Below are 72,089 nucleotides of genomic sequence, written 5' to 3'. Positions count from 1 at the left end.
GCTTATTGGAACATTGCTGTCATCAGTCCCGTATGTGCTGATCAACAGTTTCTAGATAAGAAGGTTTGTTTTAATGTTTTGTTTCACTTATATCTTAAAATGCACTTTGCTTTTCAGTTGCTAAATGTCTTTTTCTCTTAACCCCTTGGCATTCAGGCCTATCCGACCTTAACAAGAGTGTTTGGACCTTTCACTAAACTAGGGGCTTTCTTTGTGGAAATCTGTAAGCAGTTTGGCTGGCAGCGCATCAGTATTGTCTATGACATTAAACAGTTCTGGGCTATTCCCGCCGAGGGGATCAGGTATGTAATATACCTCGAAACTGAGAGGTGGAAAATCTATGTTAATCGACATTTATTATAAATGGCATGTACGTAAATAAATAAATAGTAATTTTAATGTTAAAAGTGATTTTTAAGTATGTAAGTATATATTAGTATATAGTATAAAAGTATATATAATTATATATTTAGTACAAAAAAAAATATTGCACCAAGTAGAAAGGAAACTGTACTGGTTTATTTACAGTTTGCATATAAATGTACAGTTTTTTAGATGTGAAATATAGTTGCTATTATGAAGTCAAGAAGTTCATCTTAGAACTTTTTTCGAAAGGTATCAAGCGGAGCACAATAACATCACAGTGGCCAAGTATCAAGAAATTCATGGCTCTCTTTCTCAAGGGTCCTTGTCGACCTGGTCCTGGGTCTTAACTGAGGTGGCACAAGTCTCTCGCAGTAAGAAAAAAATCCCGTCTGATGCAAATTTGTTCTCACAAAATTTGTGAGGAACTAAACAATGAAGCTATTGTCTGTGTCCTTTTGCCTATACAGTTATTGTGATATCAGCACATGGCAAGGTGGTCCGCAGTTTGCTAATTGAAGCTCACAAGAAAGGCCTCACCAACGGAGATTTCGTTTTCTTTTGTTTCGAGCCATACAAGCAAAAGGTGCTATTTGGCAGTTTTGACTGGAAACAAGGTGTGTATTACATAACCACAAAATCAATGACTCTGCTCATAAAATGAGACATGATGTAATTTTCTATTTATAATACAAATTTTCTTCTTTCTCAGGTGATGGATATGACTCAGTAGTCAAGCAAGCTTATCAGGCTCTGTTTTTCCTGTCCCTGTATAAACCCAGTGATAAACGGTATCAGGCCTTCTCAGAGAATGTCATCAGAAGGTCCAAAATAGACTTTGGCTATACATATGCTCCTAATGAAAAGGTTTGCTTTTATTATGCACATCTACAATTATAGTTTATTGTCAATGATACCACATCTGAATTTTGGTGTGAGGGCATGTGGTTGAATGGATGGAAAGCCATGTGATGGCACAACTTTTAGGTTATTTCTTTTGAGTTCAACTGTTTTATTTCCACAGGTGTCATTCCTAGCAGCCATAGCCCATGATAGTGTCTGGCTGTATGCCCAGACATTAAACAAAACTTTGGCAGAAAAAGAAAACCCATATGACGGCTTAGCCATCACTCGACGAATGTGGAACAGAACCATTACAGGTTGGAAGAGCTTAAAATATATCCAGTGATTAGCAAATGGATTTAAGATTACATGTGCCCATGCAATGCTGTATTATTTAATATAATATGAGTTAAAAGGAGCATATTTCTGCTTTTGGTTTGTTTTCTTGTTAAATGATTTTAGACTTTTTGTTAAATAGGTATTCAAGGAGATGTAACTATTGATGCGAGTGGAGACCGTGAGTTAAATTACATGATGAAACAATTTCAAGGTGGTAATAACCAGTGTCAGGTGAGCAACTAACACATGCTTATTATTTAGACCGAACCAGTGCAAGCCATCTGAAAACTGCTCTGCTATTCTGAATTAGATTTGTCAAATGAGTCATACTCTAGGGTTCTCCACACAGGTCATTGCACACTATTTTGGGACTTATAAGGCAGTACAAGGGGTTCAAATCAAGTGGCCTGGAGGACGGACAACTCCTCCCAAAGACTCTCCAGACTGTGGCTTTCAAGGAGAACTCTGCATCAATCTAGGTATTGGGCAACCCGGGCTCATCAGAAAAACATGACTGTGGCAACAATTCTGCAAAATTATATTACATAACACCTTGCACATTTCGTGACACTTGTGAAATGTCAAGTCCGTGGCAGAGGCACAGTTTTCAATGATGGGTTGGTATTTGGACTTTCATTGCCTCTAGGTTGAATGCATTTTACTGCCCATCATTCATTAATTTTAAAGGTGTGCTAATAACACACAGGAGCATGATATGAGGATTGGAAGCATGTTCATGCACTTCTGCTTATCAGCTCTTTCAAGGGGCCAGTTAAAGGCCATAGTACAGTAACTTTGTTTCCAGTAGGGGGCACCAGATACTCAACTTTGCTCCATACATTAGTTCATCCACACAGAACAACTCAGCCCTTGGTTTCTCACCCCTTCATTTTCATCTTTTTTTGGCATTGCCCCATACCCTATCTTTGAATTAAAAAATAGGGGAAAAGAAAAATCTTGAATAATGTACTAGTGCCTGCAAGAACCAAATGTCCAACTCAGTGGCAATATAGATTTCTCAGCTATTCACTGACTGAATATCCCTCAAGCTAACAGGTCGAAGTAATAAAAGTCTGGACAGACTTATGCAACCCGATATAATACTTTTATTAAAGGTGACTGGATGTGACTGTTTCATATTGCATTCCTACAGAATTACCCTTGGTGGCTTCCAGTTTCGCTGTATCATAATTCTATAAATGGACATAGTTGCATTTTGACACCAAGTGAGTGCTAATCACCCAGCAGATCGCAAATGTGTGTGTTTTATTTACAGAGAGAAAATTCTTGATTGCTTTGGGGATTATTGTTGGCTTGGTGGCCGCAGGGACCCTTGTAGTCTGTGTTTTATACAGGTAATATTTCAAGTGTGTATTTTTAACAGCTCTTAAACATTAACAATGAAAATGTGGTCTTTTGCATAAGTGCAATGCCTATACTTTTTTTTTACCTCCCAAGAGTTTTGTTTGAGCTAGTTACACCATTTTCATTTATTTTGGATGTAAGATTTGCACGTTATACTGCAATTATGTTGAAACATTCTGTTGATTTTATAGTTCATGAATGCCAGACTAAATTCAGCTGAAATGTTAGAGCTGATGCCCAAAAATGCAAGCCTTATTCAATCAGCTCCACTGCTGTTCTTCAGTTTTCTCAGTATTTCATTGGCTTTGTAGAAATACGGTCTTAGATGTTCTACAGTCTTCAGATTAAACTGATATTTATTACCAGGAAGTTCAAACTCCAGGAAGACGCTTCCAAGATGCTGTGGACAGTCAATGCTGATGATGTCATAATGATGCCGCATCACTCCTCAACCTTGCCAGCAAAGGTTTTAAGAGGATTTAATGCATTTTAAAATGATTAAGTAATTATTCTGGCCCACAATTTACTTTATTTTGTAATGCAAGAACATAATAGCAACTGTGAGGCAGAAATTATATAATTAACAATGTAATAGACACTGTCATCTAAAGAGATAACCAATTCTACCTCCTTATCATTACTGTTTTAATTGTGGTTTGTTTGGATGGATTTGCTACATGCACTATGAATGAATCTATTATATCTAGATTCTCCTCTTTGTTGTTCAGTCCCACAGATCCAAACCTATTCAGGCTTCTTTGGAGTCTATAATTTGCAGCATGCAAGACAAGCCATCAGCACACAGAACTGCAGTCTACAAAGTGAAATATTTGTGATCTTAGTGTTTACACATTTACGTCACTGCATTCCAACATAATGTAGAAGACAATTTATGCTACAAAAACTGGGCATGATTTAGTTGCCCAATAAAACGATTCATAGTTAATTAAATTCTTTTTCTCTCTCTCTCCTTCAGGGGACAATTTGTTCTGTTTGCTTTCTGAATTTAAGAAGCACTCATCTAAGCAGTGAGCTGTTGGCGGAACTCAAACATGTAAATGTGCTTGTGTACATTGACAAATGCATTACATTTTTATACAATATGTTAGTGATATTATGTACCTCAATCAGTACCTATGTGTCTTCAGTGCAGAGATTCGACCCACTATAACCTTTGTAAATTTATTGGAGCGGCCCTGGAGACCCCTCAGCCCTTCATTCTTACAGAGTACTGCCCTAAAGGAAGCCTGGAGGTGCTGTTACACAGATAATTGTTTCTTTTCCATCTGCATTTTCAAACTATGTTTTTCTTCAAAATTTTCTTATGGCTTTTTTAATAATGACTTTTTACTAAAGGATTTAGGAACAAATAGATGTAACTATTAGGACAATGAATGTAATCCTTATACAGGAAATTTATTGCAACATTTTGCATTTATTGCTAAATTTATTCTGTTATTATAGACTCTTTTAATGGAAAGAGCTGTGTATATTATTGAACTAAAATTGTAGATTTAGAGTTTTGCAACAATGTGAAATAATGACTGAATATTTATGTGAACTAGAAAAGTGCTTATAATCTTATAAGAAAATCTTATTATTATTTTAAGAATGGTCATCGTAACTAAAGTTTTTTGTCCCCCAAATTCTCAGGAAATTTTGAAGAATGAGTCTATCAAGCTGGACTGGACTTTCAAGTATTCCCTCATGCTAGACATTGTAAAGGTCAAAATGTCTGTGTTTTATAGTCTAAACTGTTTTCGCTGACAGAAGAATATAAAACAGTGATGGATTAATTTTGACTTTGATGTAGGGAATGGACTATTTGCACCACAGTCCCTTGCACTGTCACGGTCGCCTCTCGTCATCAAGCTGTGTCGTGGACAGCCGCTTTGTCCTGAAGGTCACTGATTTTGGACTTAATGCAGTCAGGCGTTCAGACTCAGAGCAGAGCCCTGGATTTGACCCCTGGACCGGTAAGCTGGAAATGTAGAACTTTGAAGAAGAAATTAATTTTTGTTTGGATGAAAAATATATAATTAATTTAGAGCTCAATATATAAACACACACATATGTTTCACACATAAATGTAAATGTAGATCATTTTGTGTAGATTTTAAAATATGTTTTCATTTTAAGCTCTGTTATGGAGGGCACCAGAGCTGCTGAGAGAGTCCATTTCAGCTAATGGTACTCAAAAAGGGGACATCTACAGTTTTGCCATTATTGCTCAAGAGGTAGTATATCGTAGAGGGCCTTTCTACATTCCCAACTGTCACTTCAGTGCTAGAGGTATGATAATACTCTCCTCTCCCTCTCCCTATAAAGCTTCTTTTTATAACTTAAGGTAAACCATTTCTGATGGATAACTTTACAGGACTGTTGTTGACTCTCTCCCTTTCTGTTTTTCAGAGATTGTGGAGAGGGTCAGGGCGAGAGGCTGTAGCCCATTGAGGCCTCACATAGACCCATCGGAGGGTGTAGAGGAACTGGAGGGAATCATAGTCAGCTGCTGGAGAGAGAAACCTGCAGAGAGACCAGACTTCTCTTCTCTCAGGACTGCCATCAAGAAACTCTGTCCTAATGGGTCAGTAATGAAGCAAGACAGTGCAATAATATGTCTACATCTTTACATTTTTTTTTTACTTCATTTTAGACTGAATAGGTCACCTCATCAGGGCTTATTTTTAGTTGGTTTAGGTGGTTTTAGTTAGTTTAAGCTTGGGTCAACCTGCTACATTTAGTTTACACTAAGAAACAATAAACTTTTAACAGTGTGCAGTTGACTGATTCACAAATACTTTGAAAATTGGTCTGATTGAATCAAGCCTTATTAGATATCTGAACTTATGTTGGTATTCGTGTGTATTTATCTATGGATGTCAGTTTGTTATTAGTGCTGAGCAATGATTAATCGTGATTAATCGCATCCAAAATAGATTTTTTTGTACATAATATATTTGTGTGTACTGTGTATATTTATATATAAATAAACACACATGCATCTATATATTTGATAAAAATATACAATATGTGTATATATTAAATATATGTATATAATATGAATTATATGAATATAAATATATACATGTAAATACATGTAAATATTTTCTAACTATATACTGTGTGTGTGTGTGTGTGTGTGTCTTTATATATACATAATAAATATACACAGTACACACACATATAGCCTGTTATGTACACACAAACCTTTATTTTGGATGCAATTAATTGTGATTAATCGTTGCCTGGCAGTTTTTATTTATTTTTTATTTTTTCAATTAAACCTATTAAAAATAATTTCCAATAAATCAAACTAAGCTAAATTTAATTAAGATATAAAAACTTAAATCTTATAATATGTAACTAACTGAAATAGAATGCCTTAAAGTTAAAGTACTCACTAAAACCAAAATATATATTTTACCAATGTTTTTTGTTAAACATTATGTAGGAAAAGTAATAGATTAATTTATGACAAGAGTGCACCCTCAAAAATCTAAAACATTAATAAACTATAGTAGCATATAAAAATAATACTACAATTATATTATAAAGGTTTTAATATTGTTTATTTCATAAAACAAACATCTTCACTCATTTATTTATCTCAGTCAGCTAATAAACCTTATAATCTGCATTTTAATTTTACATCATATACAGTACACTATAAAACAATGACATGTTGGCAGTTGGCAGTTGAATACCTCAGACCAAAACAAACAGAACCACAAACACTCTACCTTTTATTGTCCTCTCCAAACTGCACTTTTATTAGACTTTCTGCTGATACGATCTTCCCCACTTGCAGAGTAAGATTCCCAAGTGCAGTCAGTGTTAACATTGAGATAAGTTTGATTAAAGGCACTTTAGACAAGCATTGCTGAGGCATCAGCAGTGTACAGCTATCTCTCCTTCCCAATCTAATGCGGTCTTGACACTGCTACAGTTGCACGTTCTTCCTCTTTGTGCTTGTTTCAGCTGTAAATGAGGGTAGTTGTGACTAATGAGTGCTTTTGAGGTAATAAAGAAGAACAGGGCAGGGACACAGAGGATCATTAATTACACTTACAAATGACAGTGCTTAATCAGGTAGACAAACAAACAGGATATGGCCACTCTGGGGACCAGTGACACACAACCCAGCGATCATAGAGTCCCATGAGAACAACCCTGTCACAACGTATCAGGCTAAACATTTATACTGGCTTTGGAGGATGAAGGGGGAGATAAAAAAAAAAAATGGTATTGTGTGTACTGTGTGCTGATGAATGTTTCTTTTGCAGCAAATGGCCCTTGAAGGGACAATAAAGAATTACTGCTTCTTAAATGTGATAGTGCTAAATCTAGTTAGTAGTAATAATAATGAATGATATTTGCTGAGCATTTGTGTGTATGCACAGAGGCTCTGAGAACATTCTGGATAACCTGCTGTCCCGTATGGAGCAGTATGCGTGTAATCTGGAGGAGATAGTCAGTGAACGTACCGCTGAACTCCAGGAAGAGAAGAAGCGAGCAGAGGGACTACTCACACAGATGTTGCCACGGTAACATTTCAGATTATAACAAAACAAAAAAAAACAACAAAAAAAAGCTGATCCAAAGCTACCTAGAACTAATTTCTTCCTTTTAAACTATTCTTCCTTTTTCCATTCTTTGATTTTCAAAGTAAATATGCATATAGACACATCAAGCTGAAGGTTTGCCATCGACCAGTGTCAGGCTGTCTTTGAGCATCTATTGGTGTAGTTTTTGCAGTATGTTCCACTTGTTCCACTTGGGGAAGTCGTGGCCTAATGGTTAGAGAATTTGACTCCTAACCCTAGGGTTGTGGGTTTGAATCTCAGGCTGGCAATATCACGAACCCCCAACTGCTTCCTGGGCGCCGCAGCATAAATGGCTGCCCACTGCTCTGGGTGTGTGTTCACAGTGTGTGTGTATTCACTGCTGTGTGTGTGCACTTTGGATGGGTTAAATGCAGAGCATGAATTCTGAGTGTGGGTCACCATACTTGGCTGAATGTCACGTCACTTTTTTTTTTTTTTGTTGAACCATCTCTTGGTAAGAGAGCCTACACTGATTGGGTGTTCAACTGAACAAAACCGTGCACGCAAAGTCCATAGGACACATGCAGAATGCTCTTTTGGCTCTTCCAGTTTGTGTTTCTCTTTGATGAATACAGACTACTGCCTCCCATGGTTATGTAGTTATTTCCTCTCACACAGGTGCAAGATGTTCCAGTTGGCTTTGGTCTTTAGTGAAGCTCATTTTGACCATTGTCAGCTTTGTTTCCGCTATGTTGGTTTGTTGTGTCTTGGCCTTAAAGGGATACTTCACCCTCAAAAAATGTTATTCTGTCATTAATTACTCACTCTCATGTCATTCCAAATCCGTGGAATGACCTCCATTCATTTTAAGAATAATTAAGATATTTTTGATGAAACCTGAGAGGTGTCTGACCCTCCCATAGACAGCAATGGAACTACCACGTTCAAGGCCCAGGAATGTAGTAAGTTAAAATAGGTAATATTGTTAAAATAGTCCATGTGACATCACTGGTTCAACTGTAATGTCATGAAGCTACGAGAATACTTTTGTGTGCAAAGAAAACAAAAATATTGGCTTTATTCAACAGTTTCTTCTCTGCACTATTTTAATGATGTCCTTACTACCTTTCTGGGCCTCCAATGTAGTAGTTGCTTTGCTGTCTATGCAGGGTCAGATAGTGCTTGGATTTCATTAAAATAGCTTGATATCTAGATGAACAAAGGTCTTATGGGTTTGGAACAACATGAAAGTGAGTAATTAATGGCAGAGTTTTTATTTTTGGGTGAACTATCTTTTAATGGTTAACATGTTCAAAGGTTTTATATTAAAATGTACAAATCTGCGAGATATAAACTTGGGTTAAAATGCACTTGACTGTCATTTGATGAATCTTGTTTAATAAAATTGTTTACCATCTTATTATATTAACACAAAACCTATATTAACACCTGCTTTATATATAACAGAGGTATGTTTGCACTAAAAAGAATGAGAATTACTTAATTTAAATATGATGCTGTAGTGTCTCAGCACATTGAAAATGGTTAGCTGACCCAAAAATGAAAATCTGTTACTCACCCTTATGTTGCTCTAAATTTAAAATCTAAATTCTAAATCTAAATCTAAATCTACTGTACATGACTTTTGTTCATCTTAAAAAACAGATTTGATTTTCTTCCCTCCACTTATCCACATCGAACTTTGAATACTTCATAAAGAGATGTAATCAATATAAATCAAGCTGTTTAATCCAAGTTTTTTGAAGATATACAATAACTTTTTTATGATATACAGATAGAAGCTTTTATTAACATTAAAAAATCGGCATAGAGCACATACATAGAGCAAATCAATACAGTAAACTGTATTTTAACAGATCTTCATCTGTGTTTTGAAGATGAATGAAAGATTTCATCTTTCATTCATTCATTGGAGGTGTAGTGAATATGATGTAGGTTTTCTTGTTGATATAGTGCAGGCAAAAGTGGCACGACTGTTCAGTGAATTTGAGCACAACACTTCAGTTACTAAAAACTTGCTTGCACCTGGCTTAACAAGCCTACGTGACGAGACCACTGATCATCACCAAGCCCTCCACTTGAAACCTGCCTTTGAAAAGTGCCTGTCTTTTTTCTTGTATTTTTAGATGTGTAGCCGCTCAGCTCATAGCGGGAAAGACAGTGAGAGCAGAAACCTATGACTGCGTAACCATCTATTTCAGTGACATTGAAGGCTTCACAGTCATGTCAGCATCCCTCACGCCAATGCAGGTGATGAAAGACGCAGAGACTCAAACAGCATCTCAGAGAGTTTCTGCCCGGCACTTTCCGAGTAGGCCTTGCAGGCATTTAAAAAAAAAAACAATTCGCTGTGTTTTTTTTTAAAGAATGTAGGTCCTATGTGGGGTAATGTGTTCAGATTTTGATCGTATTTTAAAAAATACATATGTCCAGAGCTATTTGGGGAGGTTTGAGGAGCTGCCATCCTCCATCGTCTAAGACTTTGAAATACCTACACTTGTTAAATTATGTATGTGCCGGTGTGTGTTTGTTTGTGTATGGTCTGTTGTAAGATCAAATATCCACATTGTACGCTCTGGAATGGGTTTCATATGTCACATAAGAGCTCCTGACATTATTAGGTGACATGGCACAAGTGCCAAAAACTCTACTCTGTCACGGATATCAGGCTACTGTTAGCATAGCTGCTGGCTCACTAGCCCGTCTGAGCCTTAAAGTGGAAATAATACATTCGCATGATGTTATTTATGGACCACACTGAAGCCCACAGCTGAACCACAGTGGAAAACTATTGTCACTTTACAGAAACTTTGATCTCTGTATCTGTATCCTTAAGCTGACTGCTATAAACTGCACTTGTTTCCTTTTTGCTGTTCTGTAGGTAGTGAACGTGCTGAATGACCTGTACACATACTTCGACAATATCATTGACAACCACAATGTTTATAAGGTACATAATTTGAATGCCTCATCATCATGCGAGATGATTTTATCCATTGTAGGAAATATGTTGCTTCATGTGTCCTTTGCTGTATCCAGGTAGAAACCATTGGCGATTCCTACATGGTAGTGTCGGGCCTGCCTACCAGAAATGGAGACGACCATGTAAAAGAAATAGCAAGTATGTCATTAGCTGTAGTGCAGGGCATGAGGAGCTTCTACAGTCCACACATACCAGAGCAGCAGCTGAGGGTCCGCATTGGAGTTCATTCAGGTAATAACTGGATGGTGACAGCTCTTTGGCTGTGCTATTCTTGAATATTCACTGGCTTGCACTGACCCTGATCAATCACAAAAACAAATGTTGTAATTAAATTTTTTTTAATGCTCTTATACTAAAGTATGAACAAGTATACAAGGGGTGTCCAACCTTACCAGTAGTTCAAGAGCTAGGTTGGCAAATTTATTTTATTTAAAAAATGTTCTCATTCTCCACCAAAGCTTTGTGCATGGTAAAACATTCAAGTTACCTCTAAACTTTGAGTGTCTGGTACACCTCTCATGTTTCCACTTGATTTTCCAGCCTGAATATTCACAAAAATGACACTAACAATAGTAATGAAATGTTTATTTCAATTAAATGCTGTTCTTTTGGTCATTCAGTTCTTCAAAGAAAATGAATCATGGATTCCACAAAAAACACACACAAAAAAAGTTTCTTTTGCACCAAATTAGCATATTAGAATGATTTCTGAAGGGACACTGAATACTGGAATGATGCTGAAAGTCCACCTTTGCCACCACAAAAATATTCTGCATTTTAAAAAAAATTCAAAACAGAAAGCAAAATTAAAATAAAATACAATTAATCATCCTCTCTGTCAAAAATTCTAAATAAAAGTATAGCAAAATAAATATTTTTTTCAGTATGCATAAAAATATGTACAACCTACTGTAAGAAACAGATTGTGCATTATAAAGTTTTGGGGGACTACTTCTAATAAATACAATTGATTATGACTGGTTGTTTATACAGAAGGTTTATACAGTACATTTCATTACTTTTCTCTCTTGCCTTTTTCAGATGTGTTTTCAATAGAAAACCAATGATGCATTAGTATATTTTTTCTGATTTGGTCCATTTCTGCATCAGAAGAGTGTTTATGCTGCTCAGGCATTCTTGGAGTGATTTCAACTTGCCATCTTGGCTTATGACACATATGAGAAAAATTCAAATAAAATACATCATTATACATTTTATCACAAAACATAGGCTGAGTAGTGGAGAAGGAAAAACTCTATTTAAAATGTGTTTGTTAAAACTGCTAAAGGTTGTGGAAAAATACAGAATCATAAAAAAACAAATCATTTTGCTTGTTACAGGGCCTTGTGTCGCGGGGGTTGTGGGTCTGAAAATGCCACGCTACTGTTTATTTGGAGACACTGTGAACACTGCCTCCAGGATGGAGACATATGGATTACGTAAGATCACTCATAAAGGATGTGCTGACAGCAGATTAGGAAGATATGTCCGAGAAGCATTTTAAATAAAACTCACGTGATTGATCTGACATCATATCGTTTTATTTTCCCCTCTTAGCACTGAGGATCCATGTGAGCAGTTCCACCAAGTCTCTCCTTGACACTTTCAGGACTTTCCGCTGTGAACTGCGAGGTGACATCCACATAAAGGTACAGAGTTTCTGCCACTGTGACATTCACCTCAGAAAGCATCATATTGCTTTCATCTCACCTGTCTTTCCACATCACAACAGTCCGATTCGCTCAGCTGATTCTTCTCACACATATTTATTTTAGGATTGGTGCTTCAAAATGACTAGCACTAACAAGTCACATCCATTGTGTTACAAAACCATACAGTGTAATAAAATGACATCATAACTACAATCACGGCTGTAAACATTCATGTCCAAAAAGTTGTGTATACATGGCAACATAATTTCAGAAAGAGTGGAAATATTTATTCGGAAATGAGTCACAGCTGGTAAGGACCTATAAATAGAGCTCAACAGCGTCCTCTTAACAAAACATTTTCAAAGCTTCGGAAGTGCTCTCACCTCACTGTTCTCTTCCATTTCAGGGAAAGGGCTGGGTGAGGACATACTGGCTTTTGGGAGAGGACTACTAAACCAGATCCCTTTTTTCAATACTTTTTAACAATTTTTTCAAAGAGTATATTACACTATATTTCTACTTTGTTTTGCATGTTTGCAAAATTTTAGTTCAAGAAGCAAATGTTTGGGGTTGATAAGATTTTTTAAATTTATTTATGAAATGTGTATTTCATATTATATATTTATTAAAACAACAACAAAAATATTATTACAAATATTATTACACACACACACACACACACACACACACACATACACATATATGTACATACATGCATACATACTGTACATGTACACATATATTACATATAACTGTTTTCCTTTTTAATATATTTACTCCAGTCTTCAGTATAATCATTTAGAAATAATGTTTCTTGAACACCAAATCATTATTATTATCAAATTTGTGCTGCTTGATATTTGTGTGAAAAGCAAGATTTTTTTTTTCAGGGTTTTTTGGTGAATAGAAAATTCAAAACATGATTTTACTGTCTCTTTTTATAAAAATGTATGTATCCTTGCAGAATAAAAGTATTTTTTTAAATATATATTTAAATAAATATATAACACTTAAAAGTAGTGTAAACAGTAGTGCATATCAAAACCAAAGAGTCTTCATGTATCTTTTAACACCATATACACCAATTTGTAATTTACAATATCCTCAGCACAGCCTCTTTGTTGTTCCCCAAACACGGTTGTGATCCGGGAGTGACAGGGCCTTTACAAGGTATGCTCCAAATCAGTGTCAATTGACAATGGGATGATAATTCTTTAACTGTTTTTAAAAACTTTTCTCAAAAACATTATTTTTCAGGAATGCTTGTATTTATTTATTTTTATTGTATTGTTTTGTGATTAATTGTTTGTTGAATTTATAGTATGTTTTCTTATATTGTTGTGTTTTCCTTTAATGTAAGCTTTCATGTAAAGAACCTTGAGAAATAAACTTTTAAAGGCGCTATATAAATAAATTTATTATTATTATTATTATTATTATTATTATTACCAGTATATTAATTTTTATTTTAATCACAAATTGATTGGGCACCATAATGAAATGGAAAATAATAGCCAAAAAGATCTGATATTTCCCTTTTCAATTATTCAGATATTTGTTTGCAGCGCCTAGTCAGGTCGGGAAATCTCACTTGTACCTTTTTGGGTAAAACAGCTTGACATTATAGCAGCACACTGTACATATTAGTACCTTAAGAGTAGTAATTCATACCCTTGAGGTGCTAATTTGTAGGCCGACCTATTAGGGGTAAAAAATTAACAAATATGTCATTTTAAGGGTCCTGTTCCAGTGACAAGCTGTTGTACCTCAAAAGGTGCAATTTTGGCCCATTATGTCCTGTAGCCTATACTGTATATCCACAACAATTTCTGAAACCAGACAACCCTATTATTTGTATGGCCATCACATAAAAAAGGTCTAAATACTTTGTCTGGGGCCGTGGAAGATAATTAAAGGTTCTCTCTTGCACTGCACCTTCTCTTCACTTCACTTCACTTTACTTCACTTTCCATTTCCTTTATTTTCCCCAATATCTCTTTGAATAAACCTATATTTCATAAAATATACACTACCAGTCAAATGTATTTTGAACAGTAAGATTTTTTATGTTTTTTTTAAGTCTCTTCTGCTCACCAAGCCTGCATTTTTTTTGTACAAAGTACATCAAGAAAAGTAATATTGTGATATATTTGTACTATTTTAAAATACTATTTACTAAATAACTGCTTTTGTTTGGAATATAGATTTAAAATTTAATTTATTGCTGTGATCAAAAAGCTGAATTTTCAGCATCATTTCTGCAGTCTTCAGTGTCACATGATCCTTCAGAAATCATTCTGATATGCTGATTTGTTGTTCAAGAATAGAACATTTGTTGCTGTTATTATTATTATTATTATTATTATCATCAACATTTAAAACAGTACATCAGTATTCTTTCATGAATATTAAGATCCAAAAAAATGAGCATTTATCTAAAATGAAACGTTTTTGCAACATTACCCATGGACTGTACCAAAAGCTTGGAGTCAGTATTATTATTATTATTATTATTATTATTATTATTATTTAGTGAATGAAGGCTTGGTGAGCAGAAAAGACTTCAAAAAACATTATAAAATCTTTCTGATCAAAACCTTTTGACTGGTAGTAAATTAAAACACAATTTCTAAAGTGCCCAAATGTCAAAATTACTACAATATATTAGTTGAAAAAGTCTAATACACAATTGAATTATTAGGTTGTGAACCTGTCACTCATATTATTTTTTGTGTTGCTGTCTGCTCTAGCTCCCTCCCTCCCTCTAGCCTACAATAAATCCATGTGAATGTCTGTCTCTGCAAATTTTTTTAATGTAACTTTACAATCGATATTGATGTCCTTTAGAACAGTATATTTTGAATGATGATAATATGGGGTGCTAGTGATAGCCTAACAGATACTAGCAGTTTAATACTCAACTACATTAATAAAGACAAAATCATCTAGCGTATTTACAGATGAAACTGACCTGCACTTGAAGCCCTGAACAGGTCAGTGATGTAGCTACATTTCACCTTCTTCTTCTGGCCGCTTTCTCTCTTTCATAGAGTCCCACGTATCGGTTCTGTTCGGAACCGTTTGACGGAAATGCAGAACAGACATGATCTGATTTGTGTAGCGCACAGCAGCACTGCCAGTCAAGACTAACCAATTTATAACATTATCGAATGAAAAAAATCAGAAATGATATCTTTGGTACATTGAGAAGGCATAAATATAATAATAATAATAATAATAATAATAATAATAATAATAATAATAATAATAATAAATAAAAAAAGGGCAAATCAGCCACCGGGAATTTTCCCAGTGCTCCCGATGGCCAGTCCTGGACTGTTTATTAGTGTTTATTTGCATTTCTACACTCATTCCACTAATTCAATTCTACCACAGGGCATTTTTGTTGGACTGTATTTTGTAATCTGTCACCTATGGACACTGCTGAGAGCAGGCCATTACATTAATAGCACTCCCATTCCACAGTTGACCCTATGTGATTCATTCCCCTTCTGGCTTTTAACCAGCCATCTCTATCTTGCATTGACACTGGAGCTTTCACTAAAAGCATTTAACTGTTGTACCATATTGACAGCAAACCTCTAAAAACTCCAGATTCAGTCTTAACGGTCTACAAATTACTGTCGCTGAAAGGGACTGTCCACATCGGCATTACTCCTTCCTTGCTTTCTGGTAACCTTTGCCCCCTTATCACAGGGGTTATAAACACAATTTTCAGACAAGACATTGCTGTATAGAATTGCTCTGCGTTTTGTTAGGGGAAATAAAAAGGGTATGTTTCAAGCCCCATCAGTCTGATATCTGCGTCTTTTTGGAGTTAATGGGAAACATATCTGACTTTGCTAGAATTTATTCCTGCAGATAATCTTGAATTCCAACACAAACATCTCAGGAGATGAAGGATTACATTTTTAAGCTATATTCAGCAATGTCTGTTCAAAGTTTAGGGATTTAAAGATACGTGTTGTTGAAAAGGTAAATTCAGCATCGAAACTGATTAGAGTAAAATATGTACTGAAAAACAAAGGATTTGTATATTTCAGACTATGATACAAAACTGACATGTTTGAAAAATTGTGGTTAGATTTGATTGTGAAGATTTTGTGACTTTGCTGACTACTTTTTATTTTAAACACTCTCATGGCAGTTTGCAACGATTGTACATTTTAGTGAATTATTGGCTAATTTATATAAATTTGAACATCTCATTTTCTGTACAATCTACTTATGCCCCATTAACAGTTAGGTTTAAGGATGAACTTAGACAATTTCACATGTAATATCTTTATTAAATAAATTAGGTTTCCATACAAATCACTTTGTGAAATAGTTATGTTTTATTATGCTATCTTTATAGTTTCAGATGTTTTATTAATGCCATTCACATTTATTTTTGCATAGCTTTTGGACAGAAATATTAATATGAACACATTTAGTCAGGAAAAGATTCCAAAAGCAAGCATTTTGAATCGCTCATGAATACTTAATCAAATTTAAATCCCCAGGAATAATTTCTTTATATCATTTACAAAGACAAAGAATGGCAATGTTATTGTGTGTGTGTGTGTGTGTGTATGTATATATATATAATCATTTCATTTACTAAAAGCATAATAATACATATTGCAAAATTATTAAATTCACTGCCTACTTGCCTGATTAATATAATTTCATATAAATATCATATCGATCTTCAGAGGTGGAAAGTAACGAATTACATTTACTCGCGTTACTGTAATTGAGTAGCTTTTTTGTGTACTAATACTTTTTAAAGTAATTTTTTAAATCTGTAATTTTACTTTTACTTAAGTATATTTTGTTTGAAGTATTGTACTTCGCTACATTTTGAAACACATTAATTACTGAGTAAAAAAAAAAAAAAAAAAAAAAATCGCTCCCTGGAAACTACGTCAGTAAATACTGGGCAGGAGGGCAAACTGGCGCTAAAATCACAAGAAAGATGCAGACAGACAAAACAGGCGTTAGTGGTGCAGACACCGCTGAAAACGAAACCCCGTCATATTCTGAAGTTGAACTCGAAGGAAATGAAGTGAACCCCTGGCCATATGTATGCTCTATTATGCAGTGTAAGCTGTACTTGCCTAGGAAGACCAAACTAGCAGCTTATAAAATCTCGACAAAACATCAACCCTGCGCAAGAATGTAGAGGTAAGCTAAATAATTGCATCGTTGCATTGGTGGTTAAAATGAAGCTTTGACATTTTAGCAAGAGGTTTAGCACAAATTAGCTAAAAAGACCGTGGCGAGGAGTGTGCTATTTTTGTTTTAATGATGTGTGCGCGCATTTATAGTGCGTTCTTTCACTGTGTGATTCAGTCTCCTAAAATGCATTTAGAATGATCACAAAATTGAAGATATAGGGGCAGAAAATTCACATATTTATATAATTTCATATATTAAATCAAAATCACACAAAGAATGCCATCGTTTCCTCCAAAAATCATCATGAATATATACATACATATATATAACAGTTCAGTAAACAAGTTAATTAAGAGACTTGCGTTTTAGACACCATATTGCCTTTTTAGCTCTATTTCTACAACAGAAAATAATTCCAAACACAGCCACCAAAGCACAGTTTTGCGTCTCTGAGCAACGTGAGAGTGTTTCGTTCCTGAATGAATCAACCGTTTAAATGATTCGGTTCAATCGCAATGACTCACTTATTAACAGTGACTTGCTGACACATACTGGCCATTTTAATTTCACATTTAAAGTATCTTTTGATTTTTTTAAATAATTAATTTCTTATCATTTCAAATGAGTATTCAACATTTTATGTCTTGTATATCAAAACATTATTCATGCATTTGTAACTGCAGGTTAAATGCATTCTTGTCTGCACTAAACAGTGTAATACATCTAAATGCCACTTCCAATTAATCTTCTGCATTTCCTCTGCATTAAAAGATGAGTTTGTTGATACTGATTTGCCTGGTAACAGCCCAAATGTTTTATTATTCTAAATAACTGATTCCTTTAATTAAAAACAACTAGTTTGAGATTAATAGACCTATCCCAGGGGTGTCAAACTCAGTTCCTGGAGGGCCATAGCCCTGCAGAGTTTAGTTCTAACCCTGCTCCAGCACACATATCATGTAGTTTTCAAATAAACCTAAATGATTAGATTAGCTAGATCAGGTGTGTTTAATTAGGGTTAAATCTAAACTGTGCAGGACTGTGGCCCTCCAGGAACTGAGTTTGACACTCTTGGCCTGTCCCATTTTGACTCCCTCCCACTGTTAAAATGTAGTAATTTTTACTCTGAGTAAAGTTTAAATGAGCTACTTTTTACTTTTACTTGAGTAGATTTTTAGACTGGTACTTTTACCTGTACTTAAGTAAAATTTCATTAATGTAATGGTACTTTTACTTGAGTAGAATATTTTTGTACTCTTTCCACCTCTGTCGATCTTCATATTTTCTTACCAGATATTTTCCCCATGTAAATAGGCCCATTTAGTCCTATTGTACCCTATAATGTATATACAACACCCAATGTTAATCATAGCATAATAGGTGTTGATACAGTTCTCATGAGATAAGTTTTCTTGTTTCGCTTTCTGACATGCAACTATTTGTGCCAAACTTTTGGAATGATTTCCCACCCCCAGAGTGTCAGGAATCAATCAGGCTCATTTACATCCAAGACACAAAGGTCACACTCACCCGAATACTAATCACCTGCACCTGTCATCAATCCCAGCAATTACTGAACACTACAAAGGAACACACCTCACCTCCAGTCCCTGTCAAACCTTGAACTAGGAAAGACCCACTAACCTGTTCTCTGTGCATTCCAGACTTTTCCTAAACAGTTCCAGTCTGTTGCCACAGTGATACTTATCTACTTCCTCGTCTTGAGATCCCGCGTTCTCCTCGGTGTGTTCCTTGGATTGTGTTTCGTGCCAAAGTCCAGCCTGCCACTATCTGCAAGAGAAAAGACGATCATTCATGTTCTCATTACAGTACCTGTTTATGCATCTACGTTTATTCTGCTGTCCAACGAGAGCTTCAATAAATGTTATACTGAATCCTTCTTGGTATCTGAGTATACAGTCCTGACAGAAGGTTTGACCATAACCGCAATGGATTCAGTACAACCCGGTCCAGGGATCAATCCCGCTGGAATTCCTCCTCTCGAGTCTGCCGAGCGCGGAGCGGCAGCGATCCCCACTTCCGCATCTGTCGCTTCTTCTCCGCTGTGCATTTCCAGTCCAATGGTGAAACCAGCGCCCTTCTCTGGTCGGGAAGAAGATTGCAATGGGTTTCTTCTGCAATGCTCACTTGCTTTAGAGGTACAACCTTACCATTTTCCTACTGAACGTTCCAAGATTTCCTTCATCATTTCACTTCTATCTGGCCGAGCACTTCAATGGGCAGAAACCATGTGGAATCAGTCAGGACCGGTTACCGATTCTCTTCAGAATTTCATAGCACACTTCAAAGAAGTTTTTGGTTGTCCAATAGGTGATTCATCAATTTGTGAACAGTTATATCACCTTCAACAAGGCCGAATGTCTATCACAGAATATGCATTGAAGTTTAGAACCCTTGCCGCTGCGAGTGGGTGGAACGAGAGAGCACTCATCACTACTTATCGTCAAGGTTTGAACCCAGCCCTCAGATTGCAACTCGCAATTTATGATGACGTCATGGGCCTCGAAAAGTTTATTCAACAATCAATCCGAGTCTCCCGTCGAGTTCAAAATTGTTCGGCTGATCATTACCGATCATATGCTTTCTCATCCAGACCTACTGAGAACCCAGATTCCCGTGGATTTGAACCTATGGTTGAGTCTATGCAAATTGACCATACCCGTCTCTCTCCATCAGAAAGAACCAGACGCATGACCAATAATCTCTGTCTGTATTGTGGAGACAACACCCATTACATCGGTGTCTGTCCTGTTCGTCCACCTCGTTTCTAGGTGAGTTCGATGACAGTCAGTCCCCTCAGTGTTGCTCCTCTCTCGACCACAGTATCATTGATTTCTGCTGATGTTATCATTTCCGGTACAGCCCTCATTGACTCAGGATCAGCGGGCAATTTCATTTCGGGCGACCTCTGCCGGAAACGCCAACTCCCAAAGACTCTCACCCCAACCCCGTTCACAGCCAAGACAGTGACCGGAAAAGTTTTGAATCCTGGGTATGTGAAACACAGAATCAAACCAATCACATTAAGAGTAGGCTGTTTGCACGAAGAGTCATTCACTCTGTTGGTGCTAGAAAATTCCACTTCTGCAATCATTCTTGGCAGACCCTGGCTTATCCAGCATAATCCCGAGGTTTCATGGATTAACGGAGATATTCTGCGCTGGGGTTCTACCTGTTTCTCTACTTGCTTCCCAAAACTTCCAAGACCTGTCCCTCCTTCGCCAAAAACCATCTCCATTGCAGTGACCTCTATCGAGAGCCCTCGAGAAAAACAGTCCACAGAAATTCCCCCCTGTTATGCTTCCTTTGCAGACGTGTTCAATCCTGAGAAAGCCTCGCATCTTCCTCCACACAGACCTTGGGATTGCGCAATTGACTTGGAACCTGGAAAATCGGTGCCCCGCGGTCACATCTATTCGCTCTCCATTCCAGAACAACAAGCCATGGAAGAATATATACAAGAAGCTTTAAATCAGGGGTACATCTGTCCATCAACTTCTCCAGCAGCATCTAGTTTCTTCTTCGTGGCAAAGAAAGACGGGGGTCTACGACCTTGCATCGATTACCGAGCTCTTAACACGATCACCATAAAGTTTCGGTACCCACTTCCTCTCGTACCCAAATCACTCGAACAACTACGAGGTGCTAGTATCTTCACCAAACTAGACCTCAGGAGTGCGTATAATCTCATTCGGATACGAGAGGAGGATGAGTGGAAAACGACATTCATCACCCCCTCAGGTCACTATGAGTACCTCGTTATGCCTTATGGGCTGGTCAACGCCCCTTCTGTGTTCCAAGATTTCATGAACGAAGGTACTCCGTGATTTCCTCAACAAATTTGTGATTGTGTATATAGATGACATTCTAATATTCTCCCAAGATGAATCTGCAAATCGACGACATGTCTCCAGAGTTCTCCAACGATTACGAGATTATTCTCTCTTCTTGAAAGCAGAGAAGTGCCTTTTCCATCAAGAATCAGTTACCTTCCTCTGGTATATCGTGAGTAAGCAAGGTGTACAGATGGACGATGGAAAGGTTGCCGCAGTCACTTCATGGCCCACTCCACAAACAGTAAAAGAACTCCAACGATTCCTTGGCTTCGCAAATTTCTATCGCAGATTTATTAACAACTACAGTACCATAACTTTTTCACTCACTTCGCTTCTGAAAGGGAAACCGAAGTCCTTGACCTGGAATCCTGAAGCAGATCACGCATTCCAAACCTTGAAGAACAAATTCATCACCGCTCCTCTTCTACGTCACCCTAATCCAGATCTCGCCTTCATTGTTGAAGTCGATGCCTCCACGACTGGAGTAGGTGCCATACTATCTCAGCACCAGGAGAATGTCCAAAAACCTCTTCCCTGTGCCATCTTTTCAAAGAAGTTGTCACCAGCTGAACAGAACTATGATGTGGGTAATCGGGAACTCCTCGCTATTAAACTGGCTCTGGAGGAGTGGAGACATTGGCTCGAAGGGGCACAACATCCATTCATGGTACTTACTGATCATAAGAATCTACAATATCTCAAAAAAGCCAAAAGACTAAACCCACGTCAAGCCCGTTGGGCCTTATTCTTCACTCGGTTCCATTTCCACATTTCCTATCGGCCAGGAACCAAGAACATTCGAGCAGATGCCTTGTCCAGACTCCATGCCTTTCCAGACACCGTTGACGAACCTGAACCAGTCCTGCCCGCTACAGTCTTTGTTAACCCTATTATATGGGACATTGATGATCAGATCCAAGAAGCTACAGAACGAGAACCTATACCACCGGAATGCCCTGACACTCTCACGTAGTGGCAGACAACCACGACGTCGGGTCCTAGGTCCGCTGGCGCGGACCCTGGAGAGGGGGGTAATGTCAGGAATCAATCAGGCTCATTCACATCCAAGACACAAAGATCACACTCACCAGAATACTAATCACCTGCACCTGTCATCAATCCCAGCAATTACTGAACACTACAAAGGAACACACCTCACCTCCAGTCCCTGTCAAACCTTGAACTAGGAAAGACCCACTAACCTGTTCTCTGTGCATTCCAGACTTTTCCTAAACAGTTCCAGTTTGTTGCCACAGTGATACTTATCTACTTCCTCGTCTTGAGATCCCGCGTTCTCCTCGGTGTGTTCCTTGGATTGTGTTTCATGCCAAAGTCCAGCCTGCCACTATCTGCAAGAGAAAAGACGATCATTCATGTTCTCATTACAGTACCTGTTTATGCATCTACATTTATTCTGCTGTCCAACGAGAGCTTCAATAAATGTTATACTGAATCCTTCTTGGTATCTGAGTATACAGTCCTGACACAGAGATGTTAGTACAAACACATTCAGTATCGAAAAATATTCCAAAATCAAGTATTTTGACTCTAATCACTCCTGAATACTTAATTAAATTCAAATCCCTCATGAATGTTTTATTTTATATCTCTCAAAGGTACACTGCGAACTCCAGTTAAGAAGTCAAAGCTAATCATGTTTGTCTTGTAATTCATTTCTTGCTCAGGTTGCTGCCTGCTTCCTGTAATATAGTTTGTATCCCTTAAGTAGCAACGGCATTCATCCAAGACCACTTTAGCAATTTTCCTCTGAGAGGCGCTTTCTTACATTGAGCCAAGACCCCAAATGGGTGAATTGTTTTACTCAATGAAAGTGCTGATGGGGTTACATCCTACTCGTGATCATGCTGTTGTGTCAGTGTTGTTATAAGATATAAACAGGTCATGTTTACAGTAGAAACAGTCCTTGCAGTATGCTTGTTTTGGCTTTATGCCTTGTTGGCACTGGTGTGCTGCGGACAGTCATTGGTTGTATGAGTAATTATGGGCGGGGCTACCTCATATTGTACGAGCGAGGAAGTGTTGTGTGAGAAGGGTCTTTAGGAGATGTGGCTGGATGGACCTGGGCTTTCCTCGCTGACCTGTGACCGGCTTTGCAAATGTCCTATCAATCTCCAGAGCCTGTCAATGTCTCCCTGCTGACCAGTTCACAACTGTGGGCTGTTTTCTTTTGTGATGACCTGAGAAGCAGCTGCCATGACTGGTTTTAAATACATGATGCAGATCATTGTTCTTGTAACATAGATGCAACAGAACAGGAGAATTTTAACCCAAACATTCTGGAGCAGATTGAAGGATATCCTGCTTTCTTCAGCCAGTAAAGGCAAAGACAGTGTCAGAAAACACTGGACAGTGTTTTCTCTACTTCCTGTTGGCCTTCTGTAGCAAATTGTAGCTCCGTGTAGCTGTTTTTATTTTATTTTTTCTCTAGAATCTTTATCTTACTATCACTCTCTGTTTTTTAAAGTGGTAAAATATAACTTAATTCACACCATATTTCTGATATTATCGATCAATCTTATCAGATTAACTTTGATCGTTCACTTTTATTTTATATCCGTGAGTGCAGTACACCTGCAAAGCGTTAGCACTCGTTAGCTTGTCATTAGCGTTTTCATTCAAACCTATCGCTGTTTTCTTTTCTCCTCTCCCTCGCTCCAGTTTTTCACAAGTTCATCAAACAACCGCAGTAAGAATATTTCATCAAGCACGGTGAGTAATGGCTTCTCCCGTCATTGTTACTTGCACCTCTTGCCACATGTACAGTTTATGAAATAGTTAGGCTGACAGAGAAGATTTCAGAATTAGAGACACGCATCCAAACTTTAATTGAGGACAGTAAGAATGTTAGGGCTCTAGATACGGCTCCAGTTCCGGAAACAGAGCCCCAGCAGCAGGGCAACTGGGTGACGGTGAGGCAGCGTAGTCGTGGGTCAAAACACCGCTCTTCTGTTCCGATCAAAACATTAAACAGGTTCTCCCCACTCAATGATGCACCCACTGAGAAACCTGATGAAAGTGCTCTAGTTATTGGTGATTCTATTGTACGGAACGTGAATATAGAGACACCAGCCACCATAGTCAAATGTTTACCGGGAGCCAGAGCGCCTGACATCTTTGCAAATTTAAAAGTGCTGGCTAATGCTAAACGGAAATACAGTAAGATTGTTATTCATGCCGGCGCTAATGATGTTCGACTTCGCCAGTCGGAGATCACTAAAAATAACATTAAAGAGGTGTGTGAACTTGCAAGCACGATGTCAGACACTGTAATATGCTCTGGTCCCCTCCCTGCTTACCGTGGTGATGAGATGCATAGCAGATAGTCATCACTCAATGGCTGGATGTCTAAGTGGTGCCCACAGAATAGCATAGGTTTCATAGACAATTGGACGAGCTTTTGGGGCAGACCTGACCTGTTTAAAAGAGATGGTCTTCATCCCTCCTGGGGTGGCGCCACTCTTCTCTCTAGAAATATGGCAAATAGTCTTAGTGTTTATACTTGACTAACTGGGGCCCAGGTCAGGAAGCAGACAGACTGGCTAAACCGACCGTCTGCTAGCTGCCTCCCGTCACAGAGGTCAGTTAATTCTCAGCACATAGAGACTCTTTCACCTAGATATCACACTATAGAGACTGTGTCTGTTCCCCGAACTAGAAAATACAAAAAACGTCCAAACCAAGTTAAGATTAACAATTTAATTGAGGTTCAACAAATAAAAAACAGAAGCAATATGGATAAACAAATGATAAAGCTTGGCTTATTGAATATCAGATCCCTTTCTACGAAAACACTTTTTGTAAATAATATGATCACTGATCATAATATAGATGTACTCTGTTTGACAGAAACCTGGCTAAAACCTGATGATTACATTATTTTAAATGAGTCCACCCCCCAAGATTACTGTTATAAACATGAGCCACGTCTAAAAGGCAAAGGTGGAGGTGTTGCTTCAATTTATAACAACGTTTTCAGGATTTCTCAGAGGGCAGGCTACAAGTATAACTCGTTTGAAGTAATGGTACTTCATATAACATTATCCAAAGAAACAAATGTTAATGATAAATCCCCTGTTATGTTTGTAATGGCTACTGTATACAGGCCACCAGGGCACCATACAGACTTTATTAAAGAGTTTGGTGATTTTACATCCGAGTTAGTTCTGGCTGCAGGTAAAGTTTTAATAGTTGGTGATTTTTAATATCCATGTTGATAATGAAAACGATGCATTGGGATCAGCATTTATAGACATTCTGAACTCTATTGGTGTTAGACAACACGTTTCAGGACCTACTCATTGTCGAAATCATACTCTAGATTTAATACTGTCACATGGAATTGATGTTGATGGTGTTGAAATTATTCAGCCAAGTGATGATATCTCAGATCATTATTTAGTTCTTTGCAAAATTCATATAGCCAAAATTGTAAATTCTACTTCTTGTTACAAGTATGGAAGAACCATCACTTCTAACACAAAAATTTGCTTTTTAAGTTATCTTCCTGATGTATCCAAATTCCTTAGCATATCCAAAACCTCAGAACAACTTGATGATGTAACAGAAACTATGGACTCTCTCTTTTCTAGCACTTTAAATAAAGTTGCTCCTTTACGCTTAAGGAAGGTTAAGGAAAACAGTTTGACACCATGGTATAATGAGCATACTCGCACCCTAAAGAGAGCAGCCCGAAAAATGGAGCGCAGCTGGAGGAAAACAAAACTAGAGGTATTTCGTATTGCTTGGCGGGAAAGTAACATATCCACAGAAAAGCATTAAAAACTGCTAGATCCGATTACTTTTCTTCTCTTTTAGAAGAAAACAAACATAACCCCAGGTATTTATTCAATACAGTGGCTAAATTAACGAAAAATAAAGCCTCAACAAGTGTTGACATTTCCCAACACCACAGCAGTAATGACTTTATGAACTACTTTACTTCTTAAATCGATACTATTAGAGATAAAATTGCAACCATTCAGCCGTCAGCTACAGTATCACATCAGACAGTGCACTATAGACCCCCTGAGGAACAGTTCCACTCATTCTCTACCATAGGAGAGGAAGAATTGTATAAACTTGTTAAATCATCTAAACCAACAACATGTATGTTAGACCCTATACCATCTAAGCTCCTGAAAGAGGTGCTTCCAGAAGTCATAGATCCTCTTCTGACTATTATTAGTTCCTCATTGTCATTAGGACATGTCCCCAAAACCTTCAAACTGGCTGTTATTAAGCCTCTCATCAAAAAACCACAACTTGACCCCAAAGAACTAGTTAATTATAGACCAATCTTGAATCTCCCTTTTCTGTCCAAGATACTAGAAAAGATGGTATCCACACAATTATATTCCTTCTTAGAGAAAAATGGTATATGTGAGGATTTCCAGTCAGGATTTAGACCGTATCATAGTACTGAGACTGCTCTTCTTAGAGTTACAAATGACCTGCTCTTATCATCTGATCGTGGGTGTATCTCTCTATTAGTTTTATTGGATCTTAGTGCTGCGTTTGACACAATTGACCACAACATTCTTTTGCATAGACTTGAATACTTTGTTGGCATCAGTGGAAGTGCATTAGCATGGTTTAAATCGTACTTGTATGACCGCCATCAGTTCGTAGCAGTGAATGAAGATGTATCCTATCGATCACAAGTGCAGTATGGAGTACCTCAAGGCTCAGTACTAGGGCCACTACTCTTCACGCTTTATATGTTACCCTTGGGAGATATCATCAGGAAACATGGTGTTAGCTTTCACTGTTATGCTGATGATACTCAGCTCTATATTTCTTCGCAGCCCGGTGAAACACACCAATTTGAAAAACTAATGGATTGCATAGTTGATATAAAAAACTGGATGACGAGTAATTTCTTACTGCTAAATTCTGAAAAAACAGAGGTGTTAATTATAGGACCTAAAAACTCTGCTTGTAATAACCTAGAACACTGTCTAAGACTTGATGGTTGCTCTGTCAATTCTTCGTCATCAGTTAGGAACCTAGGTGTGCTATTTGATCGCAATCTTTCCTTAGAAAGCCACGTTTCTAGCATTTGTAAAACTGCATTTTTCCATCTCAAAAATATATCTAAATTACGACCTCAAGGTTAGATTATTGTAATGCTTTATTGGGTGGTTGTTCTGCACGCTTAGTAAACAAACTACAGCTAGTCCAAAATGCAGCAGCAAGAGTTCTTACTAGAACCAGGAAGTATGACCATATTAGCCCGGTCCTGTCAACACTGCACTGGCTCCCTATCAAGCATCGCATAGATTTTAAAATATTGCTTATTACTTATAAAGCCCTGAATGGTTTAGCACCTCAGTATTTGAATGAGCTCCTTTTACATTATAATCCTCTACGTCCGCTACGTTCTCAAAACTCAGGCAATTTGATAATACCTAGAATATCAAAATCAACTGCAGGCGGCAGATCCTTTTCCTATTTGGCGCCCAAACTCTGGAATAGCCTACCTAACATTGTTCGGGAGGCAGACACACTCTTGCAGTTTAAATCTAGATTAAAGACCCATCTCTTTAACCTGGCATACACATAACATACTAATATGCTTTTATTATCCAAATCCGTTAAAGGATTTTTAGGCTGCATTAATTAGGTAAACCGGAACCGGAAACACTTCCCATAACAACCTATGTACTTGCTACATCATTAGAAGAATAGCATCTACGCTAATATTTGTCTGTTTCTCTCTTGTTCCGAGGTCACCGTGGCCACCAGATCCAGTCTGTGTCCAGATCAGAGGGTCACTGCAGTCACCCGGATCCAGTACGTATCCAGACCAGATGGTGGATCAGCACCTAGAAAGGACCTCTACATCCCTGAAAGACAGCGGAGACCAGGACAACTAGAGCCCCAGATACAGATCCCCTGTAAAGACCTTGTCTCAGAGGAGCACCAGGACAAGACCACAGGAAACAGATGATTCTTCTGCACAATCTGACTTTGCTGCAGCCTGGAATTGAACTACTGGTTTCGTCTGGTCAGAGGAGAACTGGCCCCCCAACTGAGCCTGGTTTCTCCCAAGGTTTTTTTCTCCATTCTGTCACCGATGGAGTTTCGGTTCCTTGCTGCTGTCGCCTCTGCCTTGCTTAGTTGGGGACACTTCATCTACAGCGATATCGTTGACTTGATTGCAAATAAATGCACAGACACTATTTAACTGAACAGAGATGACATAACTGAATCCAATGATGAACTGCCTTTAACTATCATTTTTGCATTATTGACACTGTTTTCCTAATGAATGTTGTTCAGTTGCTTTGACGCAATGTATTTTGTTTAAAGCGCTATATAAAATAAATAAAGGTGACATTGACATTGACAAAGACTGTTAAAGTTGTTGTTAACTTCAAAATTATTATAATAATAATACAATGCAGAATATGCATTTTATGTAACACTTTTTATGAGGCTATGAATACACACTGTATTGTAGCTCCAAGATACAGTACATCTTTCATTTAGGAAAAAATTTGTTTTTTTTTTATGCAACCACGGCTTAACACAGTTAACCACCAGATCCTCCTGTTAACTCTATTGGCAAGGGGCACCTCAGGAACCACACTCCAGTGGTTTGAGTCTTATCTCTCAGATAGGTCCTTCAAGATATCACAACATCTAACTACTGGGGTGCCTCAGGGCTCAGTTCTTGGACCACTTCTCTGTCTACATGGCATCACTAGGTTCTGTCATCCAGAAACATGGCTTTTCATATCACTGCTATGCTGATGACACTCTACTCTATCTCTCATTCCATCCTGATAATCCGATGATAGCCTTTTCGCATCTCAGCTTGTCTAACAGACAATTCTTGCTGGATAAAGGACCATCACCTTCAACACAAAATGCTTGTGGGTCAATCAAACCCATCGTTTCATCACAATTTCACCATCCATTTAGGCAAATCAACTTTAACTCCTTCAAAAACAGCCAGAAACCTTGGAGTTATGATTGATGATCAGCTGACTTTCTCAGGCCACATTGCTAAAACTGCTCGGTCCTGAAGATTTGCTTTATTCAACATTGCATGTTCTTTTGGGGGAAAATGCAACACAACTCCTTTGTTCGAGCTCTTGTTCTGTCCAGGCTTGACTATTGCAATGCCCTCTTGGCAGGTCTCCCTGCCACTTCTATCAAACATTTACAATTAATCCAGAACGTGGCAGCAAGTTACATTTTTAACGAGCCAAAAATAATGCATGTCACACCTCTGTTTGTCAATTTGCACTGGCTACCAATAGCTGCTTGCATAAAATTCAAGACATTAATGTTTAGCTACAAAACCAACACTGGCTCTGCACCACTTTATCTAAATTCAGACTTATGTGCCCTCTAAAAGCTTGCGCTCTGCAAGTGAATGTCACTTTTTTTGTGCCATCCCAAAGAGGCACAAAATCACTTTCACAGACTTTAAATTAAATATTACCTTCTGGTGAAATTACCTGACCAACTCAATTCGAGCAGTTGAGTCCTTAGCCATCTTCTAGAATTGATCTTTTCCATCTTTATTTGACTAACTATAGCACTCTCAATTTTAATTATATTCTTTAAAAAAAGTGTCCCTTTTAGACTTGCACTCTATTAATTTACAGCTTGTTTTAATTATAATAATAATAATAAAATAATAAAAAATAACACTAGCTTTTCTAATATTTTTGTATTGTATTGTTTTCTTTTTATGTATTATATAATAATAATATATTAATAAAACATTCTACGTGTACTGCTTTAAGCTAACTGAGACTTGTTATAGTTGTCATGATTTCGTTCTGATCTGCAGGTTTTTGTTTTTGACAGTTCACCATGTGCTCGTTGTCTTTGCCACTCCCTCCCCATCGTTATCCCAATTACAACCTCAGCTGCTGTCACACCTGTGACTAGTTTATTCCTTAACTCTCCCTCTTTTTAAGTTCCCCTCGTGTGTAGTCTGGTGTCCGACCGTTGTGGTGTAATGAGCTATACTTGGAGTTGTACCTGCAAACTGAATCTGTGTGTTTTCCTGACAATAGTACTTGCATATAATTGCTCTTTTGTTGATTTTGATTGCTTCCATTGTCCTCATTCCAAGCGTCTGCTAAATGATTAAATGTAAATATAAATGTAAAAAATGGCCAAACTGATTAAATCGCCTCTTTGTCTCATTAAATAGCTTTATTTATTTGACACAATCTGTATTATTTGAACACAAATTATATTGTCCAAATAATATTAAATAAAAAGATTAAAAAATAGATTTTTTAACTTAGTACATTTATTTTCTGGAAGGTGGGCCTTTCACTCCTCAATTTAACACCTAATTTTTAAGTGTTATATTTTCTATCATGTTGTAATGTATTACATTTTTCTAAGCTTTAACCACAGTATTATTAACAATATCATTGTATACAATGTGTCTTAAAATGTTTGTATTGCCGTGATGGATGGATAGATGGTAAAAGGGTGGACTGATGGATAGTTAATTGGATAGATGGATGGTTAATTGGGTGGATGGATAGTTAGTTAATTGATGGATGGTTATTTGGGTGGATGAATGGATGCTTAGTTATTTGGATGGATTGATGGGTGAGTGGGTGGATGGATTGATGGATAGATGGATTAATGGATGGCTAATTGGGTGGATAGATGGATGGACAATTGGGTGAATTGTTCATTAGCATTTGAATAGATGGATGGACAGATGGATGGATGGATGATGGATGGGTGAATGGGTTGATGGATAGATGGCTGGTTGGATGGACAATTGGGTGAGTGGGTGGATGGATCGAAGGTTAATTGGATAGATGGATTAATCAATGGATGAATGGCTAATTGGGTGTATAGACGGGTAGATGGGTGGGTGGATAGATGGTTAGTTATTGGATGGATGGATGGGTGAACAGATGGATAATTTGGTGGGTGGATGGATGGAAGGTAAATTGGATGTGTAATTATGTGGATAGATTGATGGATGGATGGTTGGATAGATAGTTATTTGGATGGATGGATGGATGTATAATAGGGTGGATGGATGGATACATCGATGGTTAGTTATTTAGATGGATGGATAGGCCAATGCAACCAGTGTGTGCAACAATGTAATGTAGTCTGTGATTACCTCCAATCAATTCTGCTGCTTTATCTTCATACAGTATCCTTGATCATATTCATAATTAACAAAACTCTCATTATATTGGATTCACTGTGACACATCCCTGCCTGTTGGTCTCAGCCTGCTTTTTCAATAGCGCAGATGCTCTGTGCCTCTCCTGACAAACACTCACATTACATATGAATGACTGGGCTGGAGACACCGCTGGCCAAGGAGTGAGTGTGCCTTTTATCTGGGAGCAATTGAAAACCCCACATGTTTAATTAAAGCTCATCCTACACACTTGACAGACTTGAGCACAGACAGACGTTCCAGCCAGGTATCTGTAGGGCAGTTTCACCTGTCAGATGTATCACAGCAGGGGTTTCCGGAGGGGAGAAGGACGTGTGGGCTTGGAAAGATGACAAGTAGGGTTATATTTGGCCTTGTGCATAAGTTGACAGATATAAATACAGTATATATGTGTCAAATCAAATTTATTTGTATATTACTTAGTATATATATGCATATGTATATTATTCCATAGAATGCCTTGAAAACAGGGGAACACACCACCTTATGTATTAATTATTTTTAATTATTATAAAGCAAGAATTTGTTCACACTTTTTCTTCAGGCAATGATTAGATTATGAATTTGATTTAGACTAATAAAATTTAAGTCACTAGTTTAATTGTACAGTTCAGAAGCATTCAAATCGTGAGGTGTGGCATCATTTCAATTAAACGCTAAATAACGCTTTAATAATTTAGTAATAATTATTTGTATCTTTTGCAATGCATTAGCAAGCAAGCTGCTTACAGTTAGTTAAACCATTCAGGCATCTTTGTTTTCACAAATGTTAACAAAATCATAATAAAAAATAAAACAAAATATAAAAAGATTTGATTATTTGGAAAAACAAAATGGGAATTAGGTTTGAGTGGGTTCTGAATTTACTCATCAGTCTTGTGCAGAGTGTATAGCTTTTATTCTTGCCAAAATAATCATAAATACCCTAATCTAAAGTGTGACCAGAATGATTTATGTAGCTACTTGAAAGAATTAAGAACCATTTCATGTCTATCCTTGTATCATTAACTTGTCGAGGTTAATATAGGATTTAGAAAGTAATAAGTAATTAAATACTTTTTGGAGAAAGTAATTTTTACAGTAATCTAATTACACTGTTGAAGATGTAATTAGTAACTAGTAATTAATTACTTTTTTAGAGTAACTTGACTAACACTGGTGATTCGTCAGGCGTAGTGAGTTACTGAATGCTTTTACATGCATAATTGCACACCAGTTATGTGTAATAACCTGTCAAGGTTGTGTAACCACCTTTAACTGTGTTCTTTGCCAGCTTTCTGGCACTTTATTTAATAACAGCACATCTTGTTCCCATGACTGTTCATGTTTTGACATAAAAAGCAGACATTTTATATAATGAACTGATTTTTTTGTTGTATATTTAAACACTCTCATTGTTTGAAAGTGGGTTGTTTTAAGTGCCTGACATTTTCGTTGTGGAAAAAAAGAAAGGGGTATTATGGACTATTTCCTTTTTGACATTTTAATGGATAATGCATAAAAAGCAACACTGGAGCTCATCTCATTTACTGCAATTGTTCTCTGCTAGGGTTACTCAGGCAGCCTGTGACACTGCTGTGGAGAGCTGCAAATCTGCCATGAGCAGATGTTCACAATGGATCCAAAGGAATACCCCCCCCCCCCCCCAGTTTGATTATGCAAAGTAGCCACAACACATTACTGTACTTATGTTTTAGGCTTGTACCAATATTATCACCATTGTTGGTTTGTTTGTTTGATTGATAGGTTTGTATCTCATCTGACTGTTGAACTGGTCTTGGACAAAAACTATATTCTACACTGATTAGTATAGATACTGACATTTAGTAATCTCGCTTAAGTCTGTGTGTTTTGTTTATTATTATTATTGTTATTATTTTATATAGTAAATTAAGGGTGAAATCTGTAGTTCTGTGCACTTTATTTAACACATTTGTCAAAATGTGCTAAAATAGAGCTGACCATTTACCATTAATGTTAAGGACAAATAAGAATGTAAAAGATGATAAGAAAAAACATGAACATGTATTTTTTTTTTAGTATGTGATCTTAGAAAATGTAAAAAATTATATTTATGTTGGTGTCATACATTTTTGAAGTTACTGAGCCTAAATACTAAACTTTATTTATTACAAAAAATGTAAATGTTCTGTGCAGTTTTGTCTTTCTTTCTTTCTTTCTTTCTTTCTTTCTTTCTTTCTTTCTTTCTTTCTTTCTTTCTTTCTTTCCACAAAAATGTTGAAAATTTATTTTATTGCACATATTCATCTCTACTGAATAACCCAATAGATCCAGCCAAAAATCTGCAGAGATTTCTGTGGAGCCGTGTGGGCACAAATTCCCTGTGTACATGGCCAAAGCCTAGCAGAGCTAAACTCATTCTGAGATCAGAACGGAATGCAGTGTGTTTACTGATGTTATCTGTAAAATCCAGACTTTTAATACAGCAGTATCTTTCTACAGGCCGCTTAGGAAAATCAATCATTTCATACGATTCACACATCAAGCACAATTTAGAAAACATGTAACCTCTCTGTTATTACCCAGTCTAGCTGACTTTGATGTCTGCATTAGCCATACTATGAAACAGCGAACATTGCAGGAAATCTGTTGGATGTGAGGGTTATTTGCATAACAATGCCCAGCTCTTAATAGCCAACACACAGACACCCACAAACACACATGCCCCACCTACATTCTGATCAAGAGGACTGTTTTAGAGCTTATTAATGTGGCATATTCAAAATAACACACACACACACACACACACACACACACACAACAGGGCACTTTACCATCCTCACCTCACCAATGAAGCTGTCATTCAGTAGAAATGGAGGAAACAAGGAGAGTCAGTTAAACAAGGCATGATAAAGAAAAACGAAACGCAGTCATTTAGGTGAGTAGATCTATTTTGACTGTAACATGCTTGTGATTGTGACTGTAACATGCTGAAATATACCTTGCAAGTCATGGAAGTGCAATATTAATAATAATAATAATAATGACGATGATGATAACAAACAATGTGGTTTTATTTATTACTATTGTTGTTGTTGTAGCTCTCCCATAAGTCCAGTACTAGTATGGCATATGTAATAATAATAATAAATATTTTTTACTGTTATTGTTATTATTATTATTATTATTTACATTATATTTTTAAATTTAGCTTTTGCCTTTTTACATGTATATTTTTTTAAGTATATTTTTAGTCTTTAAGTATTAAAATCTGGTATGTCTAGATAAACTCCAGCATTGTTATTTTTTTTTAACTTTTTTTAGTTTACATTAATGTGAACCCTGAAAGTCCCCTCAGTGTTCCCCTTTATGACTGACGGGTCTGTTCGTCTCCTTGTAACTGTGGGAAGGTGAGTTTTATTGCGACTGCTTTTGATAGATTATTAATGTGTCTGATTTAAATGGGACATTCCCGCCCTGTCCAGTCTCTCCATCCAATTCCTTGAAAGTAAAGTAAATACATAATTGAAGTGAGTTGGCAGAATGCAGCGATTTGATTCGGGTCAATTGTTTTGCTTGGAACGCATCAGAGATGGGTTTTGTTCAAGAATAACAAACAAAGCAACCGATAGCACAATCATGTTAGATTTCTAGTGGCTTTGGTTTGAATGGGATAAATGGCAAGTCATTTGTTTTATCTCCAGTAGTGGTTAGTACAAAAAGTGCTTAGGTATTGTCCTACATGTTAACCTCGAGAGAGATTTTGTTAGGAACAGCTGAGTGCTTTGTTATGGTTTGCCTTTCTTTATGAACTGGATCAAAATGGCCACATATCTTTATTATGCACTTAGAATTAGTCAGTGTTTACATTTGTGAAGTGTGGGGTAGAGTTTAATTTGTCGTGTTTAAGATGTGGAACGACCACACACGCAGACGCACGTACAATATGTTTTTTATATGTTCTTTAAGCTGCTCCCAGAACATTGTTTTGATGGTCACATCCACAGGTGCAGGATGTTTTTAAAGCTCACCTGCTGTGTCTGAGCAGTCAGAGGGATCACAGTGTGTGTTTGTGAGCGTGTCTAAGCAGTGTCTGCAATACTGACCTTCCAGACCGCTCATTTTTGAAAACTGCAAATGGCTCAGAGGAAAAGGAAGAACTATATCATTTTCATTAAGCACCCGAGTGTTTCTTCTAATGTTCCCCTTATTATTGAGTGCAGATTGCAATTTAATGTGAAATATAGCATGCACATCAGGCCGTCTGCCATTCCTCTATTTTTAGGGTCAATCTTCAGGCCCAGTAATATTTAAATAAACATTTTGTCATAGGGACACAATGTAGATGATCTACCATATATTACAGTACATGGTACAATTTGTATTATTCATTATATGGAAATTTATTCAAAGAATAGCTCGCTGCTAAATATACATTTTGTCAGTGTTTGCTTATTCTTGTTATGAACCAATACAAGCTTTTATATTTTCTGTGGAACACAAATTATGATTTTGATAATTTGATAATTTTAAAAAATGATGATTTTTTCAAAAGTATTGTTATGCAGGTTTTTATATAAGTTGACGTTTATTTCAAGATGCATCAAAAACAAGAAAAATAATAGTAATAAAAATAATTAGTCCATACAACTTGTGCGCTCAAATTCAAAATGTCAAGGGACAATCATAATTGAAACCACAACAGCACTGATTCTCATGGCTGGGTCCATGTGGGACAAGTTTATAATACTCTTTTGGTGTTTCTTGTTGTTTTTGGAGATGGACAGATGTGGCCACTGTGAACTGCCATTGTATATGGAAAGAGCTGCATAACAGTTTTTAGTTTCACTGAAATACATAAATAAATAAAGACTGAATGTTTATTCTGGGTTAACATTTCTTATCGTGCTGTTGTAATAAAACTTAAACTGAATCGCCCTAAACTGAACATCAGCAATGGCAACCCAACATTGAATATCACTACACCCTGAACGATGGTATTGTTTTTTGTAGAATTGTTTTAGAGCTTGTTTTTAGAGTTTCATAATTGATGGTTTTTGCTACATCAATAAATTATTATGACTGTTATCTGCAGTAGAGCTACTTATAGCCGAATAGAACTTATTTTATAATTAAATAGCTTTTAAATAGCTGAACCAAACTGAAGCTGTTTTGAAACAATCAGTATTGCATAAAGCAGTATGGCAAACACCAACTCTTTCATAAAAAAAAAGAAAAAAGACAGAAACCAAATGTGTCATAATTGCTTATATCCACACAGGAGCAATTATATAGATCCATAATCAGTCATTAAATAGTAGTAGTATATAAATAGTATTATATTATTATAATTAATATATAGAATGATAGAATTACTTTTTTAAATGATAGCGTAGGGAAGAGCAAAATGTTAAGCATTGCCTTTTCCTGTCACTCGGTCCCATCGGTGGTAATTAAATTTGTATTATTACTGAACTAAAACAATTTGTTTCCCCCACTATACTTCCTTTTTCCTCTCCGTCAAACATCTCCAGATGTTGTTTTCAGGTTCTGTCATGGGCTGAGAAACATGCCTCCTGTCAGTCCGTCACTGGGAAATGACACTCTTCCGCTTGACTGGATCTGAGAGAATTCATTGGTGGTTTTTATTTAACATGACTAACATTTTACATGAAGAATGTGCAATGGAAGTTTCCTTCATTACATCTCAAATATGCTATTTCGAGAATTTCTTTAATTATGCAACACATTACACCATCCCTTTGAATTGTTTCCAATAGCGAAAATAAATGTGTCAGATTGCATGCTTTCAAACTCGTGTTTTTGCTCACATCCCAATAGGGACCGAGTTAAACTTTAACAATGCTGATGACATTTCAGTTATGCACGTTAGGTGTTATCCCAAAGGTCACAGTGGGGCATGCTGCAGGGATACAATTCCTGAGACAAGGTCGAGTTGAGGGGCTTTTTATGATTCTTGGCCAATATCTAGAAGTAAAGGATCCAAAATATTGTTTTTATTGCAGATTTGGCCTTGGTTTCCCAGTCTGTTCTGCTTTCCCAGCCTTATAGGAACTTCAGGGCCAGTTGTCACTTAGCAAAAATATTAATGGTGAAATAGAATGATTATTATGGTGTGGTGAAATGACACAGACATTTTTGTTCTCATATATCAGTATGGCAGTTTATTTGCAACACTAGACAATATCTCAAACAAGCATTCTTCTGCTTTGTTACAGCATGTTGTGAGTTCAGACAAAGAATTTATCAATGATCATGGGGAATAAATCTTGAATGCATGTGTCTCGTTTATCACCAGGTTGAACAGCATGGAAAACTCCTCGGAATGGAGCAACATTTCACTCGACTCTGGATTTGAGCCCTGTGCCACATTGAGGAGCTCCGGTTCACGAGTAGCCCTCTATGTCTTCATCATCGCAGGGATCGTTTGCACAGTTATTGGCAACTTCCTGGTGGTTCTTGCAATTGCTTACTTCAAACAGCTTCAGTGCCCTACAAACTCTTTCGTCATGTCTCTGGCTGTTGCTGACTTCCTGGTGGGGCTGGTGGTTATGCCATACAGTATGGTCAGAACAGTGGAAGGATGTTGGTATTTCGGCCCAACCTTTTGCCATCTTCACTCCAGCTTGGACGTTATGCTCTGCACGGCCTCCATCTTCCATTTGAGCTGCATTGCTTTTGACCGCTATTATGCCGTCTGCAACCCTTTGGTGTATTCGTTTAAGATGTCCCGTAAACGTGTGGGTCTGCTGATTGTGGTTTGCTGGGCCATTCCTTTCCTCATCTCCTTCGGCCCAATTCTCCTCGGGCTGCACAAGCTTGGCATGGACGTTCCTTTGACTGACAACATGTGCATCTTCTTGGTAAACCGCGTTTATGCCGTAATGGCATCTCTTGTTGCATTTTACCTGCCTATGGTGACGATGTTGGTGGCCTACTGGAAGATATACAAAGCGGCAAAGCGGCAAGCCATGCAGATAAGCGCGATGGAGGCGCAGATGGCGGCAGGTGTGGGCAAGGACTCGAGCAAGAAACAAAAACATCGCAACTCTATGAGGAGAGAAAGAAAAGCAGCCAAAACTCTGGGCATCATCATGGGGGTTTTCCTTCTTTTCTGGTTGCCGTTCTTTACTGTTAATATCGTCGATCCGTTCATTGAGTACGGGACTGCTGCTGTGATTTGGGATGTGTTCCTGTGGTTGGGGTATGTCAACTCCTCCCTGAACCCTTTCCTCTATGGTTTCTTTAACCGATCCTTCCGTAGGGCTTTCCTCATGATCATGGGCTGCAGAATATGTCTGCACGGCTCAGTTCAAGGAATGGACCTCTCTCACTCAAAAAGAGATGCCAATGAGCGCACTGATAACCAGTAGACTGTTTACCTAATAAATTATCCCAAACTGTCCAGCACATATGGTGAAATATTTTTTTTGGGGGTGGCCAAAATATTGTTAAAGTATAGACTTCAGTGTCTTTTTAATTGCGCCTGCCTCCCGTGCCAGAAATCCTGCTTTTTTTTTTTTTTTTTTTGCTCCTGAAATACATTTTGGCAAATTAGGGTTAAAACTAAATATATTCTCTATTTCATAAATATATTTTACATTTTTTCCTTGAATTATTTTTTTGCCATATGGGTTATCAAAAATATATTTATGTAAATATATTTTAGAATCTTTATTAGTAATAGGCCATTTTTGTATATTTTAAAACATATTTAAAATAGCTATTAATGTATTATTGCCCTATCGGTGACCATAGGTATTATTCATTGTAAGACTCTAAAAGATTAAAAGGATTATGGAATCTCACACAAACCCAGTGAGATGAAGATAACTCTGTTAGACTAACAGCATGACAAGTGATAAAGTGCATGCAAACATTGTGATTTGGTGTTGAACTTCCTGTAAAAATGTGTTTTCTTTCACATTTTGTTCCTGTGAGAATAAATTTGATGTCTAGCCTGCATTCATAATTTTTCTCAGATTTGGTGCTTTGCAGCAAATAATCCTTCATTCTACTGCATCTATTGCTAACACTAATGCAAAGTGCACTCAAGGTTACAAACAGAACTTTACCTTTTGTATACTGGCAGAATTATGAGCATTCTGTGGTACAAGCTGTAACAGTGGGAATCTAAAATGGTTAAAAGCACAATTTAGACTCACATAATGTCCTTTTGCAGAAACATTTCTGGTATGTTCAACAAAATATGGCAGCATGAAATAATAAACACAGAGAGGAACAACGAGAAACATCAGGTTTTTGCCTTTTGAGTGTGCGGTACAGTGCACTTACACTACACATAAAGTGGCTATCAAAAGAAACACTCCAAAGATGTGTGACACATACTCCCCTGTCACAGATTAGCACCCGTGACCTGCGGAACAGCAGAGTCATAACTAAAATATGTATGAGAACAAATAATTACATAATGATATAAATTAAATCTCAGTTGTGATCACGTTTTCTTGATATAATTCTTATGAAATGACTGCAGGACAGAGAATTGGCCCCAGCTGGTCTGCCTGCTTCAATAGTGAGGTAAGCAAAGATGAAGGAACTGGGAGGCGGGGTTCTTTATAATAAAAAATGTAATAATTCTGAAAATGGAAATTGTCTCTGGAAAACATCCAGTATCATTTTTTTTTTTTAATTAAGTTAATGTTCTATTACCTCCGTGCCTGGCAATTCACTCCAATGATCTTCTTTTTAGATATTTCTGGCACTGTTTAGAATGCTAAGCCAGTGAAATGTACGTAAAGTCATTTTTTTCTGACAAGTCAAAACATACAAGCACTAAGCTGAAGGAACTCATTAAGAACTGCTATGTCTGCTGGTGTTAGTCTTCAGTAATCCACAGGAAACTGGGGAGGACATGGACTCACAGTTATTTCTCTTCAGTAAGTTCTCAGAACTGGAAATGGAAAAGGAAACCAATTGCTATCCTCGCAAGTCATCTTCACACCCACAGTCTTGTCACTTTTATAATTAAGTATAATGTGAGATGATTCAGACTGCTTTCAAATACTTCTTGTTAACAATTGTGTTTGCAATTGTGTTGTAAATTATCGGAATTTGCTATGCATTTACATTAACAGTGACCTCTACTGGCCATCTTAGATTTTTCATCATTAATGAGTAAATTAAAGCAGCTAAAAAGCAGTTGTTAGGCTGACTGATTTAATTGTGCAGAGACTGCTTTTTTTCATGACTCAGGAGACATCATAGAGTTCTCAGTAATGTTTTGGTTAAGTATCAAGTTCGTCTCAGACATTTCTCCTAAAGTTCCTTGGATAAAAAAGATGTGCAGTAAGAGTATAGTAAAGCTATAAATGAATGAATGTGGATTTTTCTCATCCTGGCAAATCTTAGCACAGCATGAAACACTGCATGAATTCACCAAGTTACTCTAAAGCCTGATAATCATGTTTTCTGGCATGATTTGAAAACTTCCACCAAAGAGCATCTTGAATGCAAGTATGAACATCTGAACTTTTGTGCAACACATTTGCCTGTGTGAGTAGTGATTAAGAGAAGTTGTGGAATCTTAAAGGGATAGTTCACTCAAAAATGATCATCGTTTACTCACCCTCATGTTATTCCAAAACCATTAGACTTCTGTTAATCTCCTAAACACAAATTAAGGATTTTTAATGAAACCTGTTAAGATCGCACAAGCTCCCATGTGTTTCTCTTTGTTTATATGTGAATAAATGCCTAAATTAAATCTGTTCATCATGTAAAGCCATTGTACCTCTGCATAAGACTGGATTTATTCTATAACAGCTTTATTTTTGGTTACCTGTGCGTTCTATGGAGGGGTAATATCTTAAATAGTTTTCGAAGATTAACCAAAGATTTATGAGTTTGGAACAACATGAGGGTGAGTAAATGATCATTGAATTAATTTGGGGTGGTGAACTATTGCTTTAAGTATTTCTCAGGAGAAAGGTCTGACAAGATAGGTACTTTATTTCAATGCAATATCATTGCTGTGTACAAATAATTAAAAGGATATAATCAGATTTTTTTTTTTCCTCATGTGATGGTTGTTTGAATAAAATGGATTAATTGTTTTCAGGATTCATACACATATTTGATCAACTGCATGCTCTTTTCAGATTTATTATGTTTAATAGTTGACACTCAAAGACACTGTCACATCAGCATTACAAAGAAACCCAAAGCATTTCTCAACAACACTGAGTTGTCGTCCATGAATTATGATCTTTTTTTTTTGGTCCATTTAGGGATGACTTAAATATCATGGTTGAAATGAGAATAGCATGAATAGCACATGGATAGCACAGTATTCAACTACCCTCTGTAATACTAAAAAAAACATCTGCACAAAATCTGTTTAGGTTACAAACTGTGCCTCACATTTGAAGCTATCTGAATCAATTTAGAATGATTTGAAAGTGAATTCCACAGCACTGTGAATCATAGTGAATCATTAATACAAATCAGTGTCATGGATTCAACAGTGTCTCAATACATCACAGTCAAATATGTTTTCCATTCACACTTAATGGACAGCAAGTCAAAGAAACTGTAACAATCTCTCATTGTAAATACAGTTCAAAACATTGCTGGTCATCAGAGAGTTTGAAACGAAGGCCACATGGACAACACGGTATACAGATACCCAGCAGCTATGAGTCTTTTCAATCTGATCCAGTGTGGATAAACCCCCCACTCCCTCCCCACCACATTAATTTTTCCATTCAGTGCACTTTTCCCTCTTTTAAAGAAATATTTTAAAATTATCCATGTGAAAAACATTAATATTCTTTAACACGCATTGTTCTTTTGTCATTGGCCTGTATTTTAAGACAAGAATACTAGTCTTTGAGAAAAAAAAAAAATTCAAACAATTCCTAAGAACTGGCAGTGGGTCAGAGCTCTCAGAGAAAACAGACAGTAATCTCTGTCTTTGTTTAGATGTCTGTTTCCTTCAGGCCGTAGCACTCTGTGAGGTCGTAGATCTGGTAGCCGCTCTGATCGCCGCAGTCGTTATAGATCCCCATGGAGACCGTGTCAATCTCTGTCCGGGCCAGAGCAGATGTACTACTCTTCCCTGTCCCATTCTTAATCTTATTGGAAAGGTTGTTCATTTTCTCCTTCAGCTGGATGGAGGACTTCTGTAAAGGGGGGAAGAAGCTCCAGCTCTTCAGACTAAGAGGCCGGCTCTTGCTCTGGCAGGAATAGATAGAGTTACTACACTGCTCGTGAAAGGGAAATCCAGAGCAGTAGTCTCGGTGCGGGTCCCTCCGGGCTCCTCGCATGGCTGTTCTCCAGCGCTGGTCATAGAACCGGCGGAGGATTCGGCGGCGCCGCTGGCACTGGCAGCGCACCAGACGGGTGAAGGCGCGCTGGAACTCCTTGCTTGAGCAGGGGTAAATTACAGGGTTAATGCAACTGTTGAAGTAGCCCAGCCAGAAGATTACTTTGAATACCATCTCAGAGGGTTTCAGAGCTGGGAAGAAAGAGCCTGAGGATGCAAAAAAAAAAAAAAAAAAATTCAGAGAGAGAGAGAGAGAGAGAGGTGGAAAAACATTTAGTTGTCAGCTAGAGCAAGATTATTTACATAGGAAATAACACTGTGACTCAAGTAAACTTAGCCTGAAGCTACCATTCTCCTCCCACACACTGAAAAGTTCAAATTCACGAGTTCACCCTTTTCAACCATGTGTGCCTAATTATACCCAGCAGACAGATTATATACTTTGCACATTGTTTTACCTTCAGCTTGTTGGAGAGTACGTGGCATGTTTTCTCTTTAGTTTTAGGGTTTTTTTTCTGCCTGTGGGAGCAATGCCAATATGTCATTCCCCAAATTCTCTTTCAAATGAAACAATCACTATTACCTTTGATAGACTGGCCACACAAGGCCATTAGTCATTATAATCAACATGAACTGCCGTTTGCAGCCCATTTCACTCCAGTGATTTAATGCGTTTCTGAGTGAAGGATGTTTAAAATAAAAAAATTCAAGGCAAGATTTGATTTTATCCATTGGGAATTGATTGGGTTGTGAAAAGTGGGTGGACCAAATGCAGGCTTGATAAAACATTACTTAAATAGCTATTCGCCTATTGGTTAACATTACCCAATGTGACGTCAGTGGAAATAGAAAGTTGTTGCAGACGGGAAGCAAGTTGTTGCATTCTGATCAAAGATTACGAGAAATGGTTTTCTTTGGAATAACATGCATCAATGAATTGTTCACAATGAAACCAGAACCTTACATATTAAATAGAGATAGTTCACCCCAAAGCGAATTTGCCTCCACTCTTAAAAATATAGGTTCTTAATTAGCATTGATGGTTCCATGAAGAACGTTAATCATCCATTGAAACTTTTCATTGAACAAAAGATTCTTAAGAGAGTAAATAGGCCATTTTTCATGTTGACTTTTAATGGCAAATCAATATTTTAGTTATAGCAAGCCTGCACAAACCTAAAATACAGATAATGAGATTTGGGTTGAATGGATTTGGGATGGAATCTGTCTACATTGTGTCTCTCTCCACATCCTGTCCTCCCACACATCTACGCTACCTGCACATTTCCACTCCGTCTACCTTCGACAGACACCACATATGTTGCCAATATCTCCTCCCTGCCTTGTGCTTTCCCCACAGAGAGTGACAGGAGGCTAGCACTGCATTATCTCACACATAAAACAGTTGTCATCGCCCATGCCATGCATTTCAGTGTCACAAGAGGTCAGAATACCTCCCTGTCAATGGAGAAGTATAAAAATACCACTAGAGGGAATAAATAGTAGGAGAACTGGAAATAATGTGGTCTTGTTGAAACAGAATTTGATGAACAAAGAGATCCGCTGCTCTCGCTCTTGGCTAGAGGTCGTCAATTGGTTGCAACTGTGACTTTGAGATGAAAGCCAGTCCCTGGAAAGCTCCTTTTTGGTAATTGTTGTAATTATGAGACACACCAAACAGGATGTTTGGTAGCTACTGAGAGAAAACTTCCTTTTAGCCAGAGCATCATGTACAATGTGGCAACCCTTACTCTGGGCAATCTGGAATGATTCTGTGTACCTACACAGCAGAAAAAATGTGGACCTTCTAACTTTTCCAGATTTGCTGTTCCGATTTTAGGGGAAATCTGAGGAATTCTGCTAAAAGGACTTAGAAAATCAAGCCAATCTAAAAGTAGACATGTTGTGGTAGCTGAAAGCATAATCAATAAGCCAAAATACTGTACATTTTTTAAAATGAACATATGAGGATGGGATATAATATATGGGATTATAAATTAAGCAAGTTATATCCAATGTGGCTTTTCCAACATGCATGTTCTGCTTTACACTATTAAAAATAAAGGTTCAAAAAGGGGGTTATCAAAATTCTAATCTATTCTGGGTCCTCAAAACCCAAAGCAGTCAGGTAGGCAATTCATTTACAGCTGTAAGCTGAGAGTGTTGAACGCATGCTGGCAGTCTTTGCTTTCCAGCAATGCATTTGCCTGGCACGAGCCATTTGAGCTATAGGAGCGTTTGGCAGGTAGCCACATGTTAAAGTTGTCTCATCTCATACTGATCACCACAAGACATCTTTTAATATGGTCCGTGGTTATTGGCTACATGTGTAAGTTCCTGTCAAGCTGCATTCTGTGTCAGTTTGATGTAAATGTATTAGAGGCTAACATAAAAGCTTGGGTCCGAAAAGTTCAAGATAATTTTGACAGGCAGGCAAAGTTTTTGTATGGAAATAAATCAGACTTTTCATCTCATTTTGCTGCTGAAATTTAATTCAAAGACACTATTAAACATTTCTTACAACATTCGCAAAGAGAACTCACTTTAGTCTAAAAAGATGGTATTTGGGAAACTGAATGACCAAATAACAAAAATCTAAATTCATAATGTTGCATAATTTTGCATATTGCATATTTTACATTGCCAGGAAATGCAGTGAATCTATATATCGTCTGGACTTGCTGCACTAGATTAATCATGTATAGTCTAAAAATGACAATATTTGCAATTATTGAACAACAAAATTAATCAAACTTGTACTTGGTGTTAACTCTCTTGTAATTTCATTAAAAAAATATTTTTTAACATTTTCTTTAGGAGAACAGCAACATTAAGTTCTGTTTGTCACCAGAAATAAGACTTTCACAATCTAGCACAAAAACACCATAAGGAAAACATTTCCCTGTATCTTAACAATAACATGGTGGGCATGTTGATGCCAAAAATGTGACCATCATTTAGAGGGTAGACTCGTCATTTTAAAAGCTTTCTACAAAAAGTACAATTATATAAGAGGAGCGGAGGGGCCTTGTATCACCATCATAGGCGTCGATTTCGGGGGGGACGGGGGGGACGCGCCCCCCCCAGATTTCGTCATGAGTCATTTTGTACCCACCACTTTTTTTTTTTTTTTTTGAAAACCTCGAGTTCAATTTAGCCGTTCTGCTGCTGCGCTGGCTACACGCTTTTCTGTTCATTAAAACTGCAACAACTGTAACATTGGGATACGTTCTAGATTGGGGGAGGGGGAGTCATCGTGTCACTGAGGCAGGTGCAGCTCAGCTGACGTGCGTAACTGCTAGCTAGCTAGCTAGCTAATAACATTGTTTGTCAAAAAGAGTGACAGAATGGGTTATTCATTTAGCCGATAAGATACCGGCACTTACTGTGCATGTCTGCTTGGCTTTAAAAAAAGCTCTGATGTCCTGTCCACTTCTTTTTGACATAATGCTGTTATTATTTTCTCTATATGACTATCGCGCTTCTTTTTTTTAAAGAATGTTTTTCAAATGAGTTGACAGTTTGGAATGGACAGTGAACGAGCGGGAACGAGGCTACCTAGTCTTTGCTGGGATTGGCCAGAATTTCTGGCGAATGTATCATAGACGAGCAAGTCATTTAGCCTTCATACAATATCACAAGGTTGCATCCTAGTGCCATGGACTATAACATATCAAAGTGATAACCTGTAGAACAAATGGACGTTGTTGTACACAATCATCTCCCCCAATACTTGCTGTATGAACGCAAACCGTAACTAGCTAATTAAGTTGGTGGCTAAGGAAGTCTAACGTAACATTAATTGCAAGAGAAGAATTAAAACAGCCGATCCCTTGTGTGCAAATGCACAAGACCTAGCCATAATACCAGCAAATCTTAATAAACATAAGTTATCGCGTCTTACCTTTGTGTCAATGGTCTGCAGACCCATGCTGTGTGTTGAGTAGTCAGTATCTTGTTTAATTATTGCTTGAATCTATTGCTGAATTCTGGTATAGTTGTGATGATGATGATGATGATGATGATGATGAGGAATGGATCAAGTTTTAGTCAAAATGCCTGATGTAGATTGGTGTTGTGAATTGAGAGCAGTCAGATCATGGTGTGATAGTCAATAGTGTTCATCTGTGCTACACGTATTTTTGCTTTTTCAATCTTGATAAAATCTGTAGTGCTTAAGTTGTGTTGTGTGTAGATATGGTAAATTGTACTGGGAATTAAATCAAATTATTACATGGCTTGGTTGAATTCCACTGTAGAATGAAGTCTGTTATTTCTTGATAATAACACCGTTGCCATGAAAAACAGAGCGTTGCTTTGGACGCGGCAGGATTCTAATCGTAGAGACGGAACTATTTTCTTTAGCGGAAGCAATACAATCGTGTTTAAATCAATAAACTCTTTTTTTAAATCAATATTTTGTGTCAAATTATTGATTTATTTGGTGGGTAGCCATGTAATAAGCGGGATAATGTAGAGCGAGGCCCGATTTTGGGTTAGATTTTTTTCCCCGTTTTCAGTGGTTATAACAAAGCAACATGAAAGAGAAATTTGGTAATCATTGTTTAGGTACATTAAACCACGTCATGGCCATGTCATATTGTCAACATGGTACTTATATGATGATATGAAGCAGATTAGTGGGTCATATATCATATGTCTAATGCTTTGTACGGCTTTCTTCTTCATAAAACGAGTCGGACATCACATTTTTGTATACATTTTTATTTATTTACATTAATAAGATACAGGACGTCTTTCAAAACATGACCTGCGCGAAAGAGAAAAAAAAATGCATCATTGTACCCAGCACTTCTGAAAATGCACTTCTGAATGCGTCTCTGTCCCCACCACATTTCAAACCAAACTGACGCCCATGATCACCATGAAGTGGTTCATTTTGCAGTAATGACCAGCTGATTATACTTTGCCTGCTTGCACAGCTACTCTGTAAAATATGTTGGACAAGAAACATTTAACTGAGTTGAAATGATTCCGTAATTTTACCTCTAATATTAATACTGAAGAGCTCAGAGGTAATTTTCACCACAACTACAACTGGGACGTAAGAGAAATTTCATTTATATGAAATAAAACAGAAAAAGTTCGCAATGTGAGAGCTAAAAGTAGCGCTGGTTGTAGTTACCCGGATGAGTGGACTGATTCACAGCAATACCATGAGCAACACTGAATGACAACATTGAATTAAAGTCAAGAATTTTAGAGAGCACTGTAAATGGATCACAAAAGCACTTTTTATTTTGATTTGTTTAAATATAAGAATTTCCCCCCAGATTTTCAGTTGGCTTGACACTGAAGCAAGGTTTACCATCAGTCAATCCCTCACTTCTGTCATTATAACACAATGCCTTACAGTTTGTTCTCCTGCAGCATACGTGTGGATCTAAGCCATATCATATCCCTCTTCTGTCCTGATGGCTGGCTGTTGCTGAGGCTTTGGAAAACGAAAGCACCTTCTTTGACTCAACTCGTTAATAGCTGTGATTATGGCAGTGGAGCATTGGGCAAAAGGAGGTTAGGGAACTGAATAAAAACTGCCTCCTTCATTTTCTCTGGTTGAACAAAGTCCCCCTTCCCAAGCCATTGACTCTAACCTCAAAAAAAAAAAAAAAAGACGAAAAAATAGTTGATCCCAGAATTTCACCAGCACCACATGCAAAGCTTGCCAGCAGATGTTATCAACCACTGCTGCCCTATTTTTCCCCATAGTGACTGTGAGTGGAATACCAGCAGGGACAGGAAAAAACCACACTCTTGGATTACCCCAGAGATGGAAGGGATTGAGGGTTTGGGGGGAAACCAATATATCGTGGGGAATGTACAATGCCAGCCATGCGTTATTATTCTTTTTAATGTGTATTTTAATTATTAATTGCTAATAATAGTCAAAATGAAAATTGTTGTCATTTGTATGCTGCTCAAGATGTACCCATTTCATGCTTTAGACAATGATGTCAGCGACACCAAAATCCTTTTAATGTAATAGGATACCATTCTTTTCCATTTCTAGCACACCTTTTGGCCTCTGTGTCATAATCTTGGGTAATGGTTCCATGACTGAAACACTGCATTTAATGTATTTGCTTTAGTCTCCCATGGGTGGTCTTTGATTGAGCATACTTTTAGCAATTAATCATTTCTGCATTATGCATATAATATGCAAAAACTCCTTGTTTTCTATCTAGGAATCAGTTAACCCTGGGATGCACAGAACTTAATGATTGTGTGGCCCAACAAAACCCATGTTTTTCAAGGAGTTTGTTTACAGGAAGATTTTAATCTATTCATTACTATGGACTGACAGTATTTTATGTACAGTATATATATATATATATATATATATATATAGATAGATAGATAGATAGATAGATAGATAGATAGATAGATAGATAGATAGATAGATAAATGTTTGTAACTTTTGCATGCTTTTTGTTAGCACTTGATTTATGTGTTTAGTGTGTTAATATCATAAAATCATGGGTAATGCAACAATAAATGAGCCATAACTCATTCTTGGCTGCTTGAGGACATGGAAGCCAAATTATTTTTTGATAAAAGGGGCGGCGATATTATGAGACGTACTTTTATGAAGAATTCACTAAAAGCTATTGGACTACAAAATTTGAGGAGAACTGATTGTGTGCGTGAGCCATGAGGAAACAAAGCATGTTCTTGTACTCTTCATACCATAGCCTTTATAAAAAGGGGGAAATTGTTCATATGTCTTTCACAAGCCTTTCACTTCTGCCTTCATTATTGTGCTTTGTTTTGACGACACACAGGTCAGGGTGTGTACTGTTGTTATGTGCGGTTACATCATAGTCACACATGAAGGCAACACATTAATAAAGTTAATTAACCAAACAATAGCTCTTTTTCAGCATGACCTGGTTGCATAAAAAAGAGAGACCTTTGTTAGGAGTAGAAATGCTTTGTTTCATCCCAAATTTAAACTGATGTTACATAGGGGTTTCTTTATATTTTCTAGCCATACATACCAGAATGCCTAACTGTTATTTATTTATTTATTTATTTTTATTTTGTTTCTTCAGCAACATTCTGGAGTCAGCAATTGCACAAAATCTGATTTGGTTATTTGATTTAATATATATTAATATGTATTTGGTTGTATTTGACTGATTTTGCATTTGTTCTTGCACTCCAATATGCACTATTATTTTTTTAGATCCTAAATAACTGTGCTATCCAAACAAAGACCAACATCGTTAATAATCAAGTGTAACACATCAATACAATCTCCCTTCAGATTTAGTAAGATGGAGTTGATGTTAAATCCTGCTCAAAATCCCCCATTCATTCCATTTGCTCACATTTGCCTTCTAATTTAATCGTATTAACTGTGAATGCAACAGTAAAGTGACGCGTGGAACGTCATCGGTGAGAAAAGTAACGATGACTTAACGGCTTTACATTTTTTTTGTATCAGGCTACACATTTCTGTTTTGCCTATCCATGAAGTAAAACATGAACACACTGTCGAGATAAATGTACATTTTATATGCATTAAAAAAACTGGCAATATTGTAAAATCATCGACCCCATCACATACCAGCTTATTACGTCTGTTACAAAATTATTTGCTCAAGTGCTTTTTTTCCCCTTCCAATTCAAGGAATTTATTTATTTATTTTTATGAACGATGTAACCAAAATTATTCGATTGGAATTTTTATCCTAATTTGTAACCAATCCTGTTTCTAAATGAGAATTGTCTCATACAGGAACAACATAATACAAACCAAGTTTTGAACACATTTTTGAGCTGGCTCAAATGTCTGTGTAATATCATAACATAAAAACGTATTAATAAAAACGTAAAAAAAAAAAAAAGTATTTTAAAACTCCAATAGCGCTCTCATTTAACTCTCCAGTAGCAATACAATAACAAATAAATAAAAGTAATGCTTGAGTTCTGTTTTATCCAGCATAATCTTATTTGATAATTAGAGGATTCATTTATTCCATTATGATAGGAATAAAATTTAATAGAAATTCCACAAGTAATGAGTACACCCATTTACTTGGTGGCAATTTCTATAATTTCGTTTTAAGAGTGCAACGAATTGCAATGAAATGTAAAGTAGTTTACTTTGGTTTCATTTTGTATTTATTATTATTATTATTATTATTATTATTTAATGTAAAGCATCACGTTTTAATTTTTGCTCTAACCATAACGAATATTATCGTCCGAGATTTCGCTATCAGACAGAGTAGCTACTTATACATACCCAACGGCAAAACGAAGAAAAACGGAAGCCAACAAAGAATGAACATCCCCACGACGATGGCGAGGGTTTTAGCAGCTTTCTTCTCCCTGGAGAACTTCATGAGTCTCACGGACAGTGAGCTTCTGAACGGGTGATTTTTGGTTTTGGAGTTCGTGCTGGCATCCTCCGGCATGCTCCTGCAATGTATCCTCAGCACCACCTCCACTGATTTATCTCTCTCCCGTTTCACACCCGCTTCCAAACTTTTTGTAGTCCTGCGGGCCACGATGTATACTCTAATGTACATGACTAAAATCACCATGAGCGGGAGGTAGAAGGAGAATAAAGAGGAGAACAGAGCATAACCCGGTTCCTCAGTGATGCTGCAGATGCTCTCGTCAGAAGGTGGAGGCTCTTTCCATCCCAAAAGCGGTCCGATGGAAATCACCATCGAGGAAACCCAGACCACCACGAGGATGACACCTGCTTTCCGTTCAGTCATGATAGTGGGGTATTTCAGACAGTACTTTACCCCGATGTACCTGTCTATAGATATAATGCACAAACTTAAAATAGACGCCGTGCAGCAGAGCACATCCACCGCTGCCCAGATGTTGCAGAAGACCCGACCGAACACCCAGCATCCAAGCACCTCCAGAGACGCGGAGAACGGCAGGACAATGATGCTAAGCAGAAGGTCCGCTATGGCCAGGTTCACAATGAAGAAGTTGGTGACCGTCTGCAAATGTTTATTGCACAGCACCGACAGAATAACCAAAATGTTTCCGACGATCGCCACCAAAATGAAAACGGCCAGAAAGACTCCGACACCGATGACTTGAGAGTCGAGGGAAATGCCCTCACAGGTGGTGTTGCTGATGTTGGAGAGAAAGTCCGAGGGGAATTCATCCTTGCTCTCGTTCAGCAGTTTAGAAAATGTCATTTTGAAACTCCATAAAGACGACTTTCACTGGTTTGGTCCGAAGGTGTTGACTGGTCGGTTCATGGTGAGTTTCGTCTTCATCATCACTCTCGAAGGTGTTTTCAGATTCTTCAGATGGATCCGCTACTTTGTGCGATAAAGCGTATAATGTTGCCAGTTGAACACCTCGTTACACCTACATTTTTTTTTCTGTGGTGGCATAACCTGTAAAATAATTTGAACTGTTTTAAAACTATTTTGAGGTAGAATAAACCAATAAGCAACTAATATGCTCCCACGTCTATAAAACCACAGTGCCGATGCACTGCAGGTCTTATGGAGAGGCTACTTCTGATGGCATCCTCGACCACTCCAAACTGGATTACAGAGACTCTGTGTGGACCCCAGAGCTCCAGATCTCCTCCTCCAGCTCTTAGAACTTGGTGACGCGACGCACACTTGCTGCAGATCTTCATATGACCACTAGAGGGTTCTGTATTATTGTTGCACACAGGAGGACTGGTTTCATTTAGCAACGCATAATACTTTTTTATCAGTAGCATGCATTATTCAGAAAGCCAAGTCAAGTAAACTTTACCTTGTATGGAATTTTAATAACATATATATTGCTTCAAGGAGGCTTTTACAGAAATCCATTCCTTAAATTTTAAAAATAAAGAACATGGAACTTTATCATTCAACTCAAATTTATCATATCACTCAAATTTTATTTTTTAAAAGTTTTATTTATATAAATAAACCTTTTTAAACTCTGTGCAGTAAAGTTAGACTTAATGATATTCCTGTTGATGCCGTGCAGCTGCCAATCTGCCACCTGTAAGTCCAGATGCATACTAAAAGCTGAGAGGCATTTTAAGAGCCACAGAGTCCCTTGCAGTGGCGGCTCTAGACAAATTTTACTAGAGGGGCCAAGGAGGGGCCAGTGTTTAACCAGAGGGGCACATTAAAAATGGCAACATATTTTATTTAAATGTAATGCAAATAAATACAAAAAGTAGTTCTTGAAAAAATCTACACAGTAATTTTACACAATCTAAACATGTTAATAAAAACAAATTACTATTAGTACTCTTATAAAATTCAATCAGGCAATCATACATTTCACAATTTAATATTTATATATGAATGTCAAGAATTCAGAAGTGTATATATTTATAATGCTTACACTACACTACACAGAAATAATATACAATTAAATTATGCTTATTTTAAATGTATTGTGCAGGCTAAAAATATAATAAGCTTTTAATAATCTTTCAGTGCGCAAAACCATGATAATATGAAACGCTTCAAAACTGAGCTCACAAAGGGATTTTAAAAGTTTACGTCTTTTAAAACGTGTGTGATCTAACAGGCACAAGCGAGTCTTTTAAAAACAGCAACAAACATAAAATACAAATACACAAAATAAAGTCATTTTATGCAAATCCACAGCCTTTTTATCTACAGATCAAGCATTATAATGTGAGTATATAATATTGGAGAGAGTTTTACCATGCATCCTGCTGTAAATTGGCGAGGTGCGTGCTATTTGAATACTGAATGGAGAATGATTGACAGCCGCAGAGGAGGGAAAACAAGGTTTCCGTAAACTTTAATGATGTAAATAGTCTTCTGTCCATAACATTAACCTATGGAATTGCTTCAGATGACTTTGAGAAATTATAATCAGACTCAAGTCACCCAAACTGATGTGAAAAATATGGGAGGCGCCGAAAAGCGCGATGTTTCCATCCCTGAATATGATTAACGCTGAGTCCCAATTCGCCTACTTATACTACGACCTAAAAGTATGTACTTTTTTTGTGAGGAAAAAGTACATACTTTTGAGTGTGTAGCAAAAGAGTATGTGTCACAAGGTGACGATCTTTAGGGGCGGAACCAAAATTCGGGAAGTTTGGTTCCGCCCGGAAGCGTTTCCGCCCGGACCGGAAAAACAGAACACCGGAACTTCCGGTAGCGCCGTAAGAAGGAAAATCAGGGAATTCGATGCACCTGTGCCTAGTTAGGGACAGCGGTTGGTGATTGGAGGATACGCTGGACAAGGCAGTACTTAAGGCCAAGTTATTTCCCAGTCTGGGAAGCTCTTTTTGGTGTGTGTGAAGCACTGGGTTGTGCCCGTCTTGGTACGCTGCTGGTAGCTGTCTAACTCTCTCTCTCCCTCAGGCTGGAATTGTATGATTGTGAAGACATCGCGAACCTTAAAGGTTGAGAAGTGAACAGATTATACGGCGAACTGAGACGACGTGAAAAAGGGGATTGGAAGTGGCATTGATGTGAGTACTAAGAGCCAGTCGAAAGTGCCCTGTATATTGACCTGGCGTTGTGTAGATCTCTCCAGGAGGAGGAGGGCGGCCCTACCCCTAATATAGTGTGGTGGGAGAGCCGAAGGAATACTTATTGAAGTAGTCACAACGACGACATCACTAGCTAGGCCGCATATTCCATCGCCAGATCCGAACCAAGCGAAGTGAAGGAAGACGGGTGTCCTTTCCGTACACTGAGTGTGGTGGGTGAGTCTTCGTGCTGTGAAAACCTATAATTTTGACGTGGTGCTGTATATTGCTGTGGGCTGCTGTGTATTGCCGTGTGTCCTGTCAGATAAACCCCCGCCTTCACGCACTTCGGCGTGGGAGGACAAGGAGATTGCTGGTCCTAGCCTAGTTCAGTACAGTATATGTTGTGAGCGTGCTTCAGATCTCCGGAGATAGCACGGTACGCTGTGTCCAGCCCAGAGGTGAAAGCCATCCAAAGCAGAGTAACTGTGTTTTGTGTCCAAGTTGATACCTGTGGAGAGGAAAGGAAAGAGAGTGAGTAACACAAGGAGAAACAGAGGAAACCTGTACTTACAGTGCGCTGTGTTCAGCCCAGAGGTGAGAGCCATTCAAAGCAAACTAACGGTGCTATTGTGCCCAAGTTGATATCTGTGGAGAGAAAAGGAGAGAGAGGGAATAACACGAGGAGGAATAGAGCGAACCCTGTACTTACAGTACGCTGTGTCCAGCCCAGAGGTGAGAGCCATTTAAAGCAAACTAGCTGTGCTATTGTGCCCAAGTTGATACCTGTGGAGAGAAAAGGAGAGAGAGGTGAATAACACGAGGAGGAATAGAGCGAACCCTGTACTTACAGTACGCTGTGTCCAGCCCAGAGGTGAGAGCCATTCAAAGCAAACTAACTGTGCTATTGTGCCCAAGTTGATACCTGTGGAGAGAAAAGGAGAGAGAGAGTGAATAACACGAGGAGGAATAGAGCGAACCCTGTACTTACAGTACGCTGTGTCCAGCCCAGAGGTGAGAGCCATTCAAAGCAAACTAACTGTGCTATTGTGCCCAAGTTGATACCTGTGGAGAGAAAAGGAGAGAGAGTGGGTAACACGAGGAGAGACTGAGGAAACCTGTACTTACGCCGCTGCCTGTGGAGAAAGAGAAAGCGAGTGAGCACCCAAGGAACGAACTGTGTGAACCAGTACTTACTGTGAGCTGTAATCAGCGAAGAGGTGAGAGCAGAACCAAGCTGAACTAACTGTGCCTGTGTGTCCCAGCCGTTGCCTGTGGAGAAAGAGAAAGCGAGTGAGCACCCAAGGAACGAACTGTGTGAACCAGTACTTACTGTGAGCTGTAATCAGCGAAGAGGTGAGAGCAAAACCAAGCTGAATTAACTGTGCCTGTGTGTCCCAGCCGTTGCCTGTGGAGAAAGAGAAAGAGCCCGTTGCCTGTGGAGGAAGAGAAAGAGAGTGAGCACCTCGAGAACGAACTGTGTGAACCAGTACTTACCGTGAGCTGTATTCAGCGAAGAGGAGGAAGAAGGAGGGCGCTACGGATACCTAAGACTCAGGCCGGGGCCCGAGTCCCACGCCCCGGATCCCCGTGGCCCCCTTGCTCCCTGACCTCTTCCCGGCCATAGCCCATCTGGAGGGCCGAGTCAGAGTTTAGTTTTAATTGCCCTTTCCCTATTCCCCAAGCTATTTTTAGATATTTAAATAAAGATTGTTTTATCACTTACTTGTTCTCGTGTTGTTTGGCCATTGGGTCGGGTTTGGGGACCTCCTCGAGGTGGAAGTTGAGAAGGGGTGTGGCTTAGTTAAAGCATAGCCAGCCCCTGGGTGTGACAGATTTGGCGTAGTCGGCAGGGTTTCCACCTCGAGTTGAGTAACCAAGGTCGTCCAATGACCGACAACGCGGGGCTTTCAGCCCAACCCCGTGCCATGCCCGTTTTTATGGGGAGCCCCTGGATTCAAAAATATGGGGGGACAGAATCCGAGGTACGATTGTCTGAATGGAAGGCTCAACTAGAGTACTTGGCCGACCTACAGGGCCTTAGTGCAGCCCAGCGGCTTCAATTTGTGTTAAACTCCCTGGATGGAGAAGCGCGGCGAGAGGTGCATGCCGCCCCCGAAGCCGTTAGAGCCAACGCCCAAACCGTGTTCCAGTTCCTCACTGAACAGTATGGTGACCACACCCCCGTAGCTGTCCTTCGCTCCCAGTTCTTCAATTGTAAGCAGGGCCCCCGCCAACCGATTAGAGCTTTCGCCCTGAGGTTGCGAGAGCAATTCGCCCGACTACAGACCCGTCGGGACCACGGGTTGGGAGATGGAGAGACTCTATTGCGGGACCAGTTTCTTCTGGGGTTGAAGGAGGGTCCGGTGAGACAGAGCCTACGTATCCAGTTTCGAAGGGACCCGGGTCTTACGTTCGAAGATCTGAAGAAAGAGGCACTGGCCCTGGAAGGTGATGAGACTGAGGTGAGTGGTTCCCCAGTGTGTGCGGTTGTCAGTGAAGTAGCACCAGCACAACCCGGAGGCCCTGACTGGAAGCAAGCACTGAAGGCTGAACTTTTGAAAGATGTCCGCGATCAGATGTCTGAACTGTCTAAAGCCCTCGTAGGAGAATTGCGCCAAGGACGGGCGCGGGAGGAACCACGGCCGGCGCCCCGAGACCGAGTGTACTCAGAGGGAGGCCGAGAGCCGTTCAGGCGCCCGAACCACTTTAACCGGCCCCGTTTCGAATGGGACGAGCAAGGGCGACCCATCTGTAACCGCTGTGGCAAACCAGGTCACTATAGCCGTCAGTGTGGGCCCCGCAGGGCGTCAGAAGGGGGTTTTTAGGTCGGCCGGCCACTGTGGGTCGTGTGGCCGGGACCCCTCGAGAAGACCCTGGAAGAGGATATGGCTCTAGGAGCCAGATGATTGGGCGTAGCCCCGTGGCGAAGGTGAGAGTGTGCGGCAAGGAGATTCAATGCCTGGTAGACACAGGCTCCCAAGTGACGTTGTTTGCTGAGAGTTTATCCGAAGAAGTGTTTGGGAAACAAGGGGCACCAGGGGCGGAGGCCCCCTGGCTTACTCTGAAGGGCGCAAACGGCCTCGACATCCCATATATTGGCTACCGATTGACGGACCTAGAGGTTCACGGAGTGATGGTCCCCCAGAAAGGTGTGATTATCGTGCAAGACCATTGTCTGGGTGCACATCGAGCCCTGTTGGGCATGAATGTCCTCGCTGATTGCTGGGAAGAGCTATTTCGGGCTAGGCCCGTATCGAAGATACCACCTGCAGAGAGGCCCAAGTGGGAGTGTGTGGTAGCTGACTGTCGAAGGGTGCAAATGAGCCAAGTCCGCAGGGAACAGGAAGAGGTAGGAAGAGTGATGTGTCGTTTTGCTTTGTCTGTCCCCGCAAAAAGTGAGGCTGTTGTGTGGGCGCGAGTACCGCCCCGAAGAGCGGGCCCAGAAGAGTGGGTGCTGGTGGAGCCCCATGTGGATTGTCCACAAGTGGAAGTGGCACGAGGATTATCGACGGTCCGGCGGGGGAGAGTCCCCGTGAGGATACGGAATGTACATCCATACGCGGTGCAACTACATCGGCACCAACGATTAGCCCGTCTGACAACGGTTACATCCCACCAAGTAAGGGAAGAGAGGGATATTAGTTTTCGTCAGGTGTGCCCCACTGTCATCGAGGTGGCCCTGACACAAGTAGACACCCCATGGGGTGGTATGGAGAGGAGTGTGCCGAGCCACCTGGCGGGTGAGTCGTTACAAGGGGAGGATTTAGAGCAAGCACAGACACAGAAGTTACAGGCCCTCCTTCGGAGATGGCAGCATGTGTTCGCCACCCACGACGAAGACTACGGATGCACCCAGGTGGTACAACATCATATACCTACCGGGGATGCAGGGCCCAGCCGGGAGAGGTATCGCCCAATTCCGCCCACTTTGTATACCGAGGTACGTACACTCCTGCAAGGCATGCTGAAGCAAGGAGTTGTTAGGGAAAGCAGCAGCCCGTGGGCGGCCCCCATAGTGCTGGTGCAAAAGAAGACGGGGGCTTGGAGATTCTGCGTGGACTACCGTAAGCTGAACCTCGTGACTAAGAAAGACGCTTTCCCTTTGCCACGGATCGAAGATTCGCTTGCCAGCCTCACGCAGTCGGCATGGTACTCTACCCTAGATTTGGCCAGTGGCTACTGGCAGGTGCAGGTGGCCGAAGCAGACCGGGAGAAGACTGCCTTTACAACCCCGTTTGGACTATTTGAATGGGACCGGATGCCTTTCGGGCTCTGTAACGCTCCGGCCACCTTCCAGCGGCTGATGCAGCGGTGCTTGGGAGGTCAGTTAATGGAGTCAGTATTAGTTTACCTGGATGATGTGATTGTCTACTCCCCAGATTTTGATTCACACCTGAGGCACCTCGAGGAAGTCTTTCGGGCCATGGAGAAGTACGGATTGAAACTACAGCCCAATAAGTGTCACTTACTACGGAGAGAAGTCAACTTTCTGGGCCACGTGGTCAGTGCGGCTGGAGTGTCCGTCGATCCTGGAAAGGTATCGGCCGTGAAGGACTGGAAGGCCCCGAGGACAGTGAGGCAAGTGCGATCCTTTTTAGGATTTGTGGGATACTATAGGCGTTTCATAAAGGACTTTTCAAAAATTGCTAAACCCCTTAATCAGTTGCTGGTTGGCACAGGTCGTAACCGGGGCCGGGGGTCGCCCAACGTAGACTGGGATGCAAATTGTGAGTCGGCGTTCCAGACATTGAAGCAGGAGCTGCTACAGGCCCCTATCTTGGCATACGCAGATTTCACAAAACCATTCCTTTTGTATACAGATGCCAGCAATCTCGGGCTGGGAGCGGTGTTGGCTCAACGGCAGGACGGAGTTGAGAGGGTCATCGCGTACGCCAGCCGGAGCCTCCACCCAGCCGAGAGGAACGATGCGAACTATAGTTCTTTCAAATTGGAGCTGCTGGCGTTGAAGTGGGCCCTAAGTGAGAAATTTAAAGACTACCTCTGGGGTGCCAAGGTGACGATCATTACAGACAATAACCCATTAGTACACTTACAGACGGCGAAGCTGGGAGCCGTGGAGCAGCGGTGGGTGGCCCAACTGGCCAACTTTGACTATCAACTACAGTACCGACCAGGGCGTGAACACACGAACGCGGACGTCCTCTCAAGGCTGCCCGAAGCGGAAAGCCCCGGAGGGGCCAGCCCGGAGGAGGGCTATATGGTAGGAGCAGTAGAGGCACCAGGCAGCAGACAAGAGGCCGTGCCTGAGAACTGGGGATGGGATCCCCGTCGGTGGAGGGAGAGACAGGCCAGGGATCAAGATGTGCGGCTGGTAAGAGAATGGCTGGAACAGGGCCGACGGCTGACGCCAGCGGAGAGGTTAGCCCAGACGGATACTGGGAGGAGGCTGCTGGGGCAATGGGACAGGCTGGAGCTGAGAGATGGCGTTTTGTGCAGAAGGGTCAGTGACCCGAAGTTGGGCGAAGAAGTACGCCAGATCGTGGTACCCGCAGACGAGGTAACGGCTTTAGTTTCGGCGTACCACAACCAGTTGGGGCATCAGGGACAGGAGAGGACCGTGTCCCTGCTTAGGAGATTCTTCTTTTGGCCCGGGCTAGAGGCATCGGTGCACGCCCTAATTCAAGCTTGCCCGAGATGCATATTGTTTAAGTCCAGACGGGAGGTCCGAGCGCCAATGGTACCCATCCATGCGAAGGCCCCCCTTCATATCATGGCTATGGACTTCTTGACACTGGGCCGACCACGAGATCGCTACCAGAACATCTTGGTAATAACGGATTTGTTCACAAAGTACGCTTGGGCTATCCCCACCCTCGACCAGACTGCAACCACCACCGCTACAGTTTTATGGCGGGCCGTCTTCCAGACGTTCGGATGCCCGGAGTTTCTGCACTCCGATCAAGGAGCCAACTTTGAGTCCAGGGTAATTAGAGAACTATGCCAGTTGTACGGTTGCACGAAAACTCACACCACTTCGTATCATCCTCAGGGGAACGGCGGCTGTGAGAGATTCAATCAGACCCTATTGGGGCTGCTGGGGACCTTGGACCAACAACGGCAGGACGATTGGGTGAGTGCCTTGCCAAACCTCCTACAGGCCTATAACAACAGTATACATAGTACTACGGGTTACGCTCCCACTTACCTGATGTTTGGCAGACACATACGAATGCCTACTGACCTGGTCCTAGGAGTGATAGCCGACCAAGAGGAAGCAAGTGTAACGGAGTGGGTGGGGCGCCATCACCAGCGCTTGCATTTCGCCTACGAGCAGGTGTCGAAAAGGATACAGACGGCAGGAGAGAAAAGTAAGCGGTTGTATGATCGGACTGCTAGAGAAGCCCCTCTACTGCCAGGAGAGAGGGTGTTGGTGAGAGATAATCGGCGGCAGGGGAAGGGGAAACTGAGTGACCGTTGGGAGGCCACCCCTTATGTAGTCTGCCGGCAGCAGAGGCCGGGGCAGCCGGTCTATACCATCCGGCCAGAAGGGAAGTCAGGCCCCGACCGTGTGGTGCACCGGAACATGATTCGCCCATGCCCTAACTACCCTGAAGCCGTGGAAGAAGTCCCCACGGAACCTGTACCAGCGGCCCCCTGGATTGAAGGTTGGGCTGTGGTACCAGGGAGACCCGTGGTGGCACCACCCCCGATCGCCCCGAGAGAACCAGAAGCAGCCCCTGAACAAGCTGAGCCCGATTCACCAGTGAGACGATCCCGGCGAGAGAACCGAGGCCGACCCCCTGCCCGCTATGGGGAGTGGACAGCCCGAGGACGTTCTAGGGACTAGAACGGATTGGCGGGGGAGGATGTCACAAGGTGACGATCTTTAGGGGCGGAACCAAAATTCGGGAAGTTTGGTTCCGCCCGGAAGCGTTTCCGCCCGGACCGGAAAAACAGAACACCGGAACTTCCGGTAGCGCCGTAAGAAGGAAAATCAGGGAATTCGATGCACCTGTGCCTAGTTAGGGACAGCGGTTGGTGATTGGAGGATACGCTGGACAAGGCAGTACTTAAGGCCAAGTTATTTCCCAGTCTGGGAAGCTCTTTTTGGTGTGTGTGAAGCACTGGGTTGTGCCCGTCTTGGTACGCTGCTGGTAGCTGTCTAACTCTCTCTCTCCCTCAGGCTGGAATTGTATGATTGTGAAGACATCGCGAACCTTAAAGGTTGAGAAGTGAACAGATTATACGGCGAACTGAGACGACGTGAAAAAGGGGATTGGAAGTGGCATTGATGTGAGTACTAAGAGCCAGTCGAAAGTGCCCTGTATATTGACCTGGCGTTGTGTAGATCTCTCCAGGAGGAGGAGGGCGGCCCTACCCCTAATATAGTGTGGTGGGAGAGCCGAAGGAATACTTATTGAAGTAGTCACAACGACGACATCACTAGCTAGGCCGCATATTCCATCGCCAGATCCGAACCAAGCGAAGTGAAGGAAGACGGGTGTCCTTTCCGTACACTGAGTGTGGTGGGTGAGTCTTCGTGCTGTGAAAACCTATAATTTTGACGTGGTGCTGTATATTGCTGTGGGCTGCTGTGTATTGCCGTGTGTCCTGTCAGATAAACCCCCGCCTTCACGCACTTCGGCGTGGGAGGACAAGGAGATTGCTGGTCCTAGCCTAGTTCAGTACAGTATATGTTGTGAGCGTGCTTCAGATCTCCGGAGATAGCACGGTACGCTGTGTCCAGCCCAGAGGTGAAAGCCATCCAAAGCAGAGTAACTGTGTTTTGTGTCCAAGTTGATACCTGTGGAGAGGAAAGGAAAGAGAGTGAGTAACACAAGGAGAAACAGAGGAAACCTGTACTTACAGTGCGCTGTGTTCAGCCCAGAGGTGAGAGCCATTCAAAGCAAACTAACGGTGCTATTGTGCCCAAGTTGATATCTGTGGAGAGAAAAGGAGAGAGAGGGAATAACACGAGGAGGAATAGAGCGAACCCTGTACTTACAGTACGCTGTGTCCAGCCCAGAGGTGAGAGCCATTTAAAGCAAACTAGCTGTGCTATTGTGCCCAAGTTGATACCTGTGGAGAGAAAAGGAGAGAGAGGTGAATAACACGAGGAGGAATAGAGCGAACCCTGTACTTACAGTACGCTGTGTCCAGCCCAGAGGTGAGAGCCATTCAAAGCAAACTAACTGTGCTATTGTGCCCAAGTTGATACCTGTGGAGAGAAAAGGAGAGAGAGAGTGAATAACACGAGGAGGAATAGAGCGAACCCTGTACTTACAGTACGCTGTGTCCAGCCCAGAGGTGAGAGCCATTCAAAGCAAACTAACTGTGCTATTGTGCCCAAGTTGATACCTGTGGAGAGAAAAGGAGAGAGAGTGGGTAACACGAGGAGAGACTGAGGAAACCTGTACTTACGCCGCTGCCTGTGGAGAAAGAGAAAGCGAGTGAGCACCCAAGGAACGAACTGTGTGAACCAGTACTTACTGTGAGCTGTAATCAGCGAAGAGGTGAGAGCAGAACCAAGCTGAACTAACTGTGCCTGTGTGTCCCAGCCGTTGCCTGTGGAGAAAGAGAAAGCGAGTGAGCACCCAAGGAACGAACTGTGTGAACCAGTACTTACTGTGAGCTGTAATCAGCGAAGAGGTGAGAGCAAAACCAAGCTGAATTAACTGTGCCTGTGTGTCCCAGCCGTTGCCTGTGGAGAAAGAGAAAGAGCCCGTTGCCTGTGGAGGAAGAGAAAGAGAGTGAGCACCTCGAGAACGAACTGTGTGAACCAGTACTTACCGTGAGCTGTATTCAGCGAAGAGGAGGAAGAAGGAGGGCGCTACGGATACCTAAGACTCAGGCCGGGGCCCGAGTCCCACGCCCCGGATCCCCGTGGCCCCCTTGCTCCCTGACCTCTTCCCGGCCATAGCCCATCTGGAGGGCCGAGTCAGAGTTTAGTTTTAATTGCCCTTTCCCTATTCCCCAAGCTATTTTTAGATATTTAAATAAAGATTGTTTTATCACTTACTTGTTCTCGTGTTGTTTGGCCATTGGGTCGGGTTTGGGGACCTCCTCGAGGTGGAAGTTGAGAAGGGGTGTGGCTTAGTTAAAGCATAGCCAGCCCCTGGGTGTGACATATGCACGTTCTGGGACATACTTCGATGACGTCATGCAACGTGAACGACAACGTGGTTGCCTAGTTACGCACACCACAACTGTTAATGTTTCATTCATTCTTGTATGTCCAATAACATTTTATTTACAATTCCCATCTTTTTTTCTCATCGTTTTTTTTTCACAATACATTTTACAATGTGTTCTTCTACCAAGTTGAGGAGTGAAGAAGCAGGGCATCGTCGTCGTAGAACCAAGCGCAGGTCATTTGTAAGGCGGCTGGTTCTGACATTCATGTGCAATGTGTGTAACGAAAGCTACTTATTTTAAAGTTCAAATATTTAAAGTTTATAGTATAACTATTGTTTACCGTATTTTATACTTAATTTTATACTTATGTATATAACTCAAAAATACCCAGATGAAAAGAACCAGAACCATGCTTTTAAAATATAACTTTAATTAGGGTTAAACATTTGAATTCTTACACTTAAAAGCTGAGGGCGCATCTCCGCTGCTGCATCCGGCTGCCATGTTTACATCACCGCAAAGCCATCGCAAAGCTCCTCCCTCCCGCACGCAATGGGTTGTGGGCAATATTAGCACTTAGAGTGTGCATTGATCTGCACTTCGAATTCTAACCGGAAATAGTAGACCATCCGGGTATCTTTGGAATACTCTTTTTAACATACTACGATTTGGGACGTACTAATTCTAGTTTCGCAGATAGTATGCGACAGATAGTATGCGAATTGGGACTCAGCTAGCTTAAGTTCCTAAGTGTTTGGGTGCGCTGCACTAATTTACCCATGTAGAACATTGCGTCACATTAGTTCCGCTTTTGGCGCTCGCGTGTAAAATCATATTACTTTTTTTTTCAGCACGGGGGTGGCCACAGGGGTGGCCAGGGACATGTCTACAGAGGCACGAGCCTCCCTAGGCCTCCGTGTAGAACCGCCACTGGTCCCTTGATGAGGAGCTGGAAGGAAGCGATTAAGTGTAGAACTCTGGTAAAATAGTACTGGGATACACATTAAGAATATGTGAGACACTGCACATGAATGTCAATCACAGTCAGTGTTTAAATATTTTATGTTGCCCTCCAGGTTGTTATCAATGATGGCATCAGGGAGGATGAATCTGAAATGTAAATTCTACATAGATGTCTTGGGCTTTGTCTTATCATCATATGACATGTGAACATTAAATACAACATCAGAGGTGAAGGTCATGAGGCTGAATTTATTTGATAAAAATACAGTAAAAACAATAATATTGTATAAATAGATATTCTTACAAATTAAAATGACTATAAGTGTATTTTTTTAGTAAATAAATAATAATAATAATAATAAAAAAAAATATATATATATATATATATTTTTTTTAAGAGATATATTTAAAATATATTTGCTTGATTATTATTTGGGCTTAATTATTAATAATGATTCTTAAAATTACCGATGTTGAATTTATTTCTTTCTGGTTAATATTTTTATGGAAACAATATATATATATATATATATATATATTTTTTTTTTTCAGGATTCGTTTAAGAAAATTCCATGAACAGCATTCATTTGATCAAGTTCATTTTGATCAAATAAATGCAGCCTTGGTGAACATAAGAGACTTCTTTCAAAACATAAATATATTATTCCAAACTTTTCCAGTGTATATTACAGTTGTAACTTAACTGAATATAAGCAGTTTTCGTGCTGTTGTGAATACATGCTGAAAGGAACTGTTCCAAGTTCCTTTCCTAATCCTATGCAAGGAAGCTTAGTTCCAGCTGAGAAGAGGAAAAAGGCTACAATTCACACATGATCACCAAATCTGAACAACTAAAATTGGATAGACACTGCATGGCATGCAAAATCCTGCCTGCAAAAGGCAGATGGTATGGTCAGAATCTGGCACATAATAAATCCACACATCCTTCCTGCACTGTGTCAACAGGGCACATTGGTGACGCTGGTGTAACAGCCCTCGAAATGTTTTCTTGGGACATATTAGACCAACCCACCATCGTCTGAGTGAAGCAGGTTGCCCGAATGCTGCTTTGATTATGTGCACACAAATAGCCACTAAATAGCCATTTTCAGATTTTGCTCTGGTCCTTCAGATCTGTGGAAGTGGAAGGTTTTAGAGTATGAATGTGCAGCCAGAAAGTCTGCAGAAACTGCATGGAGTGAGTCAGCATGGTAAAAATCCCCATGGATTGTTTCCAGCATTCTATTGAATCAGAATCAGAATCAGAATCAGAATGAGCTTTATTGCCAGGTATGTTCACACATACGAGGAATTTGTTTTCGTGACAGAGCTCTGCAGTGCAACATAACAGCGACAGAACAAAAAAACACAATAAGGAATAAAAAATACAAAAAAATACAAATAGGTGGGTAAGGATTGACAATATACAAATTGACAATGTATGGCAGGTATATTAAAAAGAGCATTTATGTATGTACATGTATATTATGTGGAAAAATTGTAACTGTACGCTAAGTATGTGTGTTTGGATAAATAAGTGTATGTCTATATAAATATAAATATAAGTAGTATAGTGTGTTCCATGTATGTACATGTATATTATGTGCAAAGATTTACGTGTACGCTAAGTATGTATGTTGGATAAAAAGTGTAGTGTATATAAATATAAATAGTGTAGTGTGTCCCACAGTTATTATCAGCTGTTCATAAGATGGATTGCCTGAGGGAAGAAACTGTTCCTGTGTCTGGTCGTTCTGGTGCTCAGTGCTCTGTAGCGTCGACCAGATGGCAACAGTTCAAAGAGGGAGTGTGCTGGATGTGAGGGGTCCAGAGTGATTTTAACAGCCCTTTTGCTCACTCTGGATAAGTACAGTTCTTGAATAGATGGGAGGGTTGTACCGATAATTCGCTCAGCAGTCCGGACTACCCTCTGTAGTCTTCTGAGGTCCGATTTAGAAGCTGAGCTGAACCAGACAGTTGCTGAAGTGCAGAGGATGGATTCGATGATGGTGGAGTAGAACTGTTTCAGCAGATCCTGTGGCAGGTTAAACTTCCTCAGCTGGCGAAGGAAGTACAACCTCTGCTGGGCCTTTTTCACAATGGAGTCAATGTGAATGTCCCACTTCAGGTCCTGAGAGATAGTGGTGCCCAGGAACCTGAATGACTCCACTGCAGTCACAGTGCTGTTCATGATAGTGAGTGGGGGGAGTGCAGGGGGGTTTCTCCTGAAGTCCACAGTCATCTCCACTGTTTTGAGCGTGTTAAGCTCCAGGTTGTTGAGACTGCACCAGACAGCCAGCTCTTTAACCTCCTGTCTGTAAGCAGACTCGTCACCGTCCTGAATGAGGCCGATGAGTGTGGTGTCATCTGCAAACTTCAGGAGCTTGACAGAGGGGTCCTTAGATGTGCAATCATTAGTGTACAGGGAGAAGAGCAGTGGGGAGAGAACACAGCCCTGGGGAGCTCCGGTGCTGATTGTACGGGTGCTGGATGTGTATTTTCCCAGCCTCACTAGCTGCTGCCTGTCTGTCAGGAAGCTGTTGATCCACTGACAGACGGAGGTGGGCACGGAGAGCGGAGTTAGTTTGGACAGGAGAAGGTTTGGGATGATCGTGTTGAAGGCAGAGCTGAAGTCCACAAACAGGATCCTCACATAGGTCCCCGGTCTGTCTAGGTGTTGCAGAACATAATGAAATCATTATGCAAAGATTCTGCCTACCGTGAAGACAAAAGCAGTTAGTTAGTTTGAGACTGTTAAGTAGTCATTATAAAACCAAGAAAAGTGAGTTTTTTTTTCATGGTGTTTTTAAAATGATTAAAAAAATGATTCCTTTATCTTTTGGATATTATTAGCCTAAATAAGCTGAATAATTACATGATTAAATGTAAAACGTAACTTAAGATGGCTAACTTTAATATTCTCAACTAAACATAATTTCAAGGTTAATGAAAATAAATTTGCAATGCTTCATTAATTGTTTCTTAATGTGTATGTGCTGTGAGGATTTGCAGCGTTTCTTAATTTATATCTGTTGTGAAGTATTTGCAGCGCGTTTCGCTATGTGTTGTGATGATTAGCAACACTTGTTTTGTCAAACTGATGAAGATGTTTTCTTCACTTGCTGATGTTTTTTCAATTTGCATGTGTTTTCTTAAGTTGCAGCTTGTTGAGCTGTCTCGGCCACCGCAAAGGACCGAAGAAAATTAAGAAGCAAAAGTGAACATCACTTTTCACAGCAGCAGGTTATTGAGATTCAGAAAGCTAAAAACAGATGCTTGACAGATGATTATATTGCTGTAGAAAGATGGAGCGTGTCTAATTCTGTGGCTAAAGATAGCAGAAGTTCTAGAAAGCACTTAGACTAGGTGGTTGAATTTGATCTTTGTTTTTCAAGCCTCAGTTCTATTCTGTGCAATAACTAGGATTGGTTTACCACTGATGTTAGTTTTCAATAAATCAGTTTTGAACACAAACAGATTACTACCATTTTCTACAACAACAGAACTATTGTGATGTGTTTTGTGTATGATTCCAGGTCTTGGTATGAAATTGTCAAATTTGACGTGAAAACTGCAACAGCATTGCCATCTCTGTAGCTTGAACTGAAGCGGCTTTTGCTCAGCTGTCAGACCCGCAAAGTCATTACTCTTCTTTATTGGAGATGTTTATGAATGGTGGTTGTGCTGTCACACTCTCCAGGTTCAGGCCTGCTAGGTTTCATGAATGAATGATTTTTCCCTCCACTAAATTCTCCACCTTAACACCATCAGCTGTCTTCCAAAATCTGCTCTGGAACACTTTTAGGTTTCATCAGGATGCTTCAGCCTATAAAATAATGATCTAACAAAGAAAACTGAAAACAATTGCTAGCAGCTCTGGCATCATTAACTAATGGCTAATCTTCAATTATGCATCTTTAATTGACTGTTTCTACTGCTTAAGGGTCATTAATTATAAATTTTCTCTTAAATTAGAAGGCCACAATTCTCTTCATGCTTTTCTTCTTCTGCATCTACTTATCTGGCATTTCATTCAATGGATCGTGTTATTTATTCTTAGCACTTACTTTTGTAACTTGTGGAAACTTATTAATATAAATAAAAAAAACTAATAGTGACTTTCTATCTCACAATTTAGAGCTTTTTCCTCCTTGCAATCGTGTTTAGATCTCAGAAGATATAAAGTCATAATTCCTAGATATAAAAATGTAAACTGGCATTTGCAAGACATAAAGTTGTAAGATAAAAAGTCACAATTCAAACTTTTCATTATTAATTAAATATTTAAATGTTACTTAAAATGTATGTGTGCAAAAACTTGCAAAATAAAAATTAAGTAAAGCTACTTCTTAGTGCGGTCTATGGCTTTCACTTTAGGATTTTTTTTTCTGCTACAGATTTAATAGTTGTTCATCTCTGACACTTACTGTGTAGTCTTAAACAGTCCCTGTAGAGTCTAAACTGAATGTTATACCATTGAAGGATCCAGTGCTATGCTCTAATTGAACTGACACTATGCATGCACTGTCTGCTTTAGAACACGATGACGTCCTTCGGGTTTGTGACTGATAGAAGTTGCCTATGAGTCACACAGCAAATGAACACCAGTCGCTTTTACCTCTCCGATGAGAGCCACCATCATCTCTAACTTCAGAGATTATTATCGACACACAACCAGGCTTCACATTGCTATCTGTGTCAAAGTGATGCAAAGGCACATTTTTTTCACTAATTAACAAACCATTTTGTAGTTCTAACAGACCTTGCACTGAAAGAATATCTTCTGTCGACGGATGTTATTTCATCTGCTGTCAACAGATTTTATTTTGCAGTGATGATACATTCAAGATTCACTGCTGACACACATTGAAGGGATGGTTGGGCCAGTGGTCTAGCTAATTTAACCACAGAAAACCACTGATTGGGCCAAACAGACGCACAGCTGCAGCATAGAATCCGTAGGTTTCACACAAACGTTTATTATAGGGTGATTCCCCTGACAATGATCCCTGTTCCCAGTCTACTTGTCGCAGCCCCAGTCCATTTCCACACCACTAAATGTGGAAAATTCCAGCTGCCAATCACCCCTTCCAGCTGTCCTAGCTTCAAATATAGAACAATTTGAACCTAATATTAGCTCAGCATTAAGTGTTTCTATGAAATATACTCACACACTTTAGAAAACAAATGTAGCATGTTTTGTTTAGTTCACTATAATATTAAATAATATTAAATGTACGTTGTAAACAAATTATATATATATATAAATTGCATAAAATTCAAGGCATTAATGTTTGCCTACATAACCACCACTGGCTCTGCACCCCTTTACCTAAATTCATTTCTTCAGACTTATGTGCCCTCTAAAAGCTTGCTTTCTGCAAGTGAACGTCACTTTATCTATCCCAAAGATGCACAAAATCACTTTCACAGACTTTTTAACGAACTGTTCTCTCCTGGTGGAATGACCTCCCCAACTCAATCCGAGCAGCTGAGTCCTTAGCCATCTTCAAGAAACGACTAAAAACACATCTCTTCCATCTTTATTTAACTCTAGCACTTTCTATTCTATTTTAATTCTACTTTATCTATTTATCTTCTTTTTATATTAAAAAACAAACAACAAAAACCCCATTAGCTTTCTATTTTTTTCTATGTATACCTTGCTACGTGAACTGTTAGCCTAACCAAGACCTGTCATTTTCATGTACATATTGTTGATCTTTTGTTAGTTTTGATTGCTTCTATTGTCCTCATTTGTAAGTCACTTTGGATATATATAAACAGTGACTTGCGTTAGTATTCAAACTCCTTATTTTTTCACATTATGTTAAGTTGCAGCTTTATGCTAAACTACATTAAATTACTTTTTTTCAAACATCAATTTACACTCCATATACCATAATGGCAAAGCAAAACTAAGCTGTGACAACTTTATAAATGTATATATATATATATATATATATATATATATATGTGTATATATATATATATATATATATATATATATATATATGTATATATATATATATATATATATATATATATATATATTAGGGGTGTAATGATACGCGTATTCGTATTGAACCGTTCGGTACGAGGCTTTCGGTTCAGTACGCGGTACGCATTATGGACCGAACGGTTCGTTGGACTAATTAATTATATTTGGAAAATAAAAAAAAATTGTGAAATATAATGATATGCGTTCAACAAGGTAGCCCAATAACCCAAACGACGTAACAGGCAACGCCCCTGACACCCCCGAAGAAGAAAAAAACACCAACTTATATGTTTATGTTAGGCTACTCAGTCAGGCGCTCGCTCACTCAGTAATACACGCTGAAGGCTCGTTGCAAAATGGCGTATGCGTTTAACAGACCAGAAATAGAAGCTCCTCCAATAACCAACAGGTCTGGTTTTTGCGTGCACTTTGGATTCCCTGTAAGCTATAATGGTGATAGCAAGAGAGTGGTGGATAAAAAAAACTACGATATGTCTCATCTAGGGTACACCAGCGGGAATACAAAAAAAAAAAAAACACCAGCGGGAATACTTGAAACATGTTAACTCATTTATGCCGACATCACCTTAGTGTGTCAGTATCTGGGAAAAGACGAAAAAAAGGAGAAACGTACATGCAACAAACACCCCCCGCAGCATTTAGACAGACATTTCCAACGGATTCAAACAGGGCAAAAGACATCACCACGGTGATTGGTAAGGCTACATTTACGTTATAGCCGTGGATATGAGACCTTACTATTTACCATTGATTCTATCATCACCATTATAGCTTACAGGGAATCCAAAGTGCACCCAAACACCAGACCTGTTGGTTATTGGAGGATCTTCTATTTCTGGTCTGTTAAACGCATTAGCCATTTTGCAACGAGCCTTCAGCGCGTACTGAGTGAGCGAGCGCCTTTACTCTGTAATGGAAAACCTAGGTTTTAAGAACATGCTTAATGTAATTGAGCCCCGTTACAATATTCCTTCACGAGCCCATTTCAGACAGACCGTAATTCCTGCTTTGTTCCAAAAAACATAAGCCCTATAGAGAACCAATTGAGTAAAAACACACTCAATATAAAGAGTTATAGAGTTCCATATAAAAAGTTACATCTTTGTATAAGTTCATAACTACTACAATAATATAACATTTTCATTTTTTTTTTATAAGGAGCTGTTTTTGTTTTATACAGTATGCTGCTAAGAAAACACCATAGAAGATGGGTAAAGAATAGCTCCATCATTGTTCAATGTAAAAAATACTTTGTTAGTTTTAATAAATAAAACATTTTTTAAAAATCAAGGAAATTTATCTGCCAATTTTTTCTTTTTGCTGTATCTAAAACGTACCGAACCGTGACACCAGTGTATTGTATTGAACCGAACCGTGAATTTTGTGAACCGTTACACCCCTAATATATATATATATATATATATACACAAAACTCAAATAAGTAAATTGCATAAGTATTCAAACCCTTAACTCATTACTTAGCTGAAGCACCTTTACAGTCTTAAGTATTTTTGAGTATGATGCGACAAGCTTTGCATGTCAGCATTTGGCAATTATCTGCTATTCTTCACCTCGCCTCTTCATCTCTCAAGCTCTGTCAGGTTGGATGAGGGCAGACGCACATTTTCAGGTTTCCCCAGAAATATATGATTGGGCATAAGCTCAGGCTGTGGCTGGGCCTCTCAAGGACATTCTATAACACACTCTTGTTGTGTTTAGGGTCATTGTCCTGATGGAAGGGGAACCTTCTGCCCAGTTTCTGAATGCTCTGGACTGGGCTTTCATTAAGACTATTGCTATGTTTTGGTGTATTGAGCATTTTTGGTCTTTGCTCTAACATGCATTTTCAGCGGTTGGACCTTTTATCAAGACATGTGCCTTTTCAAATCATACACATTCAACTGA

At 39.4% G+C, this 72,089-nt stretch overlaps 3 protein-coding genes across 3 annotated transcripts in view; 2 read left to right on the top strand and 1 right to left on the bottom strand.

Moving 5' to 3' along the window:
* Nucleotides 1-12,680, top strand: part of si:dkey-37g12.1 (atrial natriuretic peptide receptor 1) — a 13,779-nt gene extending 1,099 nt beyond the window's left edge. Inside the window, exons 4-27 of the mRNA XM_059553296.1 lie at nt 1-63; nt 157-302; nt 616-737; nt 834-980; nt 1,076-1,230; nt 1,388-1,523; nt 1,685-1,776; nt 1,895-2,024; nt 2,822-2,900; nt 3,277-3,376; nt 3,639-3,731; nt 3,887-3,964; nt 4,059-4,163; nt 4,564-4,635; nt 4,724-4,886; nt 5,050-5,202; nt 5,323-5,497; nt 7,314-7,457; nt 9,605-9,728; nt 10,360-10,428; nt 10,518-10,692; nt 11,802-11,900; nt 12,019-12,110; nt 12,520-12,680. The exon at nt 1-63 is cut by the window's left edge and continues 27 nt beyond it. Of these exons, the coding sequence (XP_059409279.1) occupies nt 1-63; nt 157-302; nt 616-737; nt 834-980; nt 1,076-1,230; nt 1,388-1,523; nt 1,685-1,776; nt 1,895-2,024; nt 2,822-2,900; nt 3,277-3,376; nt 3,639-3,731; nt 3,887-3,964; nt 4,059-4,163; nt 4,564-4,635; nt 4,724-4,886; nt 5,050-5,202; nt 5,323-5,497; nt 7,314-7,457; nt 9,605-9,728; nt 10,360-10,428; nt 10,518-10,692; nt 11,802-11,900; nt 12,019-12,110; nt 12,520-12,567 (2,760 nt within the window). The 3' untranslated portion in view covers nt 12,568-12,680. The remainder of the gene's footprint in view (nt 64-156; nt 303-615; nt 738-833; nt 981-1,075; nt 1,231-1,387; nt 1,524-1,684; nt 1,777-1,894; nt 2,025-2,821; nt 2,901-3,276; nt 3,377-3,638; nt 3,732-3,886; nt 3,965-4,058; nt 4,164-4,563; nt 4,636-4,723; nt 4,887-5,049; nt 5,203-5,322; nt 5,498-7,313; nt 7,458-9,604; nt 9,729-10,359; nt 10,429-10,517; nt 10,693-11,801; nt 11,901-12,018; nt 12,111-12,519) is intronic.
* A 21,465-nt stretch (nt 12,681-34,145) lies between these two features.
* On the top strand, nt 34,146-38,832 carry LOC132143147 (5-hydroxytryptamine receptor 4). Its single transcript, XM_059553295.1, has 3 exons — nt 34,146-34,260; nt 34,681-34,732; nt 37,642-38,832. Exons 2-3 carry the CDS (start codon nt 34,692-34,694, stop codon nt 38,714-38,716), a joined length of 1,116 nt encoding a protein of 371 aa, XP_059409278.1. The 5' UTR covers nt 34,146-34,260; nt 34,681-34,691; the 3' UTR covers nt 38,717-38,832.
* A 2,620-nt stretch (nt 38,833-41,452) lies between these two features.
* On the bottom strand, nt 41,453-52,185 carry LOC132143876 (alpha-1D adrenergic receptor-like). Its single transcript, XM_059554472.1, has 2 exons — nt 50,903-52,185; nt 41,453-42,837 (listed from the first exon to the last, which is right to left on the bottom strand). The coding sequence occupies exons 1-2, from the start codon at nt 51,822-51,824 to the stop codon at nt 42,284-42,286; spliced, it is 1,476 nt and encodes a 491-aa protein (XP_059410455.1). The 5' UTR covers nt 51,825-52,185; the 3' UTR covers nt 41,453-42,283.
* Between the last annotated feature and the right edge of the window lie 19,904 nt (nt 52,186-72,089).

This window comes from Carassius carassius, chromosome 7, assembly GCF_963082965.1.
Source record: "Carassius carassius chromosome 7, fCarCar2.1, whole genome shotgun sequence".
Lineage (NCBI taxonomy): Eukaryota > Metazoa > Chordata > Actinopteri > Cypriniformes > Cyprinidae > Carassius > Carassius carassius.
This window is presented reverse-complemented; position numbering and strand designations above follow the sequence as displayed.

Excerpts from the sequence above, each read along its gene's own strand:
- LOC132143876 (XM_059554472.1), bottom strand. The coding sequence starts at position 51,824 with ATGACATTTTCTAAACTGCTGAACGAGAGCAAGGATGAATTCCCCTCG. Across the intron at positions 42,838-50,902 it reads TTTCTTCGTTTTGCCGTTGG|GCTCTTTCTTCCCAGCTCTG; the intron begins GTATGTATAAGT and ends TTGCATCCTCAG.
- LOC132143147 (XM_059553295.1), top strand. The coding sequence starts at position 34,692 with ATGACTGACGGGTCTGTTCGTCTCCTTGTAACTGTGGGAAG. Across the intron at positions 34,733-37,641 it reads CTCCTTGTAACTGTGGGAAG|GTTGAACAGCATGGAAAACT; the intron begins GTGAGTTTTATT and ends GTTTATCACCAG.